Genomic DNA, 70,389 nt, shown 5'->3' with positions numbered 1-70,389 from the left:
GCAACCGTTTGGCACCATTTTTGAGTGAATTGCCAAAAGTCAGATTTTTGCTGAAATTGTGACCCCGGGGCTTAGGGATTTTTTCAAAAAAAATCTTTTTCTGCCGGTTAAGTTGTCGAGGGCTGATTTCTTTCCCTGTCATAAAAAGCCTTCTGTTTCGACCGCCAAACATTTCAGGGGAGCAATTGCAACCGTTTGGCACCATTTTTGAGTGAATTGCCAAAAGTCAGATTTTTGCTGAAATTGTGACCCCGGGGCTTAGAGATTTTTTTCAAAACATCTTTTTCTGCCGGTTAAGTTGTCAAGGGCTGATTTCTTGTCCTGTGATAAAAAGACATCTGTTTCGACCGCCAAACCTTTCAGGGGAGCAATTGCAACCGTTTGGCACCATTTTTGAGTGAATTGCCAAAAGTCATATTTTTGCTGAAATTGTGAACCCCGGGCTTAGGGATTTTTACAAAAAATCTTTTTCTGCCGGTTATGTTGTCAAGGGCTGATTTCTTGCCCTGTGATTAAAAGCCTTCTGTTTTTTTCGCCAAACCTCTCAGGGGAGCATTTGCAACCGTTTGGCACCATTTTTGAGTGAATTGCCAAAAGTCAGATTTTTGCTGACATTGTGAACCCCGGGCTTAGGGATTTTTTCAAAAAAATCTTTTTCTGCCGGTTAAGTTGTCGAGGGCTGATTTCTTGTTCTGTGATAAAAAGCCTTCTGTTTCGAACGCCAAAGCTTTCAGGGGTGCATTTGCAACAACTAGGCATCATTTTTGAGTGAATTGCCAAAAGTCAGAATTTTGCTGAAATTGCGAACCCGGGGCTTAGGGATTTTTTCAAAAAATCTTTTTCTGCCGGTTATGTTGTCGAGGGCTGATTTCTTTGCCTGTGATTAAAAGCCTTCTGTTTTTTTCGCCAAACCTTTCAGGGGAGCATTTGCAACCGTTTGGCACCATTTTTGAGTGAATTGCCAAAAGTCAGATTTTTGCTGAAATTGTGACCCCGGGGCTTAGGGATTTTTTTTAAAAAAAAAAATTTCTGCCGGTTATGTTGTCGAGGGCTGATTTCTTTCCCTGTGATTAAAAGCCTTCTGTTTTTTTCGCCAAACCTTTCAGGGGAGCATTTGCAACCGTTTGGCATCATTTTTGAGTGAATTGCCAAAAGTCAGATTTTTGCTGAAATTGTGACCCCGGGGCTTAGGGATTTTTTCAAAAAATCTTTTTCTGCCGGTTAAGTTGTCGAGGGCTGATTTCTTGTCCTGTGATAAAAAGCCATCTGTTTCGACCGCCAAACCTTTCAGGGGAGCATTTGCCACCGTTTGGCACCATTTTTGAGTGAATTGCCAAAAGTCAGATTTTTGCTGAAATTGTGACCCCGGGGCTTAGGGATTTTTACAAAAAAATCATTTTCTGCCGGTTATGTTGTCGAGGGCTGATTTCTTTCCCTGTGATTAAAAGCCTTCTGTTTTTTTCGCCAAACCTCTCAGGGGAGCATTTGCAACCGTTTGGCACCATTTTTGAGTGAATTGCCAAAAGTCAGATTTTTGCTGAAATTGTGACCCCGGGGCTTAGGGATTTTTTCAAAAAAATCTTTTTCTGCCCGTTATGTTGTCGAGGGCTGATTTCTTTCCCTGTGATTAAAAGCCTTCTGTTTTTTTCGCCAAACCTCTCAGGGGAGCATTTGCAACCGTTTGGCACCATTTTTGAGTGAATTGCCAAAAGTCAGATTTTTGCTGAAATTGTGACCCCGGGGCTTAGGGATTTTTTCAAAAAAATCTTTTTCTGCCGGTTAAGTTGTCGAGGGCTGATTTCTTGTTCTGTGATAAAAAGCCTTCTGTTTCGAACGCCAAAGCTTTCAGGGGTGCATTTGCAACAACTAGGCATCATTTTTGAGTGAATTGCCAAAAGTCAGAATTTTGCTGAAATTGCGAACCCGGGGCTTAGGGATTTTTTCAAAAAATCTTTTTCTGCCGGTTATGTTGTCGAGGGCAGATTTCTTTGCCTGTGATTAAAAGCCTTCTGTTTTTTTCGCCAAACCTCTCAGGGGAGCATTTGCAACCGTTTGGCATCATTTTTGAGTGAATTGCCAAAAGTCAGATTTTTGCTGAAATTGTGACCCCGGGGCTTAGGGATTTTTTCAAAAAATCTTTTTCTGCCGGTTATGTTGTCAAGGGCTGATTTCTTGTCCTGTGATTAAAAGCCTTCTGTTTTTTTCGCCAAACCTCTCAGGGGAGCATTTGCAACCGTTTGGCACCATTTTTGAGTGAATTGCCAAAAGTCAGATTTTTGCTGAAATTGTGACCCCGGGGCTTAGGGATTTTTTCAAAAAAATCTTTTTCTGCCGGTTAAGTTGTCGAGGGCTGATTTCTTGTTCTGTGATAAAAAGCCTTCTGTTTCGAACGCCAAAGCTTTCAGGGGTGCATTTGCAACAACTAGGCATCATTTTTGAGTGAATTGCCAAAAGTCAGAATTTTGCTGAAATTGCGAACCCGGGGCTTAGGGATTTTTTCAAAAAATCTTTTTCTGCCGGTTATGTTGTCGAGGGCTGATTTCTTTGCCTGTGATTAAAAGCCTTCTGTTTTTTTCGCCAAACCTTTCAGGGGAGCATTTGCAACCGTTTGGCACCATTTTTGAGTGAATTGCCAAAAGTCAGATTTTTGCTGAAATTGTGACCCCGGGGCTTAGGGATTTTTAAAAAAAAAAAAATTTTCTGCCGGTTATGTTGTCGAGGGCTGATTTCTTTCCCTGTGATTAAAAGCCTTCTGTTTTTTTCGCCAAACCTCTCAGGGGAGCATTTGCAACCGTTTGGCATCATTTTTGAGTGAATTGCCAAAAGTCAGATTTTTGCTGAAATTGTGACCCCGGGGCTTAGGGATTTTTTCAAAAAATCTTTTTCTGCCGGTTATGTTGTCAAGGGCTGATTTCTTGTCCTGTGATTAAAAGCCTTCGGTTTTTTTCGCCAAACCTAACAGGGGAGCATTTGCAACCGTTTGGCAACATTTTTGAGTGAATTGCCAAAAGTCAGATTTTTGCTGAAATTGTGACCCCGGGGCTTAGAGATTTTTTTCAAAACATCTTTTTCTGCCGGTTAAGTTGTCAAGGGCTGATTTCTTGTCCTGTGATAAAAAGACATCTGTTTCGACCGCCAAACCTTTCAGGGGAGCAATTGCAACCGTTTGGCACCATTTTTGAGTGAATTGCCAAAAGTCATATTTTTGCTGAAATTGTGACCCCGGGGCTTAGGGATTTTTTCAAAAAAATCATTTTCTGACGGTTAAGTTGTCGAGGGCTGATTTCTTTACCTGTGATAAAAAGCCTTCTGTTTCGACCGCCAAATCTTTCAGGGGAGCATTTGCAACCGTTTGGCATCATTTTTGAGTCAATTGCCAAAAGTCAGATTTTTGCTGAAATTGTGACCCCGGGGCTTAGGGATTTTTTCAAAAAAATCTTTTTCTGCCGGTTAAGTTGTCGAGGGCTGATTTCTTGTCCTGTGATAAAAAGCATTCTGTTTCGACCGCCAAACCTTTCAGGGGTGCATTTGCAACAGGAGGGCATCAATTTTGAGTGAATTGCCAAAAGTCAGATTTTTGCTGAAATTGTGACCCCGGGGCTTAGGGATTTTTTCAAAAAAATCTTTTTCTGACGGTTAAGTTTTCGAGGGCTGATTTCTTGTTCTGTGATAAAAAGCCTTCTGTTTTTTTGGACAAACCTCTGAGGGGAGCATTTGCAACCGTTTGGCACCATTTTTGAGTGAATTGCCAAAAGTCAGATTTTTGCTGAAATTGTGACCCCGGGGCTTAGGGAGTTTTTTAAAAAAATCTTTTTCTGCCAGTTATGTTGTCGAGGGCTGATTTCTTTCCCTGTGATTAAAAGCCTTCTGTTTTTTTCGCCAAACCTCTCAGGGGAGCATTTGCAACCGTTTGGCACCATTTTTGAGTGAATTGCCAAAAGTCAGATTTTTGCTGAAATTGTGACCCCGGGGCTTAGGAATTTTTTCAAAAAAATTTTTTTCTGCCGGTTAAGTTGTCGAGGGCTGATTTCTTGTACTGTGATAAAAAGCCTTCTGTTTCGACCGCCAAACCTTTCAGGGGTGCATTTGCAACAGGAGGGCATCATTTTTGAGTGAATTGCCAAAAGTCAGATTTTTGCTGAAATTGTGACCCCGGGGCTTAGGGATTTTTTCAAAAAAATCTTTTTCTGCCGGTTAAGTTGTCGAGGGCTGATTTCTTGTCCTGTGATAAAAAGCATTTTGTTTCGACCGCCAAACCTTTCAGGGTTGCATTTGCAACAGGAGGGCATCATTTTTGAGTGAAGTGCCAAAAGTCAGATTTTTGCTGAAATTGTGACCCAGGGGCTTACGGATTTTTTCAAAAAAATCTTTTTCTGACGGTTAAGTTTTCGAGGGCTGATTTCTTGTTCTGTGATAAAAAGCCTTCTGTTTTTTTGGCCAAACCTCTCAGGGGAGCATTTGCAACCGTTTGGCACCATTTTTGAGTGAATTGCCAAAAGTCAGATTTTTGCTGAAATTGTGACCCCGGGGCTTAGGGATTTTTTCAAAAAAATCATTTTCTGACGGTTAAGTTGTCGAGGGCTGATTTCTTGTTCTGTGATAAAAAGCCTTCTGTTTTTTTCGCCAAACCTCTCAGGGGAGCATTTGCAACCGTTTGGCACCATTTTTGAGTGAATTGCCAAAAGTCAGATTTTTGCTGAAATTGTCACCCTGGGGCTTAGGGATTTTTTCAAAAAAATCTTTTTCTGCCGGTTAAGTTGTCGAGGGCTGATTTCTTGTCCTGTGATAAAAAGCCATCTGTTTCGACCGCCAAACCTTTCAGGGGAGCATTTGCATCCATTTGGCACCATTTTTGAGTGAATTGCCAAAAGTCAGATTTTTGCTGAAATTGTGACCCCGGGGCTTAGGGATTTTTTCAAAAAAATCTTTTTCTGACGGTTAAGTTGTCGAGGGCTGAATTCTTTCCCTGTGATAAAAAACCTTCTGTTTTTTTGGCCAAACCTCTCAGGGGAGCATTTGCAACCGTTTGGCACCATTTTTTAGTGAATTGCCAAAAGTCAGATTTTTGCTGAAATTGTGACCCCGGGGCTTAGGGATTTTTTCAAAAAAATCTTTTTCTGCCGGTTAAGTTGTCAAGGGCTGATTTCTTGTTCTGTGATAAAAAGCCTTCTGTTTCGACCGCCAAACCTTTCAGGGGAGCATTTGCAACCGTTTGGCACCATTTTTAAGTGAATTGCCAAAAGTCAGATTTTTGCTGAAATTGTGACCCCGGGGCTTAGGGATTTTTTCAAAAAATCTTTTTCTGCCGGTTATGTTGTCGAGGGCTGATTTCTTATCCTGTGATAAAAAGCCATCTGTTTCGACTGCCAAATCTTTCAGGGGAGCATTTGCAACCGTTTGGCACCATTTTTGAGTGAATTGCCATAAGTCAGATTTTTGCTGAAATTGTGACCCCGGGGCTTAGGGATTTTTTCAAAAAATCTTTTTCTGCCGGTTATGTTGTCGAGGGCTGATTTCTTGTCCTGTGATAAAAAGCCATCTGTTTCGACCGCCAAACCTTTCAGGGGAGCATTTGCAACCGTTTGGCACCATTTTTGAGTGAATTGCCAAAAGTCAGATTTTTGCTGAAATTGTGACCCCGGGGCTTAGGGATTTTTTCAAAAAAATCTTTTTCTGACGGTTAAGTTGTCGAGGGCTGATTTCTTGTTCTGTGATAAAAAGCCTTCTGTTTTTTTGGCCAAACCTCTCAGCGGAGCATTTGCAACCGTTTGGCACCATTTTTGAGTGAATTGCCAAAAGTCAGATTTTTGCTGAAATTGTGACCCCGGGGCTTAGGGATTTTTTCAAAAAAAATCTTTTTCTGCCGGTTAAGTTGTCGAGGGCTGATTTCTTTCCCTTTCATAAAAAGCCTTCTGTTTTTTTGGCCAAAGCTCTCAGCGGAGCATTTGCAACCGTTTGGCACCATTTTTGAGTGAATTGCCAAAAGTCAGATTTTTGCTGAAATTGTGACCCCGGGGCTTAGGGATTTTTTCAAAAAAAATCTTTTTCTGCCGGTTAAGTTGTCGAGGGCTGATTTCTTTCCCTGTCATAAAAAGCCTTCTGTTTCGACCGCCAAACATTTCAGGGGAGCAATTGCAACCGTTTGGCACCATTTTTGAGTGAATTGCCAAAAGTCAGATTTTTGCTGAAATTGTGACCCCGGGGCTTAGGGATTTTTTCAAAAAATCTTTTTCTGCCGGTTATGTTGTCAAGGGCTGATTTCTTGCCCTGTGATTAAAAGCCTTCTGTTTTTTTCGCCAAACCTCTCAGGGGAGCATTTGCAACCGTTTGGCACCATTTTTGAGTGAATTGCCAAAAGTCAGATTTTTGCTGACATTGTGAACCCGGGGCTTAGGGATTTTTTCAAAAAATCTTTTTCTGCCGGTTATGTTGTCAAGGGCTGATTTCTTGTCCTGTGATTAAAAGCCTTCTGTTTTTTTCGCCAAACCTAACAGGGGAGCATTTGCAACCGTTTGGCACCATTTTTGAGTGAATTGCCAAAAGTCAGATTTTTGCAGAAATTGTGACCCCGGGGCTTAGAGATTTTTTTCAAAAAATCTTTTTCTGCCGGTTAAGTTGTCGAGGGCTGATTTCTTGTTCTGTGATAAAAAGCCATCTGTTTCGACCGCCAAACATTTCAGGGGAGCATTTGCCACCGTTTGGCACCATTTTTGAGTGAATTGCCAAAAGTCAGATTTTTGCTGAAATTGTGACCCCGGGGCTTAGGGATTTTTTCAAAAAAATCTTTTTCTGCCGGTTAAGTTGTCGAGGGCTGATTTCTTGTTCTGTGATAAAAAGCCATCTGTTTTTTTCGCCAAACCTCTCAGGGGAGCATTTGCAACCGTTTGGCACCATTTTTGAGTGAATTGCCAAAAGTCAGATTTTTGCTGAAATTGTGACCCCGGGGCTTAGGAATTTTTTCAAAAAAAAAAAATTCTGCCGGTTAAGTTGTCGAGGGCTGATTTCTTGTCCTGTGATAAAAAGCCTTCTGTTTCGAACGCCAAAGCTTTCAGGGGTGCATTTGCAACAACTAGGCATCATTTTTGAGTGAATTGCCAAAAGTCAGAATTTTGCTGAAATTGCGAACCCGGGGCTTAGGGATTTTTTCAAAAAATCTTTTTCTGCCGGTTATGTTGTCGAGGGCTGATTTCTTTCCCTGTGATAAAAAGCCTTCTGTTTTTTTGGCCAAACCTCTCAGGGGAGCATTTGCAACCGTTTGGCACCATTTTTGAGTGAATTGCCAAAAGTCAGATTTTTGCTGAAATTGTGACCCCGGGGCTTAGGGATTTTTTTAAAAAAATCTTTTTCTGCCGGTTATGTTGTCAAGGGCTGATTTCTTTCCCTGTGATTAAAAGTCTTCTGTTTTTTTCGCCAAACCTCTCAGGGGAGCATTTGCAACCGTTTGGCATCATTTTTGAGTGAATTGCCAAAAGTCAGATTTTTGCTGAAATTGTGACCCCGGGGCTTAGGGATTTTTTCAAAAAATCTTTTTCTGCCGGTTATGTTGTCAAGGGCTGATTTCTTGTCCTGTGATTAAAAGCCTTCTGTTTTTTTCGCCAAACCTAACAGGGGAGCATTTGCAACCGTTTGGCAACATTTTTGAGTGAATTGCCAAAAGTCAGATTTTTGCAGAAATTGTGACCCCGGGGCTTAGAGATTTTTTTCAAAAAATCTTTTTCTGCCGGTTAAGTTGTCGAGGGCTGATTTCTTGTCCTGTGATAAAAAGCCATCTGTTTCGACCGCCAAACATTTCAGGGGAGCATTTGCCACCGTTTGGCACCATTTTTGAGTGAATTGCCAAAAGTCAGATTTTTGCTGAAATTGTGACCCCGGGGCTTAGGGATTTTTTCAAAAAAATCTTTTTCTGCCGGTTAAGTTGTCGAGGGCTGATTTCTTGTTCTGTGATAAAAAGCCATCTGTTTTTTTCGCCAAACCTCTCAGGGGAGCATTTGCAACCGTTTGGCACCATTTTTGAGTGAATTGCCAAAAGTCAGATTTTTGCTGAAATTGTGACCCCGGGGCTTAGGAATTTTTTCAAAAAAAAAAAATTCTGCCGGTTAAGTTGTCGAGGGCTGATTTCTTGTCCTGTGATAAAAAGCCTTCTGTTTCGAACGCCAAAGCTTTCAGGGGTGCATTTGCAACAACTAGGCATCATTTTTGAGTGAATTGCCAAAAGTCAGAATTTTGCTGAAATTGCGAACCCGGGGCTTAGGGATTTTTTCAAAAAATCTTTTTCTGCCGGTTATGTTGTCGAGGGCTGATTTCTTTCCCTGTGATAAAAAGCCTTCTGTTTTTTTGGCCAAACCTCTCAGGGGAGCATTTGCAACCGTTTGGCACCATTTTTGAGTGAATTGCCAAAAGTCAGATTTTTGCTGAAATTGTGACCCCGCGGCTTAGGGATTTTTTTAAAAAAATCTTTTTCTGCCGGTTATGTTGTCAAGGGCTGATTTCTTTCCCTGTGATTAAAAGTCTTCTGTTTTTTTCGCCAAACCTCTCAGGGGAGCATTTGCAACCGTTTGGCATCATTTTTGAGTGAATTGCCAAAAGTCAGATTTTTGCTGAAATTGTGACCCCGGGGCTTAGGGATTTTTTCAAAAAATCTTTTTCTGCCGGTTATGTTGTCAAGGGCTGATTTCTTGTCCTGTGATTAAAAGCCTTCTGTTTTTTTCGCCAAACCTAACAGGGGAGCATTTGCAACCGTTTGGCAACATTTTTGAGTGAATTGCCAAAAGTCAGATTTTTGCTGAAATTGTGACCCCGGGGCTTAGGGATTTTTTCAAAAAAATCTTTTTCTGCCGGTTAAGTTGTCGAGGGCTGATTTCTTTCCCTGTGATTAAAAGCCTTCTGTTTTTTTGGCCAAACCTCTCAGGGGAGCATTTGCAACCGTTTGGCACCATTTTTGAGTGAATTGCCAAAAGTCAGATTTTTGCTGAAATTGTGACCCCGGGGCTTAGGGATTTTTTCAAAAAAAATTTTTTCTGCCGGTTAAGTTGTCGAGGGCTGATTTCTTGTACTGTGATAAAAAGCATTCTGTTTCGACCGCCAAACCTTTCAGGGGTGCATTTGCAACAGGAGGGCATCATTTTTGAGTGAATTGCCAAAAGTCAGATTTTTGCTGAAATTGTGACCCCGGGGCTTAGGGATTTTTTCAAAAAAATCTTTTTCTGACGGTTAAGTTGTCGAGGGCTGATTTCTTGTTCTGTGATAAAAAGCCTTCTGTTTTTTAGGCCAAACCTCTCAGGGGAGCATTTACAACCGTTTGGCACCATTTTTGAGTGAATTGCCAAAAGTCAGATTTTTGCTGAAATTGTGACCCCGGGGCTTAGGGATTTTTTCAAAAAAATCTTTTTCTGACGGTTAAGTTGTCGAGGGCTGATTTCTTGTTCTGTGATAAAAAGCCTTCTGTTTTTTTGGCCAAACCTCTCAGGGGAGCATTTGCAACAGTTTGGCATCATTTTTGAGTGAATTGCCAAAAGTCAGATTTTTGCTGAAATTGTGACCCCGGGGCTTAGGAATTTTTTCAAAAAAAAAATTTTCTGCCGTTTAATTTTTCGAGGGCTGATTTCTTGTCCTGTGATAAAAAGCCTTCTGTTTCGAACGCCAAACCTTTCAGGGGTGCATTTGCAACAGCTAGGCATCATTTTTGAGTGAATTGCCAAAAGTCAGATTTTTGCTGAAATTGTGAACCCGGGGCTTAGGGATTTTTTCAAAAAAATCTTTTTCTGCCGGTTAAGTTGTCAAGGGCTGATTTCTTGTTCTGTGATAAAAAGCCTTCTGTTTCGACCGCCAAACCTTTCAGGGGAGCATTTGCAACCGTTTGGCACCATTTTTAAGTGAATTGCCAAAAGTCAGATTTTTGCTGAAATTGTGACCCCGGGGCTTAGGGATTTTTTCAAAAAAATCTTTTTCTGCCGGTTAAGTTGTCGAGGGCTGATTTCTTGTACTGTGATAAAAAGCATTCTGATTCGACCGCCAAACCTTTCAGGGGTGCATTTGCAACAGGAGGGCATCATTTTTGAGTGAATTGCCAAAAGTCAGATTTTTGCTGAAATTGTGACCCCGGGGCTTAGGGATTTTTTCAAAAAAATCTTTTTCTGCCGGTTAAGTTGTCGAGGGCTGATTTCTTTACCTGTGATAAAAAGCCTTCTGTTTCGACCGCCAAATCTTTCAGGGGAGCATTTGCAACAGTTTGGCATCATTTTTGAGTGAATTGCCAAAAGTCAGATTTTTGCTGAAATTGTGACCCCGGGGCTTAGGGATTTTTTCAAAACATCTTTTTCTGCCGGTTAAGTTGTCGAGGGCTGATTTCTTGTCCTGTGATAAAAAGACATCTGTTTCGACCGCCAAACCTTTCAGGGGAGCAATTGCAACCGTTTGGCACCATTTTTGAGTGAATTGCCAAAAGTCAGATTTTTGCTGAAATTGTGACCCCGGGGCTTAGGGATTTTTTCAAAAAAATCTTTTTCTGCCGGTTAAGTTGTCGAGGGCTGATTTCTTTCCCTGTGATTAAAAGCCTTCTGTTTTTTTGGCCAAACCTCTCAGGGGAGCATTTGCAACCGTTTGGCACCATTTTTGAGTGAATTGCCAAAAGTCAGATTTTTGCTGAAATTGTGACCCCGGGGCTTAGGGATTTTTTCAAAAAAAATTTTTTCTGCCGGTTAAGTTGTCGAGGGCTGATTTCTTGTACTGTGATAAAAAGCATTCTGTTTCGACCGCCAAACCTTTCAGGGGTGCATTTGCAACAGGAGGGCATCATTTTTGAGTGAATTGCCAAAAGTCAGATTTTTGCTGAAATTGTGACCCCGGGGCTTAGGGATTTTTTCAAAAAAATCTTTTTCTGACGGTTAAGTTGTCGAGGGCTGATTTCTTGTTCTGTGATAAAAAGCCTTCTGTTTTTTAGGCCAAACCTCTCAGGGGAGCATTTACAACCGTTTGGCACCATTTTTGAGTGAATTGCCAAAAGTCAGATTTTTGCTGAAATTGTGACCCCGGGGCTTAGGGATTTTTTCAAAAAAATCTTTTTCTGACGGTTAAGTTGTCGAGGGCTGATTTCTTGTTCTGTGATAAAAAGCCTTCTGTTTTTTTGGCCAAACCTCTCAGGGGAGCATTTGCAACAGTTTGGCATCATTTTTGAGTGAATTGCCAAAAGTCAGATTTTTGCTGAAATTGTGACCCCGGGGCTTAGGAATTTTTTCAAAAAAAAAATTTTCTGCCGTTTAATTTTTCGAGGGCTGATTTCTTGTCCTGTGATAAAAAGCCTTCTGTTTCGAACGCCAAACCTTTCAGGGGTGCATTTGCAACAGCTAGGCATCATTTTTGAGTGAATTGCCAAAAGTCAGATTTTTGCTGAAATTGTGAACCCGGGGCTTAGGGATTTTTTCAAAAAAATCTTTTTCTGCCGGTTAAGTTGTCAAGGGCTGATTTCTTGTTCTGTGATAAAAAGCCTTCTGTTTTGACCGTCAAACCTTTCAGGGGAGCATTTGCAACCGTTTGGCACCATTTTTAAGTGAATTGCCAAAAGTCAGATTTTTGCTGAAATTGTGACCCCGGGGCTTAGGGATTTTTTCAAAAAAATCTTTTTCTGCCGGTTAAGTTGTCGAGGGCTGATTTCTTGTACTGTGATAAAAAGCATTCTGTTTCGACCGCCAAACCTTTCAGGGGTGCATTTGCAACAGGAGGGCATCATTTTTGAGTGAATTGCCAAAAGTCAGATTTTTGCTGAAATTGTGACCCCGGGGCTTAGGGATTTTTTCAAAAAAATCTTTTTCTGACGGTTAAGTTGTCGAGGGCTGATTTCTTGTTCTGTGATAAAAAGCCTTCTGTTTTTTAGGCCAAACCTCTCAGGGGAGCATTTACAACCATTTGGCACCATTTTTGAGTGAATTGCCAAAAGTCAGATTTTTGCTGAAATTGTGACCCCGGGGCTTAGGGATTTTTTCAAAAAAATCTTTTTCTGACGGTTAAGTTGTCGAGGGCTGATTTCTTGTTCTGTGATAAAAAGCCTTCTGTTTTTTTGGCCAAACCTCTCAGGGGAGCATTTGCAACAGTTTGGCATCATTTTTGAGTGAATTGCCAAAAGTCAGATTTTTGCTGAAATTGTGACCCCGGGGCTTAGGAATTTTTTCAAAAAAAAAATTTTCTGCCGTTTAATTTTTCGAGGGCTGATTTCTTGTCCTGTGATAAAAAGCCTTCTGTTTCGAACGCCAAACCTTTCAGGGGTGCATTTGCAACAGCTAGGCATCATTTTTGAGTGAATTGCCAAAAGTCAGATTTTTGCTGAAATTGTGAACCCGGGGCTTAGGGATTTTTTCAAAAAAATCTTTTTCTGCCGGTTAAGTTGTCAAGGGCTGATTTCTTGTTCTGTGATAAAAAGCCTTCTGTTTCGACCGCCAAACCTTTCAGGGGAGCATTTGCAACCGTTTGGCACCATTTATAAGTGAATTGCCAAAAGTCAGATTTTTGCTGAAATTGTGACCCCGGGGCTTAGGGATTTTTTCAAAAAAATCTTTTTCTGCCGGTTAAGTTGTCGAGGGCTGAATTCTTTCCCTGTGATAAAAAGCCTTCTGTTTTTTTGGCCAAACCTCTCAGGGGAGCATTTGCAACCGTTTGGCACCATTTTTGAGTGAATTGCCAAAAGTCAGATTTTTGCTGAAATTGTGACCCCGGGGCTTAGGGATTTTTTCAAAAAAATCTTTTTCTGCCGGTTAAGTTGTCAAGGGCTGATTTCTTGTTCTGTGATAAAAAGCCTTCTGTTTCGACCGCCAAACCTTTCAGGGGAGCATTTGCAACCGTTTGGCACCATTTTTAAGTGAATTGCCAAAAGTCAGATTTTTGCTGAAATTGTGACCCCGGGGCTTAGGTATTTTTTCAAAAAATCTTTTTCTGCCGGTTATGTTGTCGAGGGCTGATTTCTTGTCCTGTGATAAAAAGCCATCTGTTTCGACTGCCAAATCTTTCAGGGGAGCATTTGCAACAGTTTGGCATCATTTTTGAGTGAATTGCCAAAAGTCAGATTTTTGCTGAAATTGTGACCCCGGGGCTTGGGGATTTTTTCAAAAAAATCTTTTTCTGCCGGTTATGTTGTCGAGGCTGATTTCTTTTCCTGTGATTAAAAGCCTTCTGTTTTTTTGGCCAAACCTCTCAGGGGAGCATTTGCAACCGTTTGGCACCATTTTTGAGTGAATTGCCAAAAGTCAGATTTTTGCTGAAATTGTGACCCCGGGGCTTGGGGATTTTTTCAAAAAATCTTTTTCTGCCGGTTATGTTGTCGAGGCTGATTTCTTTTCCTGTGATTAAAAGCCTTCTGTTTTTTTGGCCAAACCTTTCAGCGGAGCATTTGCAACCGTTTGGCACCATTTTTAAGTGAATTGCCAAAAGTCAGATTTTTGCTGAAATTGTGACCCCGGGGCTTAGGGATTTTTTCAAAAAATCTTTTTCTGCCGGTTATGTTGTCGAGGGCTGATTTCTTGTCCTGTGATAAAAAGCCATCTGTTTCGACTGCCAAATCTTTCAGGGGAGCATTTGCAACAGTTTGGCATCATTTTTGAGTGAATTGCCAAAAGTCAGATTCTTCCTGAAATTGTGACCCCGGGGCTTAGGGATTTTTTCAAAAAAATCTTTTTCTGCCGGTTAAGTTGTCAAGGGCTGATTTCTTGTTCTGTGATAAAAAGCCTTCTGTTTCGACCGCCAAACCTTTCAGGGGAGCATTTGCAACCGTTTGGCACCATTTTTAAGTGAATTGCCAAAAGTCAGATTTTTGCTGAAATTGTGACCCCGGGGCTTAGGGATTTTTTCAAAAAATCTTTTTCTGCCGGTTAAGTTGTCGAGGGCTGATTTCTTGTCCTGTGATAAAAAGCCATCTGTTTCGACCGCCAAACCTTTCAGGGGAGCATTTGCAACCGTTTGGCATCATTTTTGAGTGAATTGCCAAAAGTCAGATTTTTGCTGAAATTGTGACCCCGGGGCTTAGGGATTTTTTCAAAAAAATCTTTTTCTGCCGGTTAAGTTGTCGAGGGCTGAATTCTTTCCCTGTGATAAAAAGCCTTCTGTTTTTTTGGCCAAACCTCTCAGGGGAGCATTTGCAACCGTTTGGCACCATTTTTGAGTGAATTGCCAAAAGTCAGATTTTTGCTGAAATTGTGACCCCGGGGCTTGGGGATTTTTTCAAAAAATCTTTTTCTGCCGGTTATGTTGTCGAGGCTGATTTCTTTTCCTGTGATTAAAAGCCTTCTGTTTTTTTGGCCAAACCTTTCAGCGGAGCATTTGCAACCGTTTGGCACCATTTTTAAGTGAATTGCCAAAAGTCAGATTTTTGCTGAAATTGTGACCCCGGGGCTTAGGGATTTTTTCAAAAAATCTTTTTCTGCCGGTTATGTTGTCGAGGGCTGATTTCTTGTCCTGTGATAAAAAGCCATCTGTTTCGACTGCCAAATCTTTCAGGGGAGCATTTGCAACAGTTTGGCATCATTTTTGAGTGAATTGCCAAAAGTCAGATTCTTCCTGAAATTGTGACCCCGGGGCTTAGGGATTTTTTCAAAAAAATCTTTTTCTGCCGGTTAAGTTGTCAAGGGCTGATTTCTTGTTCTGTGATAAAAAGCCTTCTGTTTCGACCGCCAAACCTTTCAGGGGAGCATTTGCAACCGTTTGGCACCATTTTTAAGTGAATTGCCAAAAGTCAGATTTTTGCTGAAATTGTGACCCCGGGGCTTAGGGATTTTTTCAAAAAATCTTTTTCTGCCGGTTAAGTTGTCGAGGGCTGATTTCTTGTCCTGTGATAAAAAGCCATCTGTTTCGACCGCCAAACCTTTCAGGGGAGCATTTGCAACCGTTTGGCATCATTTTTGAGTGAATTGCCAAAAGTCAGATTTTTGCTGAAATTGTGACCCCGGGGCTTAGGGATTTTTTCAAAAAAATCTTTTTCTGCCGGTTAAGTTGTCGAGGGCTGAATTCTTTCCCTGTGATAAAAAGCCTTCTGTTTTTTTGGCCAAACCTCTCAGGGGAGCATTTGCAACCGTTTGGCACCATTTTTGAGTGAATTGCCAAAAGTCAGATTTTTGCTGAAATTGTGACCCCGGGGCTTAGGGATTTTTTCAAAAAAAATCTTTTTCTGCCGGTTAAGTTGTCGAGGGCTGATTTCTTTCCCTGTCATAAAAAGCCTTCTGTTTCGACCGCCAAATCTTTCAGGGGAGCATTTGCAACCGTTTGGCACCATTTTTGAGTGAATTGCCAAAAGTCAGATTTTTGCTGAAATTGTGACCCCGGGGCTTAGGGATTTTTTCAAAAAAAATCTTTTTCTGCCGGTTAAGTTGTCGAGGGCTGATTTCTTTCCCTGTCATAAAAAGCCTTCTGTTTCGACCGCCAAACATTTCAGGGGAGCAATTGCAACCGTTTGGCACCATTTTTGAGTGAATTGCCAAAAGTCAGATTTTTGCTGAAATTGTGACCCCGGGGCTTAGGGATTTTTACAAAAAAATCTTTTTCAGCCGGTTATGTTGTCAAGGGCTGATTTCTTGTCCTGTGATTAAAAGCCTTCTGTTTTTTTCGCCAAACCTAACAGGGGAGCATTTGCAACCGTTTGGCAACATTTTTGAGTGAATTGCCAAAAGTCAGATTTTTGCTGAAATTGTGACCCCGGGGCTCAGAGATTTTTTTCAAAAAATCTTTTTCTGCCGGTTAAGTTTTCAAGGGCTGATTTCTTGTTGTGTGATAAAAAGCCATCTGTTTCGACCGCCAAACATTTCAGGGGAGCAATTGCAACCGTTTGGCACCATTTTTGAGTGAATTGCCAAAAGTCAGATTTTTGCTGAAATTGTGACCCCGGGGCTTGGGGATTTTTTCAAAAAATCTTTTTCTGCCGGTTATGTTGTCGAGGCTGATTTCTTTTCCTGTGATTAAAAGCCTTCTGTTTTTTTGGCCAAACCTCTCAGGGGAGCATTTGCAACCGTTTGGCACCATTTTTGAGTGAATTGCCAAAAGTCAGATTTTTGCTGAAATTGTGACCCCGGGGCTTGGGGATTTTTTCAAAAAATCTTTTTCTGCCGGTTATGTTGTCGAGGCTGATTTCTTTTCCTGTGATTAAAAGCCTTCTGTTTTTTTGGCCAAACCTTTCAGCGGAGCATTTGCAACCGTTTGGCACCATTTTTGTGTGAATTGCCAAAAGTCAGATTTTTGCTGAAATTGTGACCCCGGGGCTTGGGGATTTTTTCAAAAAATCTTTTTCTGCCGGTTATGTTGTCGAGGCTGATTTCTTTTCCTGTGATTAAAAGCCTTCTGTTTTTTTGGCCAAACCTCTCAGGGGAGCATTTGCAACCGTTTGGCACCATTTTTGAGTGAATTGCCAAAAGTCAGATTTTTGCTGAAATTGTGACCCCGGAGCTTGGGGTTTTTTTCAAAAAATCTTTTTCTGCCGGTTATGTTGTCAAGGGCTGATTTCTTGTTCTGTGATAAAAAGCCTTCTGTTTCGACCGCCAAACCTTTCAGGGGAGCATTTGCAACCGTTTGGCACCATTTTTGAGTGAATTGCCAAAAGTCAGATTTTTGCTGAAATTGTGACCCCGGGGCTTAGGGATTTTTTCAAAAAAATCTTTTTCTGCCGGTTAAGTTGTCGAGGGCTGAATTCTTTCCCTGTGATAAAAAGCCTTCTGTTTTTTTGGCCAAACCTCTCAGGGGAGCATTTGCAACCGTTTGGCATCATTTTTGAGTGAATTGCCAAAAGTCAGATTTTTGCTGAAATTGTGACCCCGGGGCTTAGGGATTTTTTCAAAAAAATCTTTTTCTGCCGGTTATGTTGTCGAGGCTGATTTCTTTTCCTGTGATTAAAAGCCTTCTGTTTTTTTGGCCAAACCTCTCAGGGGAGCATTTGCAACCGTTTGGCACCATTTTTGAGTGAATTGCCAAAAGTCAGATTTTTGCTGAAATTGTGACCCCAGGGCTTGGGGATTTTTTCAAAAAATCTTTTTCTGCCGGTTATGTTGTCGAGGCTGATTTCTTTTCCTGTGATTAAAAGCCTTCTGTTTTTTTGGCCAAACCTTTCAGCGGAGCATTTGCAACCGTTTGGCACCATTTTTGACTGAATTGCCAAAAGTCAGATTTTTGCTGAAATTGTGACCCCGGGGCTTAGGGATTTTTTCAAAAAAAATCTTTTTCTGCCGGTTAAGTTGTCGAGGGCTGATTTCTTTCCCTGTCATAAAAAGCCTTCTGTTTCGACCGCCAAATCTTTCAGGGGAGCATTTGCAACCGTTTGGCACCATTTTTGAGTGAATTGCCAAAAGTCAGATTTTTGCTGAAATTGTGACCCCGGGGCTTAGGGTTTTTTTCAAAAAAAATCTTTTTCTGCCGGTTAAGTTGTCGAGGGCTGATTTCTTTCCCTGTCATAAAAAGCCTTCTGTTTCGACCCCCAAACATTTCAGGGGAGCAATTGCAACCGTTTGGCACCATTTTTGAGTGAATTGCCAAAAGTCAGATTTTTGCTGAAATTGTGAACCTGGGGCTTAGGGATTTTTTAAAAAAATCTTTTTCTGCCGGTTATGTTGTCGAGGGCTGATTTCTTGTCCTGTGATAAAAAGCCTTCTGTTTTTTTCGCCAAACCTCTCAGGGGAGCATTTGCAACCCTTTGGCGCCATTTTTGAGTGAATTGCCAAAAGTCAGATTTTTGCTGAAATTGTGACCCCGGGGCTTAGGGATTTTATCAAAAAAATCTTTTTCTGCCGGTTAAGTTGTCGAGGGCTGATTTCTTTCCCTGTGATAAAAAGCCTTCTGTTTCGACCGCCAAATCTTTCAGGGGAGCATTTGCAACCGTTTGGCATCATTTTTGAGTGAATTGCCAAAAGTCAGATTTTTGCTGAAATTGTGACCCCGGGGCTTAGGGATTTTTTCAAAAAAATCTTTTTCTGACGGTTAAGTTGTCGAGGGCTGATTTCTTGTTCTGTGATAAAAAGCCTTCTGTTTTTTTCGCCAAACCTCTCAGGGGAGCATTTGCAACCGTTTGGCACCATTTTTGAGTGAATTGCCAAAAGTCAGATTTTTGCTGAAATTGTGACCCCGGGGCTTAGGAATTTTTTCAAAAAAATTTTTTTCTGCCGGTTAAGTTTTCGAGGGCTGATTTCTTGTCCTGTGATAAAAAGCCTTCTGTTTCGAACGCCAAACCTTTCAGGGGTGCATTTGCAACAGCTGGGCATCATTTTTGAGTGAATTTCCAAAAGTCAGATTTTTGCTGACATTGTGAACCTGGGGCTTAGGGATTTTTTAAAAAAATCTTTTTCTGCCGGTTATGTTGTCGAGGGCTGATTTCTTGCCCTGTGATTAAAAGCCTTCTGTTTTTTTCGCCAAACCTCTCAGGGGAGCATTTGCAACCGTTTGGCACCATTTTTGAGTGAATTGCCAAAAGTCAGATTTTTGCTGACATTGTGAACCCGGGGCTTAGGGATTTTTTCAAAAAATCTTTTTCTGCCGGTTATGTTGTCAAGGGCTGATTTCTTTCCCTGTGATTAAAAGCCTTCTGTTTTTTTCGCCAAACCTCTCAGGGGAGCATTTGCAACCGTTTGGCACCATTTTTGAGTGAATTGCCAAAAGTCAGATTTTTGCTGAAATTGTGACCCCGGGGCTTGGGGATTTTTTCAAAAAATCTTTTTCTGCCGGTTATGTTGTCGAGGCTGATTTCTTTTCCTGTGATTAAAAGCCTTCTGTTTTTTTTGCCAAACCTTTCAGCGGAGCATTTGCAACCGTTTGGCACCATTTTTGACTGAATTGCCAAAAGTCAGATTTTTGCTGAAATTGTGACCCCGGGGCTTAGGGATTTTTTCAAAAAAAATCTTTTTCTGCCGGTTAAGTTGTCGAGGGCTGATTTCTTTCCCTGTCATAAAAAGCCTTCTGTTTCGACCCCCAAACATTTCAGGGGAGCAATTACAACCGTTTGGCACCATTTTTGAGTGAATTGCCAAAAGTCAGATTTTTGCTGAAATTGTGAACCTGGGGCTTAGGGATTTTTTAAAAAAATCTTTTTCTGCCGGTTATGTTGTCGAGGGCTGATTTCTTGTCCTGTGATAAAAAGCCTTCTGTTTTTTTCGCCAAACCTCTCAGGGGAGCATTTGCAACCCTTTGGCGCCATTTTGAGTGAATTGCCAAAAGTCAGATTTTTGCTGAAATTGTGACCCCGGGGCTTAGGGATTTTTTCAAAAAAATCTTTTTCTGCCGGTTAAGTTGTCGAGGGCTGATTTCTTTCCCTGTGATAAAAAGCCTTCTGTTTCGACCGCCAAATCTTTCAGGGGAGCATTTGCAACCGTTTGGCATCATTTTTGAGTGAATTGCCAAAAGTCAGATTTTTGCTGAAATTGTGACCCCGGGGCTTAGGGATTTTTTCAAAAAAATCTTTTTCTGACGGTTAAGTTGTCGAGGGCTGATTTCTTGTTCTGTGATAAAAAGCCTTCTGTTTTTTTCGCCAAACCTCTCAGGGGAGCATTTGCAACCGTTTGGCACCATTTTTGAGTGAATTGCCAAAAGTCAGATTTTTGCTGAAATTGTGACCCCGCGGCTTAGGAATTTTTTCAAAAAAATTTTTTTCTGCCGGTTAAGTTTTCGAGGGCTGATTTCTTGTCCTGTGATAAAAAGCCTTCTGTTTCGAACGCCAAACCTTTCAGGGGTGCATTTGCAACAGCTGGGCATCATTTTTGAGTGAATTTCCAAAAGTCAGATTTTTGCTGACATTGTGAACCTGGGGCTTAGGGATTTTTTAAAAAAATCTTTTTCTGCCGGTTATGTTGTCGAGGGCTGATTTCTTGCCCTGTGATTAAAAGCCTTCTGTTTTTTTCGCCAAACCTCTCAGGGGAGCATTTGCAACCGTTTGGCACCATTTTTGAGTGAATTGCCAAAAGTCAGATTTTTGATGACATTGTGACCCCGGGGCTTAGGGATTTTTTCAAAAAATCTTTTTCTGCCGGTTATGTTGTCAAGGGCTGATTTCTTGTCCTGTGATTAAAAGCCTTCTGTTTTTTTCGCCAAACCTAACAGGGGAGCATTTGCAACCGTTTGGCACCATTTTTGAGTGAATTGCCAAAAGTCAGATTTTTGCTGAAATTGTGACCCCGGGGCTTAGAGATTTTTTTCAAAAAATCTTTTTCTGCCGGTTAAGTTGTCGAGGGCTGATTTCTTGTCCTGTGATAAAAAGCCATCTGTTTCGACCGCCAAACATTTCAGGGGAGCATTTGCCACCGTTTGGCACCATTTTTGAGTGAATTGCCAAAAGTCAGATTTTTGCTGAAATTGTGACCCCGGGGCTTAGGGATTTTTACAAAAAAATCTTTTTCTGCCGGTTATGTTGTCGAGGGCTGATTTCTTTCCCTGTGATTAAAAGCCTTCTGTTTTTTTCGCCAAACCTCTCAGGGGAGCATTTGCAACCGTTTGGCACCATTTTTGAGTGAATTGCCAAAAGTCAGATTTTTGCTGAAATTGTGACCCCGGGGCTTAGAGATTTTTTTCAAAACATCTTTTTCTGCCGGTTAAGTTGTCGAGGGCTGATTTCTTGTCCTGTGATAAAAAGACATCTGTTTCGACCGCCAAACCTTTCAGGGGAGCAATTGCAACCGTTTGGCACCATTTTTGAGTGAATTGCCAAAAGTCAGATTTTTGCTGAAATTGTGACCCCGGGGCTTAGGGATTTTTTCAAAAAAATCTTTTTCTGCCGGTTAAGTTGTCGAGGGCTGATTTCTTTACCTGTGATAAAAAGCCTTCTGTTTCGACCGCCAAATCTTTCAGGGGAGCATTTGCAACAGTTTGGCATCATTTTTGAGTGAATTGCCAAAAGTCAGATTTTTGCTGAAATTGTGACCCCGGGGCTTAGGGATTTTTTCAAAAAAATCTTTTTCTGCCGGTTAAGTTGTCGAGGGCTGATTTCTTGTCCTGTGATAAAAAAGCATTCTGTTTCGACCGCCAAACCTTTCAGGGGTGCATTTGCAACAGGAGGGCATCATTTTTGAGTGAATTGCCAAAAGTCAGATTTTTGCTGAAATTGTGACCCCGGGGCTTAGGGATTTTTTAAAAAAAATCTTTTTCTGCCAGTTATGTTGTCGAGGGCTGATTTCTTTCCCTGTGATTAAAAGCCTTCTGTTTTTTTCGCCAAACCTCTCTGGGGAGCATTTGCAACCGTTTGGCACCATTTTTGAGTGAATTGCCAAGAGTCAGATTTTTGCTGAAATTGTGACCCCGGGGCTTAGGAATTTTTTCAAAAAAAATCTTTTTCTGCCGGTTAAGTTGTCGAGGGCTGATTTCTTGTACTGTGATAAAAAGCATTCTGTTTCGACCGCCAAACCTTTCAGGGGTGCATTTGCAACAGGAGGGCACCATTTTTGAGTGAATTGCCAAAAGTCAGATTTTTGCTGAAATTGTGACCCCGGGGCTTAGGGATTTTTTCAAAAAAATCTTTTTCTGACGGTTAAGTTGTCGAGGGCTGATTTCTTGTTCTGTGATAAAAAGCTTTCTGTTTTTTAGGCCAAACCTCTCAGGGGAGCATTTGCAACCGTTTGGCACCATTTTTGAGTGAATTGCCAAAAGTCAGATTTTTGCTGAAATTGTGACCCCGGGGCTTAGGGATTTTTTCAAAAAAATCTTTTTCTGATGGTTAAGTTGTCGAGGGCTGATTTCTTGTTCTGTGATAAAAACCCTCTCTTTTTTTGGCCAAACCTCTCAGGGGAGCATTTGCAACAGTTTGGCATCATTTTTGAGTGAATTGCCAAAAGTCAGATTTTTGCTGAAATTGTGACCCCGGGGCTTAGGGATTTTTTCAAAAAAATCTTTTTCTGACGGTTAAGTTGTCGAGGGCTGATTTCTTGTTCTGTGATAAAAAGCCTTCTGTTTCGACCGCCAAATCTTTCAGGGGTGCATTTGCAACAGCTAGGCATCATTTTTGAGTGAATTGCCAAAAGTCAGATTTTTGCTGAAATTGTGACCCCGGGGCTTAGGGATTTTTTCAAAAAATCTTTTTCTGCCGGTTATGTTGTCGAGGGCTGATTTCTTGTCCTGTGATAAAAAGCCATCTGTTTCGACCGCCAAACCTTTCAGGGGAGCATTTGCAACCGTTTGGCACCATTTTTGAGTGAATTGCCAAAAGTCAGATTTTTGCTGAAATTGTGACCCCGGGGCTTAGGAATTTTTTCAAAAAATTTTTTTTCTGCCGGTTAAGTTTTCGAGGGCTGATTTCTTGTCCTGTGATTAAAAGCCTTCTGTTTTTTTCGCCAAACCTAACAGGGGAGCATTTGCAACCGTTTGGCACCATTTTTGAGTGAATTGCCAAAAGTCAGATTTTTGCTGAAATTGTGACCCCGAGGCTTAGGGTTTTTTTCAAAAAATCTTTTTCTGCCGGTTATGTTGTCAAGGGCTGATTTCTTGTCCTGTGATTAAAAGCCTTCTGTTTTTTTCGCCAAACCTAACAGGGGAGCATTTGCAACCGTTTGGCAACATTTTTGATTGAATTGCCAAAAGTCAGATTTTTGCTGAAATTGTGACCCCGGGGCTTAGAGATTTTTTTCAAAAAATCTTTTTCTGCCGGTTAAGTTGTCAAGGGATGATTTCTTGTACTGTGATAAAAAGCCATCTGTTTCGACTGCCAAACATTTCAGGGGAGCAATTGCAACCGTTTGGCACCATTTTTGAGTGAATTGCCAAAAGTCAGATTTTTGCTGAAATTGTGATCCCGGGGCTTAGGGATTTTTACAAAAAAATCTTCTTCTGCCGGTTAAGTTGTCGAGGGCTGATTTCTTTCCCTGTGATAAACAGCCTTCTGTTTCGACCGCCAAATGTTTCAGGGGAGCATTTGCAACAGCTAGGCATCATTTTTGAGTGAATTGCCAAAAGTCAGATTTTTGCTGAATTTGTGACCCTTAGGGATTTTTTCAAAATATGTTTTTCTGCCGGTTATGTTGTCAAGGGCTGATTTCTTGTCCTGTGATTAAAAGCCTTCTGTTTTTTTCGCCAAACCTCTCAGGGGAGCATTTGCAACCCTTTGGCACCATTTTTGAGTGAATTGCCAAAAGTCAGATTTTTGCTGAAATTGTGACCCCGGGGCTTAGAGATTTTTTTCAAAACATCTTTTTCTGCCGGTTAAGTTGTCGAGGGCTGATTTCTTGTCCTGTGATAAAAAGACATCTGTTTCGACCGCCAAACCTTTCAGGGGAGCAATTGCAACCGTTTGGCACCATTTTTGAGTGAATTGCCAAAAGTCAGATTTTTGCTGAAATTGTGACCCCGGGGCTTAGGGATTTTTTCAAAAAAATCTTTTTCTGCCGGTTAAGTTGTCGAGGGCTGATTTCTTTACCTGTGATAAAAAGCCTTCTGTTTCGACCGCCAAATCTTTCAGGGGAGCATTTGCAACAGTTTGGCATCATTTTTGAGTGAATTGCCAAAAGTCAGATTTTTGCTGAAATTGTGACCCCGGGGCTTAGGGATTTTTTAAAAAAAATCTTTTTCTGCCAGTTATGTTGTCGAGGGCTGATTTCTTTCCCTATGATTAAAAGCCTTCTGTTTTTTTCGCCAAACCTCTCTGGGGAGCATTTGCAACCGTTTGGCACCATTTTTGAGTGAATTGCCAAGAGTCAGATTTTTGCTGAAATTGTGACCCCGGGGCTTAGGAATTTTTTCAAAAAAAATCTTTTTCTGCCGGTTAAGTTGTCGAGGGCTGATTTCTTGTACTGTGATAAAAAGCATTCTGTTTCGACCGCCAAACCTTTCAGGGGTGCATTTGCAACAGGAGGGCACCATTTTTGAGTGAATTGCCAAAAGTCAGATTTTTGCTGAAATTGTGACCCCGGGGCTTAGGGATTTTTTCAAAAAAATCTTTTTCTGACGGTTAAGTTGTCGAGGGCTGATTTCTTGTTCTGTGATAAAAAGCTTTCTGTTTTTTAGGCCAAACCTCTCAGGGGAGCATTTGCAACCGTTTGGCACCATTTTTGAGTGAATTGCCAAAAGTCAGATTTTTGCTGAAATTGTGACCCCGGGGCTTAGGGATTTTTTCAAAAAAATCTTTTTCTGATGGTTAAGTTGTCGAGGGCTGATTTCTTGTTCTGTGATAAAAACCCTCTCTTTTTTTGGCCAAACCTCTCAGGGGAGCATTTGCAACAGTTTGGCATCAATTTTGAGTGAATTGCCAAAAGTCAGATTTTTGCTGAAATTGTGACCCCGGGGCTTAGGGATTTTTTCAAAAAAATCTTTTTCTGACGGTTAAGTTGTCGAGGGCTGATTTCTTGTTCTGTGATAAAAAGCCTTCTGTTTCGACCGCCAAATCTTTCAGGGGTGCATTTGCAACAGCTAGGCATCATTTTTGAGTGAATTGCCAAAAGTCAGATTTTTGCTGAAATTGTGACCCCGGGGCTTAGGGATTTTTTCAAAAAATCTTTTTCTGCCGGTTATGTTGTCGAGGGCTGATTTCTTGTCCTGTGATAAAAAGCCATCTGTTTCGACCGCCAAACCTTTCAGGGGAGCATTTGCAACCGTTTGGCACCATTTTTGAGTGAATTGCCAAAAGTCAGATTTTTGCTGAAATTGTGACCCCGGGGCTTAGGAATTTTTTCAAAAAAATTTTTTTCTGCCGGTTAAGTTTTCGAGGGCTGATTTCTTGTCCTGTGATTAAAAGCCTTCTGTTTTTTTCGCCAAACCTAACAGGGGAGCATTTGCAACCGTTTGGCACCATTTTTGAGTGAATTGCCAAAAGTCAGATTTTTGCTGAAATTGTGACCCCGAGGCTTAGGGTTTTTTTCAAAAAATCTTTTTCTGCCGGTTATGTTGTCAAGGGCTGATTTCTTGTCCTGTGATTAAAAGCCTTCTGTTTTTTTCGCCAAACCTAACAGGGGAGCATTTGCAACCGTTTGGCAACATTTTTGATTGAATTGCCAAAAGTCAGATTTTTGCTGAAATTGTGACCCCGGGGCTTAGAGATTTTTTTCAAAAAATCTTTTTCTGCCGGTTAAGTTGTCAAGGGATGATTTCTTGTACTGTGATAAAAAGCCATCTGTTTCGACTGCCAAATGTTTCAGGGGAGCATTTGCAACAGCTAGGCATCATTTTTGAGTGAATTGCCAAAAGTCAGATATTTGCTGAATTTGTGACCCTTAGGGATTTTTTCAAAATATGTTTTTCTGCCGGTTATGTTGTCAAGGGCTGATTTCTTGTCCTGTGATTAAAAGCCTTCTGTTTTTTTCGCCAAACCTCTCAGGGGAGCATTTGCAACCCTTTGGCACCATTTTTGAGTGAATTGCCAAAAGTCAGATTTTTGCTGAAATTGTGACCCCGGGGCTTAGAGATTTTTTTCAAAACATCTTTTTCTGCCGGTTAAGTTGTCGAGGGCTGATTTCTTGTCCTGTGATAAAAAGACATCTGTTTCGACCGCCAAACCTTTCAGGGGAGCAATTGCAACCGTTTGGCACCATTTTTGAGTGAATTGCCAAAAGTCAGATTTTTGCTGAAATTGTGACCCCGGGGCTTAGGGATTTTTTCAAAAAAATCTTTTTCTGCCGGTTAAGTTGTCGAGGGCTGATTTCTTTACCTGTGATAAAAAGCCTTCTGTTTCGACCGCCAAATCTTTCAGGGGAGCATTTGCAACAGTTTGGCATCATTTTTGAGTGAATTGCCAAAAGTCAGATTTTTGCTGAAATTGTGACCCCGGGGCTTAGGGATTTTTTCAAAAAAATCTTTTTCTGCCGGTTAAGTTGTCGAGGGCTGATTTCTTGTCCTGTGATAAAAAGCATTCTGTTTCGACCGCCAAACCTTTCAGGGGTGCATTTGCAACAGGAGGGCATCATTTTTGAGTGAATTGCCAAAAGTCAGATTTTTGCTGAAATTGTGACCCCGGGGCTTAGGGATTTTTTAAAAAAAATCTTTTTCTGCCAGTTATGTTGTCGAGGGCTGATTTCTTTCCCTGTGATTAAAAGCCTTCTGTTTTTTTCGCCAAACCTCTCTGGGGAGCATTTGCAACCGTTTGGCACCATTTTTGAGTGAATTGCCAAGAGTCAGATTTTTGCTGAAATTGTGACCCCGGGGCTTAGGAATTTTTTCAAAAAAAATCTTTTTCTGCCGGTTAAGTTGTCGAGGGCTGATTTCTTGTACTGTGATAAAAAGCATTCTGTTTCGACCGCCAAACCTTTCAGGGGTGCATTTGCAACAGGAGGGCACCATTTTTGAGTGAATTGCCAAAAGTCAGATTTTTGCTGAAATTGTGACCCCGGGGCTTAGGGATTTTTTCAAAAAAATCTTTTTCTGACGGTTAAGTTGTCGAGGGCTGATTTCTTGTTCTGTGATAAAAAGCTTTCTGTTTTTTAGGCCAAACCTCTCAGGGGAGCATTTGCAACCGTTTGGCACCATTTTTGAGTGAATTGCCAAAAGTCAGATTTTTGCTGAAATTGTGACCCCGGGGCTTAGGGATTTTTTCAAAAAAATCTTTTTCTGATGGTTAAGTTGTCGAGGGCTGATTTCTTGTTCTGTGATAAAAACCCTCTCTTTTTTTGGCCAAACCTCTCAGGGGAGCATTTGCAACAGTTTGGCATCATTTTTGAGTGAATTGCCAAAAGTCAGATTTTTGCTGAAATTGTGACCCCGGGGCTTAGGGATTTTTTCAAAAAAATCTTTTTCTGACGGTTAAGTTGTCGAGGGCTGATTTCTTGTTCTGTGATAAAAAGCCTTCTGTTTCGACCGCCAAATCTTTCAGGGGTGCATTTGCAACAGCTAGGCATCATTTTTGAGTGAATTGCCAAAAGTCAGATTTTTGCTGAAATTGTGACCCCGGGGCTTAGGGATTTTTTCAAAAAATCTTTTTCTGCCGGTTATGTTGTCGAGGGCTGATTTCTTGTCCTGTGATAAAAAGCCATCTGTTTCGACCGCCAAACCTTTCAGGGGAGCATTTGCAACCGTTTGGCACCATTTTTGAGTGAATTGCCAAAAGTCAGATTTTTGCTGAAATTGTGACCCCGGGGCTTAGGGATTTTTTCAAAAAAATCTTTTTCTGCCGGTTAAGTTGTCGAGGGCTGATTTCTTTACCTGTGATAAAAAGCCTTCTGTTTCGACCGCCAAATCTTTCAGGGGAGCATTTGCAACAGTTTGGCATCATTTTTGAGTGAATTGCCAAAAGTCAGATTTTTGCTGAAATTGTGACCCCGGGGCTTAGGGATTTTTTCAAAACATCTTTTTCTGCCGGTTAAGTTGTCAAGGGCTGATTTCTTGTCCTGTGATAAAAAGACATCTGTTTCGACCGCCAAACCTTTCAGGGGAGCAATTGCAACCGTTTGGCACCATTTTTGAGTGAATTGCCAAAAGTCAGATTTTTGCTGAAATTGTGACCCCGGGGCTTAGGGATTTTTTCAAAAAAATCTTTTTCTGCCGGTTAAGTTGTCGAGGGCTGATTTCTTGTTCTGTGATAAAAAGCATTCTGTTTTTTGGCCAAACCTCTCAGGGGAGCATTTGCAACCGTTTGGCACCATTTTTGAGTGAATTGCCAAAAGTCAGATTTTTGCTGAAATTGTGACCCCGGGGCTTAGGGATTTTTTCAAAAAAATCTTCTTCTGCCGGTTAAGTTGTCGAGGGCTGATTTCTTTGCCTGTGATTAAAAGCCTTCTGTTTTTTTCGCCAAACCTTTCAGGGGAGCATTTGCAACCGTTTGGCACCATTTTTGAGTGAATTGCCAAAAGTCAGATTTTTGCTGAAATTGTGACCCCGGGGCTTAGGGATTTTTACAAAAAAATCCTCTTCTGTCGCTTAAGTTGTCGAGGGCTGATTTCTTTCCCTGTGATAAACAGCCTTCTGTTTCGACCGCCAAATCTTTCAGGGGAGCATTTGCAAAAGCTAGGCATCATTTTTGAGTGAATTGCCAAAAGTCAGATTTTTGCTGAAATTGTGACCCCGGGGCTTAGGGTTTTTTTCAAAAAATCTTTTTCTGCCGGTTATGTTTTCAAGGGCTGATTTCTTGTCCTGTGATAAAAAGCCATCTGTTTCGACCGCCAAACATTTCAGGGGAGCAATTGCAACCGTTTGGCACCATTTTTGAGTGAATTGCCAAAAGTCAGATTTTTGCTGAAATTGTGACCCCGGGGCTTAGGGATTTTTACAAAAAAATCTTTTTCTGCCGGTTATGTTGTCGAGGGCTGATTTCTTTCCCTGTGATTAAAAGCCTTCTGTTTTTTTCGCCAAACCTCTCAGGGGAGCATTTGCAACCGTTTGGCACCATTTTTGAGTGAATTGCCAAAAGTCAGACTTTGCTGAAATTGTGACCCCGGGGCTTAGGGATTTTTTCAAAAAAATCTTTTTCTGCCGGTTAAGTTTTCGAGGGCTGATTTCTTGTCCTGTGATAAAAAGCCTTCTGTTTCGAACGCCAAACATTTCAGGGGTGCATTTCCAACAGCTAGGCATCATTTTTGAGTGAATTGCCAAAAGTCAGATTTTTGCTGAAATTGTGAACCCGGGGCTTAGGGATTTTTTCAAAAAATCATTTTCGGCCGGTTATGTTGTCGAGGGCTGATTTCTTTGCCTGTGATTAAAAGCCTTCTGTTTTTTTCGCCAAACCTTTCAGGGGAGCATTTGCAACCGTTTGGCATCATTTTTGAGTGAATTGCCAAAAGTCAGATTTTTGCTGAAATTGTGACCCCGGGGCTTAGGGATTTTTTCAAAAAAATCTTCTTCTGCCGGTTAAGTTGTCGGCTGATTTCTTTCCCTGTGATAAACAGCCTTCTGTTTTTTTCGCCAAACCTAACAGGGGAGCATTTGCAACCGTTTGGCACCATTTTTGAGTGAATTGCCAAAAGTCAGATTTTTGCTGAAATTGTGACCCCGGGGCTTAGAGATTTTTTTCAAAAAATCTTTTTCTGCCGGTTAAGTTGTCAAGGGATGATTTCTTGTCCTGTGATAAAAAGCCATCTGTTTCGACTGCCAAACATTTCAGGGGAGCATTTGCAACCGTTTGGCACCATTTTTGAGTGAATTGCCAAAAGCCAGATTTTTGCTGAAATTGTGACCCCGGGGCTTAGGGATTTTTTCAAAAAAATCTTTTTCTGCCGGTTATGTTGTCGAGGGCTGATTTCTTTCCCTGTGATAAACAGCCTTCTGTTTCGACCGCCAAATCTTTCAGGGGAGCATTTGCAACAGCTAGGCACCATTTTTGAGTGAATTGCCAAAAGTCAGATTTTTGCTGAAATTGTGACCCCGGGGCTTAGGGATTTTTACAAAAAATCTTCTTCTGCCGGTTAAGTTGTCGAGGGCTGATTTCTTTCCCTGTGATAAACAGCCTTCTGTTTCGACCGCCAAATCTTTCAGGGGAGCATTTGCAACAGCTAGGCATCATTTTTGAGTGAATTGCCAAAAGTCAGATTTTTGCTGAAATTGTGACCCCGGGGCTTAGGGTTTTTTTCAAAAAATCTTTTTCTGCCGGTTATGTTGTCAAGGGCTGATTTCTTGTCCTGTGATTAAAAGCCTTCTGTTTTTTTCGCCAAACCTAACAGGGGAGCATTTGCAACCGTTTGGCAACATTTTTGAGTGAATTGCCAAAAGTCAGATTTTTGCTGAAATTGTGACCCCGGGGCTTCGAGATTTTTTTCAAAAAATCTTTTTCTGCCGGTTAAGTTGTCAAGGGCTGATTTCTTGTTCTGTGATTAAAAGCCTTCTGTTTTTTTCGCCAAACCTCTCTGGGGAGCATTTGCAACCGTTTGGCACCATTTTTGAGTGAATTGCCAAGAGTCAGATTTTTGCTGAAATTGTGACCCCGGGGCTTAGGAATTTTTTCAAAAAAAATCTTTTTCTGCCGGTTAAGTTGTCGAGGGCTGATTTCTTGTACTGTGATAAAAAGCATTCTGTTTCGACCGCCAAACCTTTCAGGGGTGCATTTGCAACAGGAGGGCACCATTTTTGAGTGAATTGCCAAAAGTCAGATTTTTGCTGAAATTGTGACCCCGGGGCTTAGGGATTTTTTCAAAAAAATCTTTTTCTGACGGTTAAGTTGTCGAGGGCTGATTTCTTGTTCTGTGATAAAAAGCTTTCTGTTTTTTAGGCCAAACCTCTCAGGGGAGCATTTGCAACCGTTTGGCACCATTTTTGAGTGAATTGCCAAAAGTCAGATTTTTGCTGAAATTGTGACCCCGGGGCTTAGGGATTTTTTCAAAAAAATCTTTTTCTGATGGTTAAGTTGTCGAGGGCTGATTTCTTGTTCTGTGATAAAAACCCTCTCTTTTTTTGGCCAAACCTCTCAGGGGAGCATTTGCAACAGTTTGGCATCATTTTTGAGTGAATTGCCAAAAGTCAGATTTTTGCTGAAATTGTGACCCCGGGGCTTAGGGATTTTTTCAAAAAAATCTTTTTCTGACGGTTAAGTTGTCGAGGGCTGATTTCTTGTTCTGTGATAAAAAGCCTTCTGTTTCGACCGCCAAATCTTTCAGGGGTGCATTTGCAACAGCTAGGCATCATTTTTGAGTGAATTGCCAAAAGTCAGATTTTTGCTGAAATTGTGACCCCGGGGCTTAGGGATTTTTTCAAAAAATCTTTTTCTGCCGGTTATGTTGTCGAGGGCTGATTTCTTGTCCTGTGATAAAAAGCCATCTGTTTCGACCGCCAAACCTTTCAGGGGAGCATTTGCAACCGTTTGGCACCATTTTTGAGTGAATTGCCAAAAGTCAGATTTTTGCTGAAATTGTGACCCCGGGGCTTAGGGATTTTTTCAAAAAAATCTTTTTCTGCCGGTTAAGTTGTCGAGGGCTGATTTCTTTACCTGTGATAAAAAGCCTTCTGTTTCGACCGCCAAATCTTTCAGGGGAGCATTTGCAACAGTTTGGCATCATTTTTGAGTGAATTGCCAAAAGTCAGATTTTTGCTGAAATTGTGACCCCGGGGCTTAGGGATTTTTTCAAAACATCTTTTTCTGCCGGTTAAGTTGTCAAGGGCTGATTTCTTGTCCTGTGATAAAAAGACATCTGTTTCGACCGCCAAACCTTTCAGGGGAGCAATTGCAACCGTTTGGCACCATTTTTGAGTGAATTGCCAAAAGTCAGATTTTTGCTGAAATTGTGACCCCGGGGCTTAGGGATTTTTTCAAAAAAATCTTTTTCTGCCGGTTAAGTTGTCGAGGGCTGATTTCTTGTTCTGTGATAAAAAGCATTCTGTTTTTTGGCCAAACCTCTCAGGGGAGCATTTGCAACCGTTTGGCACCATTTTTGAGTGAATTGCCAAAAGTCAGATTTTTGCTGAAATTGTGACCCCGGGGCTTAGGGATTTTTTCAAAAAAATCTTCTTCTGCCGGTTAAGTTGTCGAGGGCTGATTTCTTTGCCTGTGATTAAAAGCCTTCTGTTTTTTTCGCCAAACCTTTCAGGGGAGCATTTGCAACCGTTTGGCACCATTTTTGAGTGAATTGCCAAAAGTCAGATTTTTGCTGAAATTGTGACCCCGGGGCTTAGGGATTTTTACAAAAAAATCCTCTTCTGTCGCTTAAGTTGTCGAGGGCTGATTTCTTTCCCTGTGATAAACAGCCTTCTGTTTCGACCGCCAAATCTTTCAGGGGAGCATTTGCAAAAGCTAGGCATCATTTTTGAGTGAATTGCCAAAAGTCAGATTTTTGCTGAAATTGTGACCCCGGGGCTTAGGGTTTTTTTCAAAAAATCTTTTTCTGCCGGTTATGTTTTCAAGGGCTGATTTCTTGTCCTGTGATAAAAAGCCATCTGTTTCGACCGCCAAACATTTCAGGGGAGCAATTGCAACCGTTTGGCACCATTTTTGAGTGAATTGCCAAAAGTCAGATTTTTGCTGAAATTGTGACCCCGGGGCTTAGGGATTTTTACAAAAAAATCTTTTTCTGCCGGTTATGTTGTCGAGGGCTGATTTCTTTCCCTGTGATTAAAAGCCTTCTGTTTTTTTCGCCAAACCTCTCAGGGGAGCATTTGCAACCGTTTGGCACCATTTTTGAGTGAATTGCCAAAAGTCAGACTTTGCTGAAATTGTGACCCCGGGGCTTAGGGATTTTTTCAAAAAAATCTTTTTCTGCCGGTTAAGTTTTCGAGGGCTGATTTCTTGTCCTGTGATAAAAAGCCTTCTGTTTCGAACGCCAAACATTTCAGGGGTGCATTTCCAACAGCTAGGCATCATTTTTGAGTGAATTGCCAAAAGTCAGATTTTTGCTGAAATTGTGAACCCGGGGCTTAGGGATTTTTTCAAAAAATCATTTTCGGCCGGTTATGTTGTCGAGGGCTGATTTCTTTGCCTGTGATTAAAAGCCTTCTGTTTTTTTCGCCAAACCTTTCAGGGGAGCATTTGCAACCGTTTGGCATCATTTTTGAGTGAATTGCCAAAAGTCAGATTTTTGCTGAAATTGTGACCCCGGGGCTTAGGGATTTTTTCAAAAAAATCTTCTTCTGCCGGTTAAGTTGTCGGCTGATTTCTTTCCCTGTGATAAACAGCCTTCTGTTTTTTTCGCCAAACCTAACAGGGGAGCATTTGCAACCGTTTGGCAACATTTTTGAGTGAATTGCCAAAAGTCAGATTTTTGCTGAAATTGTGACCCCGGGGCTTAGAGATTTTTTTCAAAAAATCTTTTTCTGCCGGTTAAGTTGTCAAGGGATGATTTCTTGTCCTGTGATAAAAAGCCATCTGTTTCGACTGCCAAACATTTCAGGGGAGCATTTGCAACCGTTTGGCACCATTTTTGAGTGAATTGCCAAAAGCCAGATTTTTGCTGAAATTGTGACCCCGGGGCTTAGGGATTTTTTCAAAAAAATCTTTTTCTGCCGGTTATGTTGTCGAGGGCTGATTTCTTTCCCTGTGATAAACAGCCTTCTGTTTCGACCGCCAAATCTTTCAGGGGAGCATTTGCAACAGCTAGGCACCATTTTTGAGTGAATTGCCAAAAGTCAGATTTTTGCTGAAATTGTGACCCCGGGGCTTAGGGATTTTTACAAAAAATCTTCTTCTGCCGGTTAAGTTGTCGAGGGCTGATTTCTTTCCCTGTGATAAACAGCCTTCTGTTTCGACCGCCAAATCTTTCAGGGGAGCATTTGCAACAGCTAGGCATCATTTTTGAGTGAATTGCCAAAAGTCAGATTTTTGCTGAAATTGTGACCCCGGGGCTTAGGGTTTTTTTCAAAAAATCTTTTTCTGCCGGTTATGTTGTCAAGGGCTGATTTCTTGTCCTGTGATTAAAAGCCTTCTGTTTTTTTCGCCAAACCTAACAGGGGAGCATTTGCAACCGTTTGGCAACATTTTTGAGTGAATTGCCAAAAGTCAGATTTTTGCTGAAATTGTGACCCCGGGGCTTCGAGATTTTTTTCAAAAAATCTTTTTCTGCCGGTTAAGTTGTCAAGGGCTGATTTCTTGTTCTGTGATAAAAAGCCTTCTGTTTCGACCGCCAAACCTTTCAGGGGAGCATTTGCATCCATTTGGCACCATTTTTGAGTGAATTGCCAAAAGTCAGATTTTTGCTGAAATTGTGACCCCGGGGCTTAGGGATTTTTTCAAAAAAATCTTTTTCTGACGGTTAAGTTGTCGAGGGCTGATTTCTTTGCCTGTGATTAAAAGCCTTCTGTTTTTTTCGCCAAACCTTTCAGGGGAGCATTTGCAACCGTTTGGCATCATTTTTGAGTGAATTGCCAAAAGTCAGATTTTTGCTGAAATTGTGACCCCGGGGCTTAGGGATTTTTACAAAAAAATCTTCTTCTGCCGGTTAAGTTGTCGAGGGCTGATTTCTTTCCCTGTGATAAACAGCCTTCTGTTTCGACCGCCAAACCTTTCAGGGGAGCATTTGCATCCGTTTGGCACCATTTTTGAGTGAATTGCCAAAAGTCAGATTTTTGCTGAAATTGTGACCCCGGGGCTTAGGGTTTTTTTCAAAAAATCTTTTTCTGCCGGTTATGTTGTCAAGGGCTGATTTCTTGTCCTGTGATTAAAAGCCTTCTGTTTTTTTCGCCAAACCTAACAGGGGAGCATTTGCAACCGTTTGGCAACATTTTTGAGTGAATTGCCAAAAGTCAGATTTTTGCTGAAATTGTGACCCCGGGGCTTCGAGATTTTTTTCAAAAAATCTTTTTCTGCCGGTTAAGTTGTCAAGGGCTGATTTCTTGTTCTGTGATAAAAAGCCTTCTGTTTCGACCGCCAAACCTTTCAGGGGAGCATTTGCATCCATTTGGCACCATTTTTGAGTGAATTGCCAAAAGTCAGATTTTTGCTGAAATTGTGACCCCGGGGCTTAGGGATTTTTTCAAAAAAATCTTTTTCTGACAGTTAAGTTGTCGAGGGCTGATTTCTTGTTCTGTGATAAAAAGCCTTCTGTTTTTTTCGCCAAACCTCTCAGGGGAGCATTTGCAACCCTTTGGCACCATTTTTGAGTGAATTGCCAAAAGTCAGATTTTTGCTGAAAGTGTGACCCCGGGGCTTAGGGATTTTTTCAAAAAATCCTTTTCTGCCGGTTATGTTGTCGAGGGCTGATTTCTTGTCCTGTGATAAAAAGCCATCTGTTTCGACCGCCAAATCTTTCAGGGTAGCATTTGCAACCGTTTGGCACCATTTTTGAGTGAATTGCCAAAAGTCAGATTTTTGCTGAAATTGTGACCCCGGGGCTTAGGGATTTTTTCAAAAAATCTTTTTCTGCCGGTTATGTTGTCGAGGGCTGATTTCTTGTACTGTGATAAAAAGCCATCTGTTTCGACCGCCAAACCTTTCAGGGGAGCATTTGCAACCGTTTGGCACCATTTTTGAGTGAATTGCCAAAAGTCAGATTTTTGCTGAAATTGTGACCCCGGGGCTTAGGGATTTTTTCAAAAAATCTTTTTCTGCCGGTTATGTTGTCGAGGGCTGATTTCTTTTCCTGTGATTAAAAGCCTTCTGTTTTTTTGGCCAAACCTCTCATGGGATCATTTTCAACCGTTTGGCACCATTTTTGAGTGAATTGCCAAAAGTCAGATTTTTGCTGAAATTGTGACCCCGGGGCTTAGGGATTTTTTCAAAAAATCTTTTTCTGCCGGTTATGTTGTCGAGGCTGATTTCTTTTCCTGTGATTAAAAGCCTTCTGTTTTTTTGGCCAAACCTCTCATGGGAGCATTTTCAACCGTTTGGCACCATTTTTGAGTGAATTGCCAAAAGTCAGATTTTTGCTGAAATTGTGACCCCGGGGCTTAGGGATTTTTTCAAAAAATCTTTTTCTGCCGGTTAAGATGTCAAGGGCTGATTTCTTGTCCTGTGATAAAAAGCCTTCTGTTTCGATCGACAAACCTTTCAGCGGAGCATTTTCAACCGTTTGGCACCATTTTTGAGTGAATTGCCAAAAGTCAGATTTTTGCTGAAATTGTGACCCCGGGGCTTAGGGATTTTTTCAAAAAATCTTTTTCTGACGGTTAAGTTGACGAGGGCTGATTTCTTGTTCGGTGATAAAAAGCCTTTTTTTTTTCCGGCCAAACCTTTCAGGGGAGCATTTGCAACCGTTTGGCAACATTTTTGAGTGAACTGCCAAAAGTCAGATTTTTGCTGAAATTGGGACCCCGGGGCTTAGGGATTTTTTCAAAAAATCTTTTTCTGCCGGTTATGTTGTCAAGGGCTGATTTCTTGTCCTGTGATAAAAAGCCATCTGTTTTGACCGCCAAATCTTTCAGGGGAGCATTTGCAACCGTTTGGCACAATTTTTGAGTGAATTGCCAAAAGTCAGATTTTTGCTGAAATTGTGACCCCGGGGCTTAGGGATTTTTTCAAAAAAATCTTTTTCTGCCAGTTAAGTTGTCAAGGGATGATTTCTTGTTCTGTGATAAAAAGCCTTCTGTTTCGACCGCCAAATCTTTCAGGGGAGCATTTGCAACCGTTTACCACCATTTTTGAGTGAATTGCCAAAAGTCAGATTTTTGCTGAAATTGTGACCCCGGGGGCTTAGGGATTTTTTCAAAAAAATCTTTTTCTGACGGTTAAGTTGTCGAGGGCTGATTTCTTGTTCTGTGATAAAAAGCCTTCTGTTTTTTTCGCCAAACCTTTCAGGGGAGCATTTGCAACCCTTTGGCACCATTTTTGAGTGAATTGCCAAAAGTCAGATTTTTGCTGAAATTGTGACCCCGGGGCTTAGGGATTTTTTCAAAAAAATCTTTTTCTGCCAGTTAAGTTGTCGAGGGCTGATTTCTTTCCCTGTCATAAAAAGCCTTCTGTTTCGACCGCCAAATCTTTCAGGGGAGCATTTGCAACCGTTTGGCACCATTTTTGAGTGAATTGCCAAAAGTCAGATTTTTGCTGAAATTGTGACCCCGGGGCTTAGGGATTTTTTCAAAAAAATCTTTTTCTGCCGGTTAAGTTGTCGAGGGCTGATTTCTTGTTCTGTAATAAAAAGACTTCTGTTTTTTTGGCCAAACCTCTCAGGGGAGCATTTGCAACCGTTTGGCACCATTTTTGAGTGAATTGCCAAAAGTCAGATTTTTGGTGAAATTGTGACCCCGGGGCTTAGGGATTTTTTCAAAAAAATCATTTTCTGCCGGTTAAGTTGTCGAGGGCTGATTTCTTGTTCTGTGATAAAAAGCCTTCTGTTTCGACCGCCAAATCTTTCAGGGGGGCATTTGCAACAGCTAGGCATCATTTTTGAGTGAATTGCCAAAAGTCAGATTTTTGCTGAAATTGTGACCCCGGGGCTTAGGGATTTTTTCAAAAAAATCTTTTTCTGCCGGTTAAGTTGTCAAGGGCTGATTTCTTGTCCTGTGATAAAAAGCCTTCTGTTTCGACCGCCAAACCTTTCAGGAGAGCATTTGCAACCGTTTGGCAACATTTTTGAGTGAATTGCCAAAAGTCAGATTTTTGCTGAAATTGTGACCCCGGGGCTTAGGGATTTTTTCAAAAAATCTTTTTCTGCCGGTTATGTTGTCGAGGGTTGATTTCTTGTCCTGTGATTAAAAGCCTTCTGTTTTTTTCGCCAAACCTTTCAGGGGAGCATTTGCAACCGTTTGGCACCATTTTTGAGTGAATTGCCAAAAGTCAGATTTTTGCTGAAATTGTGACCCCGGGGCTTAGGGATTTTTTCAAAAAATCTTTTTCTGCCGGTTATGTTGTTGAGGGCTGATTTCTTGTCCTGTGATTAAAAGCCTTCTGTTTTTTTGGCCAAAACTCTCAGGGGAGCATTTGCAACCGTTTGGCACCATTTTTGAGTGAATTGCCAAAAGTCAGATTTTTGCTGAAATTGTGACCCCGGGGCTTAGGGATTTTTTCAAAAAAATCTTTTTCTGCCAGTTAAGTTGTCAAGGGCTGATTTCTTGTTCTGTGATAAAAAGCCTTCTTTTTCGACCGCCAAACCTTTCAGGGGAGCATTTGCAACCGTTTGGCACCATTTTTGAGTGAATTGCCAAAAGTCAGATTTTTGCTGAAATTGTGACCCCGGGGCTTAGGGATTTTTTCAAAAAAATCTTTTTCTGCCGGTTAAGTTGTCGAGGGCTGATTTCTTTACCTGTGATAAAAAGCCTTCTGTTTCGACCGCCAAATCTTTCAGGGGAGCATTTGCAACGGCTAGGCATCATTTTTGAGTGAATTGCCAAAAGTCAGATTCTTGCTGAAATTGTGACCCCGGGGCTTAGGGATTTTTTCAAAAAATCTTTTTCTGCCGGTTATGTTGTCGAGGGATGATTTCTTCCCTGTGATTAAAAGCCTTCTGTTTTTTTCGCCAAACCTTTCAGGGGAGCATTTGCAACCGTTTGGCAACATTTTTGAGTGAATTGCCAAAAGTCAGATTTTTGCTGAAATTGTGACCCCGGGGCTTAGAGATTTTTTTCAAAAAATCTTTTTCTGCCGGTTAAGTTGTCAAGGGCTGATTTCTTGTTCTGTGATAAAAAGCCTTCTGTTTCGACCGCCAAACCTTTCAGGGGAGCATTTGCATCCATTTGGCACCATTTTTGAGTGAATTGCCAAAAGTCAGATTTTTGCTGAAATTGTGACCCCGGGGCTTAGGGATTTTTTCAAAAAAATCTTTTTCTGACGGTTAAGTTGTCGAGGGCTGATTTCTTGTTCTGTGATAAAAAGCCTGCTGTTTTTTTCGCCAAACCTCTCAGGGGAGCATTTGCAACCCTTTGGCACCATTTTTGAGTGAATTGCCAAAAGTCAGATTTTTGCTGAAATTGTGACCCCGGGGCTTAGGGATTTTTACAAAAAAATCTTTTTCTGCCGGTTATGTTGTCGAGGGCTGATTTCTTCCCCTGTGATTAAAAGCCTTCTGTTTTTTTCGCCAAACATTTCAGGGGAGCATTTGCAACCGTTTGGCACCATTTTTGAGTGAATTGCCAAAAGTCAGATTTTTGCTGAAATTGTGACCCCGGGGCTTAGAGATTTTTTTCAAAAAATCTTTTTCTGCCGGTTAAGTTGTCAAGGGCTGATTTCTTGTTCTGTGATAAAAAGCCATCTGTTTCGACCGCCAAACATTTCAGGGGAGCAATTGCAACCGTTTGGCACCATTTTTGAGTGAATTGCCAAAAGTCAGATTTTTGCTGAAATTGTGACCCCGGGGCTTAGGGATTTTTTCAAAAAAATCTTTTTCTGCCGGTTATGTTGTCGAGGGCTGATTTCTTGTCCTGTGATTAAAAGCCTTCTGTTTTTTTCGCCAAACCTTTCAGGGGAGCATTTGCAACCGTTTGGCACCATTTTTGAGTGAATTGCCAAAAGTCAGATTTTTGCTGAAATTGTGACCCCGGGGCTTAGGGATTTTTTCAAAAAATCTTTTTCTGCCGGTTATGTTGTTGAGGGCTGATTTCTTGTCCTGTGATTAAAAGCCTTCTGTTTTTTTGGCCAAAACTCTCAGGGGAGCATTTGCAACCGTTTGGCACCATTTTTGAGTGAATTGCCAAAAGTCAGATTTTTGCTGAAATTGTGACCCCGGGGCTTAGGGATTTTTTCAAAAAAATCGTTTTCTGCCAGTTAAGTTGTCAAGGGCTGATTTCTTGTCCTGTGATAAAAAGCCATCTGTTTCGACTGCCAAACCTTTCAGGGGAGCATTTGCAACCGTTTGGCACCATTTTTGAGTGAATTGCCAAAAGTCAGATTTTTGCTGAAATTGTGACCCCGGGGCTTAGGGATTTTTTCAAAAAAATCTTTTTCTGCCGGTTAAGTTGTCGAGGGCTGATTTCTTTACCTGTGATAAAAAGCCTTCTGTTTCGACCGCCAAATCTTTCAGGGGAGCATTTGCAACGGCTAGGCATCATTTTTGAGTGAATTGCCAAAAGTCAGATTCTTGCTGAAATTGTGACCCCGGGGCTTAGGGATTTTTTCAAAAAATCTTTTTCTGCCGGTTATGTTGTCGAGGTCTGATTTCTTCCCTGTGATTAAAAGCCTTCTGTTTTTTTCGCCAAACCTTTCAGGGGAGCATTTGCAACCGTTTGGCAACATTTTTGAGTGAATTGCCAAAAGTCAGATTTTTGCTGAAATTGTGACCCCGGGGCTTAGGGATTTGTTAAAAAAAAAAAATTTCTGCCGGTTAAGTTTTCGAGGGCTGATTTCTTGTTCTGTGATAAAAAGCCATCTGTTTCGACCGCCAAACATTTCAGGGGAGCAATTGCAACCGTTTGGCACCATTTTTGAGTGAATTGCCAAAAGTCAGATTTTTGCTGAAATTGTGACCCCGGGGCTTAGGGATTTTTACAAAAAAATCTTTTTCTGCCCGTTATGTTGTCGAGGGCTGATTTCTTTCCCTGTGATTAAAAGCATTCTGTTTTTTTCGCCAAACCTCTCAGGGGAGCATTTGCAACCGTTTGGCACCATTTTTGAGTGAATTGCCAAAAGTCAGATTTTTGCTGAAATTGTGACCCCGGGGTAAAGGGAAGTTTTCCCTCTGCACATAACTGTTGCATTATAGGGAAGCATTGCATCTTTCTCTTTCTACACATAACTGTGGCCTTATGGGAAGCATTGCTTCTTTTCTCTTGCATTCTGGGAAGTCTTGCTTATAATCTTTTCTCTGTTTCTGCACACACTGTACGAACCTGTTCCAAACACCAAGACATTCTCTCATCGTTCAGTTCACCTTAAGTTCATGGTGACTTGTTCTCCATGCATAGCTGACCACATCTATAGAACTTGATTATTGTATTCTTTCATGTTATGATCAATCATTAGTAATTGTTTTATGCCATATTAATCTTTAGTTATTATTAATTAGGACGTTTCATGCTTGTCTAGTCCCAACCTCGTTTCCCAGCCTTTAATCTACCGGTGATTAATGTTCACATGTAATTCCCACCCCTCACATGTAATTCCCGCCTTGTATGTATGATAACCAATCAGCGTTAAGTTTCTTTGTGTTTGTATCAACCAATCAGCCACAAGTACACCTGTGGCAATGTTTGTAATATTCAATAAAAGAGAGTTCCCGGGACTTTCCCGGCAGACGCCTCATGACACCCACTACTCGTCTGTCGTGATTTTCATTCCTACATCTGGTGACCCCGACGTGCCAGATCCCTTACGCAGCCTAGCCCCTGTACTTCACTCGACTGGAAAAGTCTCAGCGCGCTATTTCGTGAGTATGGGGGGCGATTTGACTAAATTGCAGAAAGAACATGCTAGGGAATTGTTTTCTTTAGTTAGACAACGGGTTGTGGGTGCTCATGTTTCCTTAAAAGAAATTGAACAACTACTTGGTGAAATTAATTGCCAATGTCCTTCCTATCCTGAGACTGGCTCTCTCGACGTGGAGACTTGGCAAAAGATCGGGAAGACCCTCTTTACTGAACCGAGGGCTCCAATTCATTGTCTGCTTACCTGGCAGAAATGTGCGGAGGCCGTTGCAAAATTTGGACCCCAGGTCCCCCAGGCGTCTCCTTCGGCCCCTGCTCTCCTGCCTGCAGCAGACAATCCCCCCCCCTTACCCCACTTCTCCACAGCTTCTGCCTCCTTCTCCTTCGCAGCCCGGCAAACCCCCCCCTGCTTCTCATCCATCTCAACCTGCTTCCACCCCCCCATCCCCCTTTCCCCCCCTCCTTCTTTGCCTGCTCCTACTGGAGCCGTGCGTGCTGCACTTTCTCAGGCAAGACAGAAGGGGCTTTTGTCCTTGCAGGAAGAATCTGAGTGGGCGGGGGAAATGCCATCTGCCTTCCCTATCACCTATGCAAACGCAGGAAATGCTCAACAACAGGTGTTTTATGAAACCCTTCCTTATTCTGTACTGAGAGAATTGAGGAGGGCCATCGCTGATTCTGGCTTAAAATCCTCCTATGCTGCCCCAAGATTGGAAAGATTTAATGCGCATGTTGCTCTCACCAGCCCAGTATGTTGTCTTTGATAGTGAATTTCGGCTTAGTGCTTCAGCCCTGTCTGATGCCCAGCATACAGCTAATGAACTTTATGGTGCCGGTCCTTTTGACGATATAACAGCCCAGGCGACGCTGACGCCTGCACATTTTAGCCGCACCGCGACTTGTGTACAGCGCGCCTTTCGGAAAGTCCCTGTCTCAGGGCAGCCGCTGAGCTCTTTTGTTAATATTAAACAACAGCATTCGGAACCCTACCACCAATTTATAGATAGATTGAAAGAAACAGTGACCAGGCAGGTTGATAACACTACAGCCCAGAATGAGCTGATGAAAAAATTGGCTTTTGAACATGCGAACACCGACTGTAAGAAGGCTTTGCAGTCGATCATTAATCGTCCTAAATATGATCTGGCACAGATGATTCAAGCCTGTGCGGACATTGGAAGCCAGAGCCATGCCATGTCCTTGCTTGCCGGTGCCATCCAGGCTGGCAATAAGCCAACTGGCAACTGTTTTAATTGCAAGCGCCCAGGTCATTTTGCAAAAGAATGCAGGGCACCTGGCGGTGGGGCGCACAGGGATGGTACTGCCAATAAGGCTAAACCCTCCAAGAAATGCCCAAAGTGCGGTAAAGGCTATCATTGGGCTAATCAGTGCAGGAGTTCGGGAAACTCCATGCTGGCCCCGCCCTCGGGCCACGAGAATTAGAGGGCCCATTGCCATCAGCTACCACCATTGATGCTTTTCCTAAGGAGACACCTTCAGATTTCACCATTGATTTAATTAATCAGGAATCCAAAGATTCTGTTTTACCTGGTGAAATCGTGCTTATGCCCACCCAATTGGCAGGCCCACTACCTCCCAAGGTCGCGGGCTTGATTTTGCCGAAATCTTCTGCAGCCAAAGAAGGAATCATGGTTATTCCTGCAGCCTTGGATCCTGACTATGTGGGCACAATAATGCTTCGACTTTGGAGCCATATGCCCATGCAGTTAAAAAAGGGTGACTCCTGGGCACACTTGGTAGTGCTTCCTACCTCTCCTACTGCTTCTATTATGGATAGTAATTTGCACCAGCTCTCTTCTCTCTCTCCACAGTTATTAGCTGTAATCCAGAGGATCGGTGACCAAAAAATTCTTCGTAAGTATAAAATTAATGGCAGAGTTCTGGAAGGCTTGATTGACACTGGCGCGGACGTTTCTGTAATTTCCAGTAATTGTTGGGACCCCACGTGGCCCCTTGAGTCTGCCTCTGCTGTCTGGGGTGTGGGTGGCCCACAAAATTCTTCCAAAAGCGTACAATGGCTGCCTGTTTCTCTGCCTGATAGCTCTGATACCATTGCATTTATTCAGCCCTGTGTGCTAAAAATCCACCTCAATCTGTGGGGAAGAGATTTATTGCAACAATTACAAGCTTCCATTCAATTTAATGAGTAAGCTTGCGCTTCCCCTTACTTGGAAATCTACCAGTCCGGTATGGGTGGAACAATGGCCCATCACGGGCGAGAAACTCATTGCTTTAAAAAATCTGGTGAATCAACAATTATTGGCTGACCACTTAGAGCCTTCTGTAAGCCCCTTTAATACCCCTGTCTTTGTCATACGAAAGAAAAGCGGAAATTGGAGATTTCTCCAAGACCTCCGGAAAATAAACCAGATCCTTGAACCTATGGGGCCTTTGCAGTGTGGTCTGCCTAATCCAAATGCGATTCCACATTCCTATCAATTGGCTATAATAGATTTGCAAGATTGCTTCTTCTCCATTCCCCTACAGGAGAAGGATCGTAAATTTTTTGCCTTCACTGTTCCTGTATTAAATAATAGCCAGCCAACAGAAAGATTCCAATGGAAGGTTTTGCCGCAAGGAATGTTGAACTCCCCTACCATGTGCCAATATTATGTGAATCAAGCCCTCCAGCCCTTTCGCCTTCGGTATCCACATCTCCTGATTTACCATTATACTGATGACCTGCTCATCAGCGGGCCAAGCCTCCCCCCTCAATGGAAACAGGATTTGATAACTTGTTTGTCACTTTATGGTTTGAATATCGCCCCAGAGAAAGTCCAGGAATCCTCTCCCTTTCATTATTTGGGGCACAAAATGATAGCTAGCTATTCCATTCCTATAGTCCCCGAATTACATATCCCAAAAACAATGAAATATGTCCAGCTGCAGCAATTGCTGGGCAACATCAATTGGATAAGACCCTATTTTAAAATCCCTCTTGAAGTTTTACGGCCACTTTTTTCAGCCTTAAAAGGCCACCATTCTCCTGGTGCTAAAATTATCTTGACCTCTTCTCAACAGCAGACTGTTGCCCAGTTAAAGGAACTTATGCGTCTCCACTGGGTTGATCGAGCAATCCTTAATGTTTTGCCCGGTGTGGTCATAATGACAGACTCTGTCCAACCCTTTGCAGCCATTATTCAGTTAGGCCCATCAAAAGTTCATATAATCGAATGGCTGTATTTACATCATACACCAAAGAACACGGTAACTCCTTTAGTGGATCTCCTTGCTCAGCTCATCAGCAAGGGACGCCGTCGCTGCAAAAGCCTCTTTGGCGTTGATTGCAACCAAATAATTGTGCCCATGCCCCTGGAACAATGGGAAACTGCTCTCTCCAATAGTATGGATTTGCAGTGTGCTTTAGCTGAGTTTGTCGGCCAAGTGGGTTGCCATATCCCAGCCGACCCTCGCCTGCAAATGAGCAAACAAATTTCCCTATCTTTTTCTTCCATATTATCTCCTGTCCCTTTGGATGCCCCTACTGTATTCACTGACGGAGCCCCCTCCAGGGGAGTAGTTGCGTGGCAACAGAATGGGGAATGGCAAAGCCTTTACACTCTTCCACAAAAGTCTGCCCAGCGTTCTGAGTTGGCAGCCGCTGTCAAGGCCTTGCACCATTTCTCCAAACAGCCATTTAATTTGATTGTGGACAGTCTTTATGTCGCGAATGTCATAACCCGCCTACAAGGCAGTTATGTAAGTCCTTTATTGGATGACAACTTATTGAGCCTTTTTTTGTCTTTACAATTGCTTATTTCCAATCGCTCCCATCCACTTTTTGTGGTGCACATTCGCTCCCACCAACCTTTCCCAGGTTTCCTCAATGACGGTAATGCAAAAGCAGACTCTTTGCTCAGGGTTTTGCCTGTCTCCCCCATTGAAAGTCATGCTTTCCACCATCAAAATGCGAAAGCTCTAAGCCGCCAATTCCAAATTCCGTTGGAAGCGGCTCGTGCAATTATCCAACAATGTCCTCAATGTTCTAATCAGATTGGCCACCCTAGCCCTGGTGTCAATCCCCGTGGGCTGGAAGCCAACCAGTTGTGGCAAATGGATGTAACTCACTTTGCCCCCTTTTCACCTTGGAAGTTTATACATGTCTGCATTGATACCTTCTCAGGTTATATTTGGGCCACCCCTCAAAGGGGTGAGCAAGTTAAGCATGTTTGCAATCACCTTGTTCGTACTATGTCAGTCATGGGCAAGCCCCATTCTTTAAAAACTGACAATGCCCCAGCGTATTGTGCAAAAAGCTTTGCTCAGTTTTGTGAGACTTGGAATATTCACCATTTATTTGGCATCCCTTATAATTCTCAAGGCCAAGCCATTGTTGAACGTGCTAACCGCACTTTAAAAACTGCTTTAATCCGGCAGGAAAAGAAGGCCGGAATCCCAGCCTCGCTTTCTGAAAAAGAAGCCTGGTTGGCCAGTGTTCTCTTTACTCTCAACCATTTGAATATTTCCATACAGGATCATCAATCTTACACTCGCCTCCAGAAGCATTTTCAGCAGACAGAGATACTCCCAGCCCCACTGGTCCGCTATAAAATATTACCCTCCAATGAATGGAGTGAACCAGTGAAATTGATTACGTGGGGAAAGGGTTATGCTGCAGTTTCTACTCCACAGGGTGCTCGCTGGGTTCCCGCACGCTGCGTCCGCCTCCATCATGGCTTGGCAACAGGCTCTGCAGAATCCAATACCGCAGTTCGACGGTCAGCTGCAGATCACCCAGGATGCGACGCCCGCTCCCCCCAGGACCCGCAAGCGGGGAAACCGTAATGGACCAGTGACGTGGGGCCAAATAAAATCACTCTCATTTCAAGCTGAACAGCTTAGAAAGGAACAGCAGCTTGAAGCAACCCCTAATAACTTGCTTTTGTGTCTCATCTCCTGCCTTAATATGAATTCCATGATACTGCTCATTCTCAGTGTTTTGTTTTTGCCCCTCTCAGCCTCCGCTCCTAACAGCGGTGATTCCACACCAATAAATGTGTGGGAATCTTTTGCAAAAACCCTTAATGTTTCTTCTTTCTGCCTCACCCAGCAAGTATCCATCGGCGAAATCCTTGGTTCTTGCCTTATCCCTGTTTGTCACGATCCCTTTGATATACAAAATGACACCTGGTGGTTCTCGTCCCTACCCCAAAATGACTCTCTCCGCACCCTTGGTTATGACGGTTACCAACTTTGGGGTAACCAAATGCGCCGACGCCCACCTTTGGCCATTGATCTGTCAACCCCGTACGTGGCTTCTTTTAATGTTACTTGTGCCCGTATGGTCAATTGCACAAAAACCAACTGTGTGGAGATGGGTAAGGATAATTTTAATTGCTCTAATTATGTAAATATTTCATATATATATAAATATACAGAGCTGCCTGAAGGCTGGTTCTGGTCGTGTCCTGGCTATACGTTTAATTATATTCCAGCAAACATTAGCCACGGTACACCCTGCTGTTTAAGCCGTTTGTCCATCATTTTACCCAAAAAGCATCATTTATCCCGATCTCGATATCGACGCGCTATAGAATTGAATAACGATTGCGATGATTCCGTCTCTCTCCCTAGCAGATCTGAATATATTTCTTTAGCTGTCTCTCTCTTAGGAGTCCCTGGATTGGCTGTCCGGAATAGCAGAAATATTAACTCTTTAGCTTGCTCCGCAGCAAAAGCTTTGAATTTTACTTCACAAGCCCTTCATCTTTTGAATAAGGAGCAGAGTGAACTCCGGCATGGCCTCCTGCAGAATCGCGCTGCTGTCGATTATCTGTTGATGCTCCATCATTACGGATGCGAACAAGTGGAAAACATGTGCTGCTTTAATATCACAGACAATTCTAAGGCCATCCAGAAACAAATCTCCCATTTGCAAAATCTTACACACCACATTAAACAAGATGTTGAATTCTCCGGCCTCTGGGATTCTTTCACCCAGTGGCTTACCGCTTGGCTGCCAAACTTTACTTGGCTTCGTAGTCTTTTTCAATATGCCATTGTTATTATATGTATATTAATTTTGTTTTGCTGCTTCCTCCAATGCATTCCTGGCCTCATAAGTCTTTTCTCTCGGCTTCTCTCTACCCCTCAGCCACCCAATAAAATCCTTGCTGCTTATCTTGCGAAATGGCAACACCAACAGTAAACCAAAGGGGAGAAATGGGCAGATTTATTTCGAGCATGCGCTGGCAAACCACGTATCTCGTAGTATCTTCTGTCCCATCCTCCCTGGCGAACTTATTTTGGGCATTTGCTGGCACACCACTAATCCCGAAATATTTTTTGCCTTACCCAGTATGCCTCGCAAAAAAAGAAAAGAAAGGGGGAGATAAAGGGAAGTTTTCCCTCTGCACATAACTGTTGCATTATAGGGAAGCATTGCATCTTTCTCTTTCTACACATAACTGTGGCCTTATGGGAAGCATTGCTTCTTTTCTCTTGCATTCTGGGAAGTCTTGCTTATAATCTTTTCTCTGTTTCTGCACACACTGTACGAACCTGTTCCAAACACCAAGACATTCTCTCATCGTTCAGTTCACCTTAAGTTCATGGTGACTTGTTCTCCATGCATAGCTGACCACATCTATAGAACTTGATTATTGTATTCTTTCATGTTATGATCAATCATTAGTAATTGTTTTATGCCATATTAATCTTTAGTTATTATTAATTAGGAGGTTTCATGTTTGTCTAGTCCCAACCTCGTTTCCCAGCCTTTAATCTACCGGTGATTAATGTTCACATGTAATTCCCACCCCTCACATGTAATTCCCGCCTTGTATGTATGTTAACCAATCAGCGTTAAGTTTCTTTGTGTTTGTATCAACCAATCAGCCACAAGTACACCTGTGGCAATGTTTGTAATATTCAATAAAAGAGAGTTCCCGGGACTTTCCCGGCAGACGCCTCTCGTGACACCCACTGCTCGTCTCCCGTGATTTTCATTCCTACATCTGGTGACCCCGACGTGCCAGATCCCTTACGCAGCCTAGCCCCTGTACTTCACTCGACTGGAAAAGTCTCAGCGCGCTATTTCGTGAGTATGGGGGGCGATTTGACTAAATTGCAGAAAGAACATGCTAGGGAATTGTTTTCTTTAGTTAGACAACGGGTTGTGGGTGCTCATGTTTCCTTAAAAGAAATTGAACAACTACTTGGTGAAATTAATTGCCAATGTCCTTCCTATCCTGAGACTGGCTCTCTCGACGTGGAGACTTGGCAAAAGATCGGGAAGACCCTCTTTACTGAACCGAGGGCTCCAATTCATTGTCTGCTTACCTGGCAGAAATGTGCGGAGGCCGTTGCGGAGGCTTAGGGATTTTTTCAAAAAAAAATCTTTTTCTGCCGGTTATGTTGTCAAGGGCTGATTTCTTGTCCTGTGATAAAAAGCCATCTGTTTCGACCGCCAAACATTTCAGGGGAGCATTTGCAACCGTTTGGCACCATTTTTGAGTGAATTGCCAAAAGTCAGATTTTTGCTGAAATTGTGACCCCGGGGCTTAGGGATTTTTTCAAAAAAATCTTTTTCTGCCGGTTAAGTTGTCGAGGGCTGATTTCTTTCCCTGTGATAAAAAGCCTTCTGTTTCGACCGCCAAATCTTTCAGGGGAGCATTTGCAACGGCTGGGCATCATTTTTGACTGAATTGCCAAAAGTCAGATTCTTGCTGAAATTGTGACCCCGGGGCTTAGGGATTTTTTCAAAAAATCTTTTTCTGCCGCTTATGTTGTCGAGGGCTGATTTCTTGTCCTGTGATAAAAAGCCTTCTGTTTTTTCGCCAAACCTCTCAGGGGAGCATTTGCAACCCTTTGGCACCATTTTTGAGTGAATTGCCAAAAGTCAGATTTTTGCTGAAATTGTGACCCCGGGGCTTAGGGATTTTTTCAAAAAAATCTTTTTCTGCCGGTTAAGTTGTCGAGGGCTGATTTCTTTCCCTGTGATAAAAAGCCTTCTGTTTCGACCGCCAAATCTTTCAGGGGAGCATTTGCAACAGTTTGGCATCATTTTTGAGTGAATTGCCAATAGTCAGATTTTTGCTGAAATTGTGACCCCGGGGCTTAGGGATTTTTTCAAAAAAATCTTTTTCTGACGGTTAAGTTGTCGAGGGCTGATTTCTTGTTCTGTGATAAAAAGCCTTCTGTTTTTTTCGCCAAACCTCTCAGGGGAGCATTTGCAACCGTTTGGCACCATTTTTGAGTGAATTGCCAAAAGTCAGATTTTTGCTGAAATTGTGACCCCGGGGCTTAGGAATTTTTTCAAAAATTTTTTTTTCTGCCGGTTAAGTTTTCGAGGGCTGATTTCTTGTCCTGTGATAAAAAGCCTTCTGTTTCGAACGCCAAACCTTTCAGGGGTGCATTTGCAACAGCTAGGCATCATTTTTGAGTGAATTTCCAAAAGTCAGATTTTTGCTGACATTGTGACCCCGGGGCTTAGGGATTTTTTCAATAAATCTTTTTCTGCCGGTTATGTTGTCAAGGGCTGATTTCTTGTCCTGTGATTAAAAGCCTTCTGTTTTTTTCGCCAAACCTAACAGGGGAGCATTTGCAACCGTTTGGCAACATTTTTGAGTGAATTGCCAAAAGTCAGATTTTGGCTGAAATTGTGACCCTGGGGCTTAGAGATTTTTTTCAAAAAATCTTTTTCTGCCGGTTAAGTTGTCAAGGGCTGATTTCTTGTCCTGTGATAAAAAGCCATCTGTTTCGACCGCCAAACATTTCAGGGGAGCATTTGCAACCGTTTGGCACCATTTTTGAGTGAATTGCCAAAAGTCAGATTTTTGCTGAAATTGTGACCCCGGGGCTTAGGGATTTTTTCAAAAAAATCTTTTTCTGCCGGTTAAGTTGTCGAGGGCTGATTTATTTCCCTGTGATAAAAAGCCTTCTGTTTCGACCGCCAAATCTTTCAGGGGAGCATTTGCAACGGCTAGGCATCATTTTTGACTGAATTGCCAAAAGTCAGATTTTTGCTGAAATTGTGACCCCGGGGCTTAGGGATTTTTTCAATAAATCTTTTTCTGCCGGTTATGTTGTCGAGGGCTGATTTCTTGTCCTGTGATAAAAAGCCTTCTGTTTTTTTCGCCAAACCTCTCAGGGGAGCATTTGCAACCCTTTGGCACCATTTTTGAGTGAATTGCCAAAAGTCAGATTTTTGCTGAAATTGTGACCCCGGGGCTTAGGGATTTTTTCAAAAAAATCTTTTTCTGCCGGTTAAGTTGTCGAGGGCTGATTTCTTTCCCTGTGATAAAAAGCCTTCTGTTTCGACCGCCAAATCTTTCAGGGGAGCATTTGCAACCGTTTGGCACCATTTTTGAGTGAATTGCCAAAAGTCAGATTTTTGCTGAAATTGTGACCTCGGGGCTTAGGGATTTTTTCAAAAAAATCTTTTTCTGCCGGTTATGTTGTCGAGGGCTGATTTCTTGTTCTGTGATAAAAAGCCTTCTGTTTTTTTGGCCAAACCTCTCAGGGGAGCATTTGCAACCGTTTGGCACCATTTTTGAGTGAATTGCCAAAAGTCAGATTTTTGCTGAAATTGTGACCCCGGGGCTTAGGGATTTTTTCAAAAAAATCTTTTTCTGCCGGTTAAGTTGTCGAGGGCTGATTTCTTCTTCTGTGATAAAAAGCCTTCTGTTTTTTGGCCAAACCTCTCAGGGGAGCATTTGCAACCGTTTGGCACCATTTTTGAGTGAATTGCCAAAAGTCAGATTTTTGCTGAAATTGTGACCCCGGGGCTTAGGGATTTTTTCAAAAAAATCTTTTTCTGCCGGTTAAGTTGTCGAGGGCTGATTTCTTGTTCTGTGATAAAAAGCCTTCTGTTTTTTTGGCCAAACCTCTCAGGGGAGCATTTGCAACAGTTTGGCATCATTTTTGAGTGAATTGCCAAAAGTCAGTTTTTTGCTGAAATTGTGACCCCGGGGCTTAGGAATTTTTTCAAAAAAAAATTTTTCTGCCGGTTAAGTTTTCGAGGGCTGATTTCTTGTCCTGTGATAAAAAGCCTTCTGTTTCGAACGCCAAACCTTTCAGGGGTGCATTTGCAACAGCTAGGCATCATTTTTGAGTGAATTGCCAAAAGTCAGATTTTTGCTGAAATTGTGACCCCGGGGCTTAGGGTTTTTTTCAAAAAATCTTTTTCTGCCGGTTATGTTGTCAAGGGCTGATTTCTTGTCCTGTGATTAAAAGCCTTCTGTTTTTTTCGCCAAACCTAACAGGGGAGCATTTGCAACCGTTTGGCACCATTTTTGAGTGAATTGCCAAAAGTCAGATTTTTGCTGAAATTGTGACCCCGGGGCTTAGGGATTTTTACAAAAAAATCTTTTTCTGCCGGTTATGTTGTCGAGGGCTGATTTCTTTCCCTGTGATTAAAAGCCTTCTGTTTTTTTCGGCAAACCTCTCAGGGGAGCATTTGCAACCGTTTGGCACCATTTTTGAGTGAATTGCCAAAAGTCAGATTTTTGCTGAAATTGTGACCCCGGGGCTTAGGGATTTTTTCAAAAAATCTTTTTCTGCCGGTTAAGTTGTCGAGGGCTGATTTCGTTACCTGTGATAAAAAGCCTTCTGTTTCGACCGCCAAATCTTTCAGGGGAGCATTTGCAACAGTTTGGCATCATTTTTGAGTGAATTGCCAAAAGTCAGATTTTTGCTGAAATTGTGACCCCGGGGCTTAGGGATTTTTTCAAAAAATCTTTTTCTGCCGGTTAAGTTGTCGAGGGCTGATTTCTTGTCCTGTGATAAAAAGCATTCTGTTTCGACCGCCAAACCTTTCAGGGGTGCATTCGCAACAGCTAGGCATCATTTTTGAGTGAATTGCCAAAAGTCAGATTTTTGCTGAAATTGTGACCCCGGGGCTTAGGGATTTTTTCAAAAAAATCTTTTTCTGCCGGTTAAGTTGTCGAGGGCTGAATTCTTTCCCTGTGATAAAAAGCCTTCTGTTTTTTAGGCCAAACCTCTCAGGAGAGCATTTGCAACCGTTTGGCAACATTTTTGAGTGAATTGCCAAAAGTCAGATTTTGGCTGAAATTGTGACCCCGGGGCTTAGGGTTTTTTTCAAAAAATCTTTTTCTGCCGGTTATGTTGTCAAGGGCTGATTTCTTGTCCTGTGATAAAAAGCCTTCTGTTTTTTTCGCCAAACCTAACAGGGGAGCATTTGCAACCGTTTGGCAACATGTTTGAGTGAATTGCCAAAAGTCAGATTTTTGCTGAAATTGTGACCCCGGGGCTTAGAGATTTTTTTCAAAAAATCTTTTTCTGCCGGTTAAGTTGTCAAGGGCTGATTTCTTGTCCTGTGATAAAAAGCCATCTGTTTCGACCGCCAAACCTTTCAGCGGAGCATTTGCAACCGTTTGGCACCATTTTTGAGTGAATTGCCAAAAGTCAGATTTTTGCAGAAATTCTGAACCCGGGGCTTAGGGATTTTTTCAAAAAAATCTTTTTCTGCCGGTTAAGTTGTCGAGGGCTGATTACTTTCCCTGTCATAAAAAGCCTTCTGTTTCGACCGCCAAATCTTTCATGGGAGCATTTGCAACCGTTTGGCACCATTTTTGAGCGAATTGCCAAAAGTCAGATTTTTGCTGAAATTGTGACCCCGGGGCTTAGGGATTTTTTCAAAAAATCTTTTTCTGACGGTTAAGTTGACGAGGGCTGATTTCTTGTTCTGTGATAAAAAGCCTTCTGTTTTTTTCGCCAAACCTTTCAGGGGAGCATTTGCAACCGTTTGGCACCATTTTTGAGTGAATTGCCAAAAGTCAGATTTTTGCTGAAATTGTGACCCCGGGGCTTAGGAATTTTTTCAAAAAAAAAATTTTCTGCCGGTTAAGTTTTCGAGGGCTGATTTCTTGTCCTGTGATAAAAAGCCTTCTGTTTCGAACGCCAAACCTTTCAGGGGTGCATTTGCAACAGCTAGGCATCATTTTTGAGTGAATTTCCAAAAGTCAGATTTTTGCTGACATTGTGACCCCGGGGCTTAGGGATTTTTTCAATATATCTTTTTCTGCCGGTTATGTTGTCAAGGGCTGATTTCTTGTCCTGTGATTAAAAGCCTTCTGTTTTTTTCGCCAAACCTAACAGGGGAGCATTTGCAACCGTTTGGCAACATTTTTGAGTGAATTGCCAAAAGTCAGATTTTGGCTGAAATTGTGACCCTGGGTCTTAGAGATTTTTTTCAAAAAATCTTTTTCTGCCGGTTAAGTTGTCAAGGGCTGATTTCTTGTCCTGTGATAAAAAGCCATCTGTTTCGACCGCCAAACATTTCAGGGGAGCATTTGCAACCGTTTGGCACCATTTTTGAGTGAATTGCCAAAAGTCAGATTTTTGCTGAAATTGTGACCCCGGGGCTTAGGGATTTTTTCAAAAAAATCTTTTTCTGCCGGTTAAGTTGTCGAGGGCTGATTTCTTGTCCTGTGATAAAAAGCATTCTGTTTCGACCGCCAAACCTTTCAGGGGTGCATTCGCAACAGCTAGGCATCATTTTTGAGTGAATTGCCAAAAGTCAGATTTTTGCTGAAATTGTGACCCCGGGGCTTAGGGATTTTTTCAAAAAAATCTTTTTCTGCCGGTTAAGTTGTCGAGGGCTGAATTCTTTCCCTGTGATAAAAAGCCTTCTGTTTTTTTGGCCAAACCTCTCAGGGGAGCATTTGCAACCGTTTGGCAACATTTTTGAGTGAATTGCCAAAAGTCAGATTTTTGCTGAAATTGTGACCCCGGGGCTTAGCGATTTTTTTCAAAAAATCTTTTTCTGCCGGTTAAGTTGTCGAGGGCTGATTTCTTGTCCTGTGATAAAAAGCCTTCTGTTTCGACCGCCAAACATTTCAGGGGAGCAATTGCAACCGTTTGGCACCACTTTTGAGTGAATTGCCAAAAGTCAGATTTTTGCTGAAATTGTGACCCCGGGGCTTAGGGATTTTTTCAAAAAAATCTTTTTCTGCCGGTTAAGTTGTCGAGGGCTGATTTCTTTACCTGTGATAAAAAGCCTTCTTTTTCGACCGCCAAATCTTCCTGGGGAGCATTTTCAACAGTTTGGCATCATTTTTGAGTGAATTGCCAAAAGTCAGATTTTTGCTGAAATTGTGACCCCGGGGCTTGGGGATTTTTTCAAAAAAATCTTTTTCTGCCGGTTAAGTTGTCGAGGGCTGATTTCTTGTCCTGTGATAAAAAGCATTCTGTTTCGACCGCCAAACCTTTCAGGGGTGCATTCGCAACAGCTAGGCATCATTTTTGAGTGAATTGCCAAAAGTCAGATTTTTGCTGAAATTGTGACCCTGGGGCTTAGGGATTTTTTCAAAAAAATCTTTTTCTGCCGGTTAAGTTGTCGAGGGCTGAATTCTTTCCCTGTGATAAAAAGCCTTCTGTTTTTTTGGCCAAACCTCTCAGGGGAGCATTTGCAACCGTTTGGAAACATTTTTGAGTGAATTGCCAAGAGTCAGAATTTTGCTGAAATTGTGACCCCGGGGCTTAGAGATTTTTTCAAAAAATCTTTTTCTGCCGGTTAAGTTGTCAAGGGCTGATTTCTTGTCCTGTGATAAAAAGCCATCTGTTTCGACCGCCAAACCTTTCAGGGGAGCATTTACAACCGTTTGGCACCATTTTTGAGTGAATTGCCAAAAGTCAGATTTTTGCTGAAATTGTGACCCCGGGGCTTAGGGATTTTTTCAAAAAATCTTTTTCTGACGGTTAAGTTGACGAGGGCTGATTTCTTGTTCTGTGATAAAAAGCCTTCTGTTTTTTTCGCCAAACCTTTCAGGGGAGCATTTGCAACCGTTTGGCAACATTATTGAGTGAATTGCCAAAAGTCAGATTTTTGCTGAAATTGTGACCCCGGGGCTTAGGGATTTTTTCAAAAAATCTTTTTCTGCCGGTTATGTTGTCGAGGGCTGATTTCTTGTCCTGTGATAAAAAGCATTCTGTTTCGACCGCCAAACCTCTCAGGGGAGCATTTGCAACCGTTTGGCATCATTTTTGAGTGAATTGCCAAAAGTCAGATTTTTGCTGAAATTGTGACCCCGGGGCTTAGGGATTTTTTCAAAAAAATCTTTTTCTGCCGGTTAAGTTGTCGAGGGCTGATTTCTTGTTCTGTGATAAAAAGCCTTCTGTTTTTTTGGCCAAACCTCTCAGGGGAGCATTTGCAACAGTTTGGCATCACTTTTGAGTGAATTGCCAAAAGTCAGATTTTTGCTGAAATTGTGACCCCGGGGCTTAGGAATTTTTTCAAAAAAATTTTTTTCTGCCGGTTAAGTTGTCGAGGGCTGAATTCTTTCCCTGTGATTAAAAGCCTTCTGTTTTTTTGGCCAAACCTCTCAGGGGAGCATTTGCAACCGTTTGGCAACATTTTTGAGTGAATTGCCAAAAGTCAGATTTTTGCTGAAATTGTGACCCCGGGGCTTAGGGATTTTTTCAAAAAATCTTTTTCTGCCGGTTAAGTTGTCAAGGGCTGATTTCTTGTCCTGTGATAAAAAGCCATCTGTTTCGACCGCCAAACCTTTCAGCGGAGCATTTGCAACCGTTTGGCACCATTTTTGAGTGAATTGCCAAAAGTCAGATTTTTGCTGAAATTGTGACCCCGGGGCTTAGGGTTTTTTCAAAAAATCTTTTTCTGCCGGTTATGTTGTCGAGGGCTGATTTCTTTCCCTGTGATTAAAAGCCTTCTGTTTTTTTCGCCAAACCTCTCAGGGGAGCATTTTCAACCGTTTGGCACCATTTTTGAGTGAATTGCCAAAAGTCAGATTTTTGCTGAAATTGTGACCCCGGGGCTTAGGGATTTTTTCAAAAAATCTTTTTCTGCCGGTTAAGTTGTCAAGGGCTGATTTCTTGTCCTGTGATAAAAAGCCATCTGTTTCGACCGCCAAACCTTTCAGCGGAGCATTTGCAACCGTTTGGCACCATTTTTGAGTGAATTGCCAAAAGTCAGATTTTTGCTGAAATTGTGACCCCGGGGCTTAGGGTTTTTTCAAAAAATCTTTTTCTGCCGGTTATGTTGTCGAGGGCTGATTTCTTTCCCTGTGATTAAAAGCCTTCTGTTTTTTTCGCCAAACCTCTCAGGGGAGCATTTTCAACCGTTTGGCACCATTTTTGAGTGAATTGCCAAAAGTCAGATTTTTGCTGAAATTGTGACCCCGGGGCTTAGGGATTTTTTCAAAAAAATCTTTTTCTGTCGGTTAAGTTGTCGAGGGCTGATTTCTTGTCCTGTGATAAAAAGCATTCTGTTTCGACCGCCAAACCTTTCAGGGGTGCTTTTGCAACAGCTAGGCATCATTTTTGAGTGAATTGCCAAAAGTCAGATTTTTGCTGAAATTGTGACCCCGGGGCTTAGGGATTTTTTCAAAAAATCTTTTTCTGCCGGTTAAGTTGTCAAGGGCTGATTTCTTGTCCTGTGATAAAAAGCCATCTGTTTCGACCGCCAAACCTTTCAGCGGAGCATTTGCAACCGTTTGGCACCATTTTTGAGTGAATTGCCAAAAGTCAGATTTTTGCAGAAATTGTGACCCCGGGGCTTAGGGATTTTTTCAAAAAATCTTTTTCTGACGGTTAAGTTGACGAGGGCTGATTTCTTGTTCTGTGATAAAAAGCCTTCTGTTTTTTTCGCCAAACCTTTCAGGGGAGCATTTGCAACCGTTTGGCAACATTTTTGAGTGAATTGCCAAAAGTCAGATTTTTGCTGAAATTGTGACCCCGGGGCTTAGGGATTTTTTCAAAAAATCTTTTTCTGCCGGTTAAGTTGTCGAGGGCTGATTTCTTGTCCTGTGATAAAAAGCCTTCTGTTTCGACCGCCAAACATTTCAGGGGAGCAATTGCAACCGTTTGGCACCACTTTTGAGTGAATTGCCAAAAGTCAGATTTTTGCTGAAATTGTGACCCCGGGGCTTAGGGATTTTTTCAAAAAAATCTTTTTCTGCCGGTTAAGTTGTCGAGGGCTGATTTCTTTACCTGTGATAAAAAGCCTTCTTTTTCGACCGCCAAATCTTCCTGGGGAGCATTTTCAACAGTTTGGCATCATTTTTGAGTGAATTGCCAAAAGTCAGATTTTTGCTGAAATTGTGACCCCGGGGCTTGGGGATTTTTTCAAAAAAATCTTTTTCTGCCGGTTAAGTTGTCGAGGGCTGATTTCTTGTCCTGTGATAAAAAGCATTCTGTTTCGACCGCCAAACCTTTCAGGGGTGCATTCGCAACAGCTAGGCATCATTTTTGAGTGAATTGCCAAAAGTCAGATTTTTGCTGAAATTGTGACCCCGGGGCTTAGGGATTTTTTCAAAAAAATCTTTTTCTGCCGGTTAAGTTGTCGAGGGCTGAATTCTTTCCCTGTGATAAAAAGCCTTCTGTTTTTTTGGCCAAACCTCTCAGGGGAGCATTTGCAACCGTTTGGAAACATTTTTGAGTGAATTGCCAAGAGTCAGAATTTTGCTGAAATTGTGACCCCGGGGCTTAGAGATTTTTTCAAAAAATCTTTTTCTGCCGGTTAAGTTGTCAAGGGCTGATTTCTTGTCCTGTGATAAAAAGCCATCTGTTTCGACCGCCAAACCTTTCAGGGGAGCATTTACAACCGTTTGGCACCATTTTTGAGTGAATTGCCAAAAGTCAGATTTTTGCTGAAATTGTGACCCCGGGGCTTAGGGATTTTTTCAAAAAAATCTTTTTCTGCTGGTTAAGTTGTCGAGGGCTGATTTCTTTCCCTGTCATAAAAAGCCTTCTGTTTCGACCGCCAAATCTTTCAGGGGAGCATTTGCAACCGTTTGGCACCATTTTTGAGTGAATTGCCAAAAGTCAGATTTTTGCTGAAATTGTGACCCCGGGGCTTAGGGATTTTTTCAAAAAATCTTTTTCTGACGGTTAAGTTGACGAGGGCTGATTTCTTGTTCTGTGATAAAAAGCCTTCTGTTTTTTTCGCCAAACCTTTCAGGGGAGCATTTGCAACCGTTTGGCAACATTATTGAGTGAATTGCCAAAAGTCAGATTTTTGCTGAAATTGTGACCCCGGGGCTTAGGGATTTTTTCAAAAAATCTTTTTCTGCCCGTTATGTTGTCGAGGGCTGATTTCTTTGCCTGTGATTAAAAGCCTTCTGTTTTTTTCGCCAAACCTTTCAGGGGAGCATTTGCAACCGTTTGGCACCATTTTTGAGTGAATTGCCAAAAGTCAGATTTTTGCTGAAATTGTGACCCCGGGGCTTAGGGATTTTTTTAAAAAAATCTTTTTCTGCCGGTTATGTTGTCGAGGGCTGATTTCTTGTCCTGTGATAAAAAGCATTCTGTTTCGACCGCCAAACCTCTCAGGGGAGCATTTGCAACCGTTTGGCATCATTTTTGAGTGAATTGCCAAAAGTCAGATTTTTGCTGAAATTGTGACCCCGGGGCTTAGGGATTTTTTCAAAAAAATCTTTTTCTGCCGGTTAAGTTGTCGAGGGCTGATTTCTTGTTCTGTGATAAAAAGCCTTCTGTTTTTTTGGCCAAACCTCTCAGGGGAGCATTTGCAACAGTTTGGCATCACTTTTGAGTGAATTGCCAAAAGTCAGATTTTTGCTGAAATTGTGACCCCGGGGCTTAGGAATTTTTTCAAAAAAATTTTTTTCTGCCGGTTAAGTTGTCGAGGGCTGAATTCTTTCCCTGTGATTAAAAGCCTTCTGTTTTTTTGGCCAAACCTCTCAGGGGAGCATTTGCAACCGTTTGGCAACATTTTTGAGTGAATTGCCAAAAGTCAGATTTTTGCTGAAATTGTGACCCCGGGGCTTAGGGATTTTTTCAAAAAATCTTTTTCTGCCGGTTAAGTTGTCAAGGGCTGATTTCTTGTCCTGTGATAAAAAGCCATCTGTTTCGACCGCCAAACCTTTCAGCGGAGCATTTGCAACCGTTTGGCACCATTTTTGAGTGAATTGCCAAAAGTCAGATTTTTGCTGAAATTGTGACCCCGGGGCTTAGGGTTTTTTCAAAAAATCTTTTTCTGCCGGTTATGTTGTCGAGGGCTGATTTCTTTCCCTGTGATTAAAAGCCTTCTGTTTTTTTCGCCAAACCTCTCAGGGGAGCATTTTCAACCGTTTGGCACCATTTTTGAGTGAATTGCCAAAAGTCAGATTTTTGCTGAAATTGTGACCCCGGGGCTTAGGGATTTTTTCAAAAAATCTTTTTCTGCCGGTTAAGTTGTCAAGGGCTGATTTCTTGTCCTGTGATAAAAAGCCATCTGTTTCGACCGCCAAACCTTTCAGCGGAGCATTTGCAACCGTTTGGCACCATTTTTGAGTGAATTGCCAAAAGTCAGATTTTTGCTGAAATTGTGACCCCGGGGCTTAGGGTTTTTTCAAAAAATCTTTTTCTGCCGGTTATGTTGTCGAGGGCTGATTTCTTTCCCTGTGATTAAAAGCCTTCTGTTTTTTTCGCCAAACCTCTCAGGGGAGCATTTTCAACCGTTTGGCACCATTTTTGAGTGAATTGCCAAAAGTCAGATTTTTGCTGAAATTGTGACCCCGGGGCTTAGGGATTTTTTCAAAAAATCTTTTTCTGCCGGTTAAGTTGTCAAGGGCTGATTTCTTGTCCTGTGATAAAAAGCCATCTGTTTCGACCGCCAAACCTTTCAGCGGAGCATTTGCAACCGTTTGGCACCATTTTTGAGTGAATTGCCAAAAGTCAGATTTTTGCTGAAATTGTGACCCCGGGGCTTAGGGTTTTTTCAAAAAATCTTTTTCTGCCGGTTATGTTGTCGAGGGCTGATTTCTTTCCCTGTGATTAAAAGCCTTCTGTTTTTTTCGCCAAACCTCTCAGGGGAGCATTTTCAACCGTTTGGCACCATTTTTGAGTGAATTGCCAAAAGTCAGATTTTTGCTGAAATTGTGACCCCGGGGCTTAGGGATTTTTTCAAAAAAATCTTTTTCTGCCGGTTAAGTTGTCGAGGGCTGAATTCTTTCCCTGTGATAAAAAGCCTTCTGTTTTTTTGGCCAAACCTCTCAGGGGAGCATTTGCAACCGTTTGGAAACATTTTTGAGTGAATTGCCAAGAGTCAGAATTTTGCTGAAATTGTGACCCCGGGGCTTAGAGATTTTTTCAAAAAATCTTTTTCTGCCGGTTAAGTTGTCAAGGGCTGATTTCTTGTCCTGTGATAAAAAGCCATCTGTTTCGACCGCCAAACCTTTCAGGGGAGCATTTACAACCGTTTGGCACCATTTTTGAGTGAATTGCCAAAAGTCAGATTTTTGCTGAAATTGTGACCCCGGGGCTTAGGGATTTTTTCAAAAAAATCTTTTTCTGCTGGTTAAGTTGTCGAGGGCTGATTTCTTTCCCTGTCATAAAAAGCCTTCTGTTTCGACCGCCAAATCTTTCAGGGGAGCATTTGCAACCGTTTGGCACCATTTTTGAGTGAATTGCCAAAAGTCAGATTTTTGCTGAAATTGTGACCCCGGGGCTTAGGGATTTTTTCAAAAAATCTTTTTCTGACGGTTAAGTTGACGAGGGCTGATTTCTTGTTCTGTGATAAAAAGCCTTCTGTTTTTTTCGCCAAACCTTTCAGGGGAGCATTTGCAACCGTTTGGCAACATTATTGAGTGAATTGCCAAAAGTCAGATTTTTGCTGAAATTGTGACCCCGGGGCTTAGGGATTTTTTCAAAAAATCTTTTTCTGCCCGTTATGTTGTCGAGGGCTGATTTCTTTGCCTGTGATTAAAAGCCTTCTGTTTTTTTCGCCAAACCTTTCAGGGGAGCATTTGCAACCGTTTGGCACCATTTTTGAGTGAATTGCCAAAAGTCAGATTTTTGCTGAAATTGTGACCCCGGGGCTTAGGGATTTTTTTAAAAAAATCTTTTTCTGCCGGTTATGTTGTCGAGGGCTGATTTCTTGTCCTGTGATAAAAAGCATTCTGTTTCGACCGCCAAACCTCTCAGGGGAGCATTTGCAACCGTTTGGCATCATTTTTGAGTGAATTGCCAAAAGTCAGATTTTTGCTGAAATTGTGACCCCGGGGCTTAGGGATTTTTTCAAAAAAATCTTTTTCTGCCGGTTAAGTTGTCGAGGGCTGATTTCTTGTTCTGTGATAAAAAGCCTTCTGTTTTTTTGGCCAAACCTCTCAGGGGAGCATTTGCAACAGTTTGGCATCACTTTTGAGTGAATTGCCAAAAGTCAGATTTTTGCTGAAATTGTGACCCCGGGGCTTAGGAATTTTTTCAAAAAAATTTTTTTCTGCCGGTTAAGTTGTCGAGGGCTGAATTCTTTCCCTGTGATTAAAAGCCTTCTGTTTTTTTGGCCAAACCTCTCAGGGGAGCATTTGCAACCGTTTGGCAACATTTTTGAGTGAATTGCCAAAAGTCAGATTTTTGCTGAAATTGTGACCCCGGGGCTTAGGGATTTTTTCAAAAAATCTTTTTCTGCCGGTTAAGTTGTCAAGGGCTGATTTCTTGTCCTGTGATAAAAAGCCATCTGTTTCGACCGCCAAACCTTTCAGCGGAGCATTTGCAACCGTTTGGCACCATTTTTGAGTGAATTGCCAAAAGTCAGATTTTTGCTGAAATTGTGACCCCGGGGCTTAGGGTTTTTTCAAAAAATCTTTTTCTGCCGGTTATGTTGTCGAGGGCTGATTTCTTTCCCTGTGATTAAAAGCCTTCTGTTTTTTTCGCCAAACCTCTCAGGGGAGCATTTTCAACCGTTTGGCACCATTTTTGAGTGAATTGCCAAAAGTCAGATTTTTGCTGAAATTGTGACCCCGGGGCTTAGGGATTTTTTCAAAAAATCTTTTTCTGCCGGTTAAGTTGTCAAGGGCTGATTTCTTGTCCTGTGATAAAAAGCCATCTGTTTCGACCGCCAAACCTTTCAGCGGAGCATTTGCAACCGTTTGGCACCATTTTTGAGTGAATTGCCAAAAGTCAGATTTTTGCTGAAATTGTGACCCCGGGGCTTAGGGTTTTTTCAAAAAATCTTTTTCTGCCGGTTATGTTGTCGAGGGCTGATTTCTTTCCCTGTGATTAAAAGCCTTCTGTTTTTTTCGCCAAACCTCTCAGGGGAGCATTTTCAACCGTTTGGCACCATTTTTGAGTGAATTGCCAAAAGTCAGATTTTTGCTGAAATTGTGACCCCGGGGCTTAGGGATTTTTTCAAAAAATCTTTTTCTGCCGGTTAAGTTGTCAAGGGCTGATTTCTTGTCCTGTGATAAAAAGCCATCTGTTTCGACCGCCAAACCTTTCAGCGGAGCATTTGCAACCGTTTGGCACCATTTTTGAGTGAATTGCCAAAAGTCAGATTTTTGCTGAAATTGTGACCCCGGGGCTTAGGGTTTTTTCAAAAAATCTTTTTCTGCCGGTTATGTTGTCGAGGGCTGATTTCTTTCCCTGTGATTAAAAGCCTTCTGTTTTTTTCGCCAAACCTCTCAGGGGAGCATTTTCAACCGTTTGGCACCATTTTTGAGTGAATTGCCAAAAGTCAGATTTTCGCTGAAATTGTGACCCCAGGGCTTAGGGATTTTTTCAAAAAAATCTTTTTCTGCCGGTTAAGTTGTCGAGGGCTGAATTCTTTCCCTGTGATAAAAAGCCTTCTGTTTTTTTGGCCAAACCTCTCAGGGGAGCATTTGCAACCGTTTGGAAACATTTTTGAGTGAATTGCCAAGAGTCAGAATTTTGCTGAAATTGTGACCCCGGGGCTTAGAGATTTTTTCAAAAAATCTTTTTCTGCCGGTTAAGTTGTCAAGGGCTGATTTCTTGTCCTGTGATAAAAAGCCATCTGTTTCGACCGCCAAACCTTTCAGGGGAGCATTTACAACCGTTTGGCACCATTTTTGAGTGAATTGCCAAAAGTCAGATTTTTGCTGAAATTGTGACCCCGGGGCTTAGGGATTTTTTCAAAAAAATCTTTTTCTGCTGGTTAAGTTGTCGAGGGCTGATTTCTTTCCCTGTCATAAAAAGCCTTCTGTTTCGACCGCCAAATCTTTCAGGGGAGCATTTGCAACCGTTTGGCACCATTTTTGAGTGAATTGCCAAAAGTCAGATTTTTGCTGAAATTGTGACCCCGGGGCTTAGGGATTTTTTCAAAAAATCTTTTTCTGACGGTTAAGTTGACGAGGGCTGATTTCTTGTTCTGTGATAAAAAGCCTTCTGTTTTTTTCGCCAAACCTTTCAGGGGAGCATTTGCAACCGTTTGGCAACATTATTGAGTGAATTGCCAAAAGTCAGATTTTTGCTGAAATTGTGACCCCGGGGCTTAGGGATTTTTTCAAAAAATCTTTTTCTGCCCGTTATGTTGTCGAGGGCTGATTTCTTTGCCTGTGATTAAAAGCCTTCTGTTTTTTTCGCCAAACCTTTCAGGGGAGCATTTGCAACCGTTTGGCACCATTTTTGAGTGAATTGCCAAAAGTCAGATTTTTGCTGAAATTGTGACCCCGGGGCTTAGGGATTTTTTTAAAAAAATCTTTTTCTGCCGGTTATGTTGTCGAGGGCTGATTTCTTGTCCTGTGATAAAAAGCATTCTGTTTCGACCGCCAAACCTCTCAGGGGAGCATTTGCAACCGTTTGGCATCATTTTTGAGTGAATTGCCAAAAGTCAGATTTTTGCTGAAATTGTGACCCCGGGGCTTAGGGATTTTTTCAAAAAAATCTTTTTCTGCCGGTTAAGTTGTCGAGGGCTGATTTCTTGTTCTGTGATAAAAAGCCTTCTGTTTTTTTGGCCAAACCTCTCAGGGGAGCATTTGCAACAGTTTGGCATCACTTTTGAGTGAATTGCCAAAAGTCAGATTTTTGGTGAAATTGTGACCCCGGGGCTTAGGAATTTTTTCAAAAAAAATTTTTTCTGCCGGTTAAGTTGTCGAGGGCTGAATTCTTTCCCTGTGATTAAAAGCCTTCTGTTTTTTTGGCCAAACCTCTCAGGGGAGCATTTGCAACCGTTTGGCAACATTTTTGAGTGAATTGCCAAAAGTCAGATTTTTGCTGAAATTGTGACCCCGGGGCTTAGGGATTTTTTCAAAAAATCTTTTTCTGCCGGTTAAGTTGTCAAGGGCTGATTTCTTGTCCTGTGATAAAAAGCCATCTGTTTCGACCGCCAAACCTTTCAGCGGAGCATTTGCAACCGTTTGGCACCATTTTTGAGTGAATTGCCAAAAGTCAGATTTTTGCTGAAATTGTGACCCCGGGGCTTAGGGTTTTTTCAAAAAATCTTTTTCTGCCGGTTATGTTGTCGAGGGCTGATTTCTTTCCCTGTGATTAAAAGCCTTCTGTTTTTTTCGCCAAACCTCTCAGGGGAGCATTTTCAACCGTTTGGCACCATTTTTGAGTGAATTGCCAAAAGTCAGATTTTTGCTGAAATTGTGACCCCGGGGCTTAGGGATTTTTTCAAAAAATCTTTTTCTGCCGGTTAAGTTGTCAAGGGCTGATTTCTTGTCCTGTGATAAAAAGCCATCTGTTTCGACCGCCAAACCTTTCAGCGGAGCATTTGCAACCGTTTGGCACCATTTTTGAGTGAATTGCCAAAAGTCAGATTTTTGCTGAAATTGTGACCCCGGGGCTTAGGGTTTTTTCAAAAAATCTTTTTCTGCCGGTTATGTTGTCGAGGGCTGATTTCTTTCCCTGTGATTAAAAGCCTTCTGTTTTTTTCGCCAAACCTCTCAGGGGAGCATTTTCAACCGTTTGGCACCATTTTTGAGTGAATTGCCAAAAGTCAGATTTTTGCTGAAATTGTGACCCCGGGGCTTAGGGATTTTTTCAAAAAATCTTTTTCTGCCGGTTAAGTTGTCAAGGGCTGATTTCTTGTCCTGTGATAAAAAGCCATCTGTTTCGACCGCCAAACCTTTCAGCGGAGCATTTGCAACCGTTTGGCACCATTTTTGAGTGAATTGCCAAAAGTCAGATTTTTGCAGAAATTGTGACCCCGGGGCTTAGGGATTTTTTCAAAAAATCTTTTTCTGACGGTTAAGTTGACGAGGGCTGATTTCTTGTTCTGTGATAAAAAGCCTTCTGTTTTTTTCGCCAAACCTTTCAGGGGAGCATTTGCAACCGTTTGGCAACATTTTTGAGTGAATTGCCAAAAGTCAGATTTTTGCTGAAATTGTGACCCCGGGGCTTAGGGATTTTTTCAAAAAATCTTTTTCTGCCGGTTAAGTTGTCAAGGGCTGATTTCTTGTCCTGTGATAAAAAGCCTTCTGTTTCGACCGCCAAATCTTTCAGGGGAGCATTTGCAACCGTTTGGCACAATTTTTGAGTGAATTGCCAAAAGTCAGATTTTTGCTGAAATTGTGACCCCGGGGCTTAGGGATTTTTTCATAAAATCTTTTTCTGCTGGTTAAGTTGTCGAGGGCTGATTTCTTGTTCTGTGATAAAAAGCCTTCTGTTTCGACCGCCAAACCTTTCAGGGGAGCATTTGCATCCATTTGGCACCATTTTTGAGTGAATTGCCAAAAGTCAGATTTTTGCTGAAATTGTGACCCCGGGGCTTAGGGATTTTTTCAAAAAAATCTTTTTCTGCCGGTTAAGTTGTCGAGGGCTGATTTCTTGTCCTGTGATAAAAAGCATTCTGTTTCGACCGCCAAACCTTTCAGGGGTGCATTTGCAACCGTTTGGCACCATTTTTGAGTGAATTGCCGAAAGTCAGATTTTTGCTGAAATTGTGACCCCGGGGCTTAGGGATTTTTTCAAAAAAATCTTTTTCTGACGGTTAAGTTGTCGAGGGCTGATTTCTTGTTCTGTGATAAAAAGCCTTCTGTTTTTTTGGCCAAACCTCTCAGGGGAGCATTTGCAACCGTTTGGCACCATTTTTGAGTGAATTGCCAAAAGTCAGATTTTTGCAGAAATTCTGACCCCGGGGCTTAGGGATTTTTTCAAAAAAATCTTTTTCTGCCGGTTAAGTTGTCGAGGGCTGATTTCTTTCCCTGTCATAAAAAGCCTTCTGTTTCGACCGCCAAATCTTTCAGGGGAGCATTTGCAACCGTTTGGCACCATTTTTGAGTGAATTGCCAAAAGTCAGATTTTTGCTGAAATTGTGACCCCGGGGCTTAGGGATTTTTTCAAAAAATCTTTTTCTGACGGTTAAGTTGAAGAGGGCTGATTTCTTGTTCTGTGATAAAAAGCCTTCTGTTTTTTTCGCCAAACCTTTCAGGGGAGCATTTGCAACAGTTTGGCATCATTTTTGAGTGAATTGCCAAAATTCAGATTTTTGCTGAAATTGTGACCCCGGGGCTTAGGGATTTTTTCAAAAAAAATCTTTTTCTGCCGGTTAAGTTGTCGAGGGATGATTTCTTTCCCTGTCATAAAAAGCCTTCTGTTTCGACCGCCAAATCTTTCAGGGGAGCATTTGCAACCGTTTGGCACCATTTTTGAGTGAATTGCCAAAAGTCAGATTTTTGCTGAAATTGTGACCCCGGGGCTTAGGGATTTTTTCAAAAAATCTTTTTCTGACGGTTAAGTTGTCGAGGGCTGATTTCTTGTTCTGTGATAAAAAGCCTTCTGTTTTTTTGGCCAAACCTCTCAGCGGAGCATTTGCAACCGTTTGGCACCATTTTTGAGTGAATTGCCAAAAGTCAGATTTTTGCTGAAATTGTGACCCCGGGGCTTAGGGATTTTTTCAAAAAATCTTTTTCTGCCGGTTATGTTGTCGAGGGCTGATTTCTTTTCGTGTGATTAAAAGCCTTCTGTTTTTTTGGCCAAACCTCTCATGGGAGCATTTTCAACCGTTTGGCACCATTTTTGAGTGAATTGCCAAAAGTCAGATTTTTGCTGAAATTGTGACCCCCGGGCTTAGGGATTTTTTCAAAAAAATCTTTTTCTGCCGGTTAAGTTGTCGAGGGCTGATTTCTTTACCTGTGATAAAAAGCCTTCTGTTTCGACCGCCAAACCTTTCAGGGGTGCATTTGCAACAGCTAGGCATCATTTTTGAGTGAATTGCCAAAAGTCAGATTTTGGCTGAAATTGTGACCCCGGGGCTTAGGGATTTTTTCAAAAAAATCTTTTTCTGTCGGTTAAGTTGTCGAGGGCTGATTTCTTGTCCTGTGATAAAAAGCATTCTGTTTCGACCGCCAAACCTTTCAGGGGTGCATTTGCAACAGCTAGGCATCATTTTTGAGTGAATTGCCAAAAGTCAGATTTTGGCTGAAATTGTGACCCCGGGGCTTAGGGATTTTTTCAAAAAAATCTTTTTCTGACGGTTAAGTTGTCGAGGGCTGATTTCTTGTTCTGTGATAAAAAGCCTTCTGTTTTTTTCGCCAAACCTCTCAGGGGAGCATTTGCAACCGTTTGGCACCATTTTTGAGTGAATTGCCAAAAGTCAGATTTTTGCTGAAATTGTGACCCCGGGGCTTAGGGATTTTTTCAAAAAATCTTTTTCTGCCGGTTAAGTTGTCAAGGGCTGATTTCTTGTCCTGTGATAAAAAGCCTTCTGTTTTTTTGGCCAAACCTCTCAGGGGAGCATTTGCAACCGTTTGGCAACATTTTTGAGTGAATTGCCAAAAGTCAGATTTTTGCTGAAATTGTGACCCCGGGGCATAGGGATTTTTTCAAAAAACCTTTTTCTGCCGGTTAAGTTGTCAAGGGCTGATTTCTTGTCCTGTGATAAAAAGCCATCTGTTTCGACCGCCAAACCTTTCAGCGGAGCATTTGCAACCGTTTGGCACCATTTTTGAGTGAATTGCCAAAAGTCAGATTTTTGCAGAAATTGTGACCCTGGGGCTTAGGGATTTTTTCAAAAAATCTTTTTCTGACGGTTAAGTTGACGAGGGCTGATTTCTTGTTCTGTGATAAAAAGCCTTCTGTTTTTTTCGCCAAACCTTTCAGGGGAGCATTTGCAACCGTTTGGCAACATTTTTGAGTGAATTGCCAAAAGTCAGATTTTTGCTGAAATTGTGACCCCGGGGCTTAGGGATTTTTTCAAAAAATCTTTTTCTGCCGGTTATGTTGTCGAGGGCTGATTTCCTTCCCTGTGATTAAAAGCCTTCTGTTTTTTTCGCCAAACCTTTCAGGGGAGCATTTGCAACCGTTTGGCAACATTTTTGAGTGAATTGCCAAAAGTCAGATTTTTGCTGAAATTGTGACCCCGGGGCTTAGGGATTTTTTCAAAAAATCTTTTTCTGCCGGTTAAATTGTCAAGGGCTGATTTCTTGTCCTGTGATAAAAAGCCTTCTGTTTCGACCGCCAAATCTTTCAGGGGAGCATTTGCAACCGTTTGGCACAATTTTTGAGTGAATTGCCAAAAGTCAGATTTTTGCTGAAATTGTGACCCCGGGGCTTAGGGATTTTTTCATAAAATCTTTTTCTGCCGGTTATGTTGTCGAGGGCTGATTTCTTGTCCTGTGATAAAAAGCCATCTGTTTTTTTCGCCAAACCTCTCAGGGGAGCATTTGCAACCCTTTGGCACCATTTTTGAGTGAATTGCCAAAAGTCAGATTTTTGCTGAAATTGTGACCCCGGGGCTTAGGGATTTTTTCAAAAAAATCTTTTTCTGCCGGTTAAGTTGTCGAGGGCTGATTTCTTGTCCTGTGATAAAAAGCATTCTGTTTCGACCGCCAAACCTTTCAGGGGTGCATTTGCAACAGCTAGGCATCATTTTTGAGTAAATTGCCAAAAGTCAGATTTTTGCTGAAATTGTGACCCCGGGGCTTAGGGATTTTTTCAAAAAAATCTTTTTCTGACGGTTAAGTTGTCGAGGGCTGATTTCTTGTTCTGTGATAAAAAGCCTTCTGTTTTTTTGGCCAAACCTCTCAGGGGAGCATTTGCAACCGTTTGGCACCATTTTTGAGTGAATTGCCAAAAGTCAGATTTTTGCAGAAATTCTGACCCCGGGGCTTAGGGATTTTTTCAAAAAAATCTTTTTCTGCCGGTTAAGTTGTCGAGGGCTGATTTCTTTCCCTGTCATAAAAAGCCTTCTGTTTCGACCGCCAAATCTTTCAGGGGAGCATTTGCAACCGTTTGGCACCATTTTTGAGTGAATTGCCAAAAGTCAGATTTTTGCTGAAATTGTGACCCCGGGGCTTAGGGATTTTTTCAAAAAAATCTTTTTCTGCCGGTTAAGTTGTCGAGGGCTGAATTCTTTCCCTGTGATAAAAAGCCTTCTGTTTTTTTGGCCAAACCTCTCAGGGGAGCATTTGCAACCGTTTGGCAACATTTTTGAGTGAATTGCCAAAAGTCAGATTTTTGCAGAAATTCTGAACCCGGGGCTTAGGGATTTTTTCAAAAAAATCTTTTTCTGCCGGTTAAGTTGTCGAGGGCTGATTACTTTCCCTGTCATAAAGAGCCTTCTGTTTCGACCGCCAAATCTTTCATGGGAGCATTTGCAACCGTTTGGCACCATTTTTGAGCGAATTGCCAAAAGTCAGATTTTTGCTGAAATTGTGACCCCGGGGCTTAGGGATTTTTTCAAAAAATCTTTTTCTGACGGTTAAGTTGACGAGGGCTGATTTCTTGTTCTGTGATAAAAAGCCTTCTGTTTTTTTCGCCAAACCTTTCAGGGGAGCATTTGCAACCGTTTGGCACCATTTTTGAGTGAATTGCCAAAAGTCAGATTTTTGCTGAAATTGTGACCCCGGGGCTTAGGAATTTTTTCAAAAAAAAAATTTTCTGCCGGTTAAGTTTTCGAGGGCTGATTTCTTGTCCTGTGATAAAAAGCCTTCTGTTTCGAACGCCAAACCTTTCAGGGGTGCATTTGCAACAGCTAGGCATCATTTTTGAGTGAATTGCCAAAAGTCAGATTTTTGCTGAAATTGTGACCCCGGGGCTTAGGGATTTTTTTAAAAAAATCTTTTTCTGCCGGTTATGTTGTCGAGGGCTGATTTCTTTCCCTGTGATTAAAAGCCTTCTGTTTTTTTCGCCAAACCTCTCAGGGGAGCATTTGCAACCGTTTGGCATCATTTTTGAGTGAATTGCCAAAAGTCAGATTTTTGCTGAAATTGTGACCCCGGGGCTTAGGGATTTTTTCAAAAAAATCTTCTTCTGCCGGTTAAGTTGTCGAGGGCTGATTTCTTTCCCTGTGATAAACAGCCTTCTGTTTCGACCGCCAAATCATTCAGGGGAGCATTTGCAACAGCTAGGCATCATTTTTGAGTGAATTGCCAAAAGTCAGATTTTTGCTGAAATTGTGACCCTGGGGCTTAGGGTTTTTTTCAAAAAATCTTTTTCTGCCGGTTAAGTTGTCAAGGGCTGATTTCTTGTCCTGTGATAAAAAGCCATCTGTTTCGACCGCCAAACATTTCAGGGGAGCAATTGCAACCGTTTGGCACCATTTTTGAGTGAATTGCCAAAAGTCAGATTTTTGCTGAAATTGTGACCCCGGGGCTTAGGGATTTTTACAAAAAAATCTTTTTCTGCCGGTTATGTTGTCGAGGGCTGATTTCTTTCCCTGTGATTAAAAGCCTTCTGTTTTTTTCGCCAAACCTCTCAGGGGAGCATTTGCAACCGTTTGGCACCATTTTTGAGTGAATTGCCAAAAGTCAGATTTTTGCTGAAATTGTGACCCCGGGGCTTAGGGATTTTTTCAAAAAAATCTTTTTCTGCCGGTTAAGTTGTCGAGGGCTGATTTCTTGTCCTGTGATAAAAAGCATTCTGTTTCGACCGCCAAACCTTTCAGGGTTGCATTCGCAACAGCTAGGCATCATTTTTGAGTGAATTGCCAAAAGTCAGATTTTTGCTGAAATTGTGACCCCGGGGCTTAGGGATTTTTTCAAAAAAATCTTTTTCTGCCGGTTAAGTTGTCGAGGGCTGAATTCTTTCCCTGTGATAAAAAGCCTTCTGTTTTTTTGGCCAAACCTTTCAGCGGAGCATTTGCAACCGTTTGGCACCATTTTTGAGTGAATTGCCAAAAGTCAGATTTTTGCAGAAATTCTGAACCCGGGGCTTAGGGATTTTTTCAAAAAAATCTTTTTCTGCCGGTTATGTTGTCGAGGGCTGATTACTTTCCCTGTCCTAAAGAGCCTTCTGTTTCGACCGCCAAATCTTTCATGGGAGCATTTGCAACCGTTTGGC

Source organism: Podarcis erhardii (assembly GCF_964252035.2).
Source record: "Podarcis erhardii genome assembly, chromosome: 3".
NCBI lineage: Eukaryota > Metazoa > Chordata > Lepidosauria > Squamata > Lacertidae > Podarcis > Podarcis erhardii.
The sequence above is the reverse complement of the archived record's forward strand: the minus strand, read 5'-3'. Positions refer to the sequence as shown.